At 44.6% G+C, this 72,089-nt stretch overlaps 1 protein-coding gene across 1 annotated transcript; it reads right to left on the minus strand.

Annotated features, from left to right (window-relative positions):
- Nucleotides 1-5,846: 5,846 nt before the first annotated feature.
- Nucleotides 5,847-56,566, minus strand: LOC139385162 (A disintegrin and metalloproteinase with thrombospondin motifs 18-like). The gene is made up of 23 exons (XM_071130247.1): nucleotides 56,265-56,566; nucleotides 56,074-56,152; nucleotides 55,009-55,328; nucleotides 37,217-37,484; nucleotides 36,496-36,695; nucleotides 36,226-36,309; nucleotides 35,967-36,117; nucleotides 35,021-35,126; nucleotides 33,890-34,027; nucleotides 33,597-33,750; nucleotides 32,552-32,647; nucleotides 31,762-31,910; nucleotides 24,309-24,481; nucleotides 22,423-22,553; nucleotides 22,076-22,199; nucleotides 21,077-21,321; nucleotides 16,016-16,136; nucleotides 15,378-15,504; nucleotides 10,712-10,916; nucleotides 9,690-9,884; nucleotides 9,053-9,286; nucleotides 8,513-8,687; nucleotides 5,847-8,408 (listed from the first exon to the last, which is right to left on the minus strand). The coding sequence occupies exons 1-23, from the start codon at nucleotides 56,364-56,366 to the stop codon at nucleotides 8,263-8,265; spliced, it is 3,723 nt and encodes a 1,240-aa protein (XP_070986348.1). The 5' UTR covers nucleotides 56,367-56,566; the 3' UTR covers nucleotides 5,847-8,262.
- Nucleotides 56,567-72,089: the final 15,523 nt, after the last annotated feature.

The following is a 72,089-nucleotide window of genomic DNA, read 5'->3' on the forward strand; positions in this document are numbered from 1 at the left end:
TGGAGAGAACAGACACATTAACATTCCACCCACTTATAATGCCTGTATTGAGATCTCTGATTAAAAATGGTGTCATTTTGTACCTGCCTAATACTGTGGGTAATGGTTTGCCATAGAAATACGTTGTGGAGCATGATATCATCTGTGATTATACTTATCTATGAATTGAGTTGCTATTCTCATCCCCTTATGAAAATGTCACAAATGACAGTGGAGTTCTCACAGTGGGCTCCTCGTACAAACACGCATCACTTTTGCGGCAGTTTGTCTTTCTCTCGTCCCGTTGGAGGCAGCAGGAAGAATTGACACAACAAAGTAACTCTTTTGGTTCTTTACCATTGATTTAGTTGAATAACTAATCTATATATACTGCTGATTTCAAGCTCTAAATAGCTGTATTTGGGTGCTTGCCTTGCAATCATTCCACAACAGCATGCAAGGAACTTGTGTAATTAAGCTCCACCATCCTCTGTGAATCCCATCCAGGGAGTGGGACTTTAATTCTCCACTAATTGAGGCCATCGCAGGGGACAGACAAGGTATCAATGGCTCCTTGAGGGTTGGTGGACTGCTGAGAAGGAAGATTAAAGTGGGTAACTGGTTCTCCACAGCGGAGTCAGACACGCCTGCTCACCACCAACCCCCTCCACCTCCCTCCAAGGTGCTCATATAGGAAAACCCGAGCCTCCCCAAAACAAACCGTGCAACATTGGCTTGCGAGAAAGTTAATGATTGTTTATTCTTTGTTGTTCTGAGAAGTAGGGGAGCAGGTGGGCTGATTGATTGGCTTAATTTATGCTGATATCTATTGTAATTGTTACTGTTGTTGACAGCTGTTCCGTCAGCTCCAGTGAGATGGTAGACCATAGGGAGCTAGAGGCACCCGCTGATGCTATGTCTAATAAGCGGATCCATTTGTAAATATGGTTTATTTATTCAGGAGTTATGAGAGGTGTGTATGCTTTATTTGCTTTGCGTTTTGCCGAGCAAAAGGGGCTAAGCTAAGGCATGCAGCCCCATCAGAATTGTTTCCTTAGTTTTTGGTGACAGTTGTTTTGTGTGTAATAACGTCGGCAAATAGCGTCGCTGCAATACCTCGTTGCTTTCATGCTCACTTTACCAGAGGTGATGTGAAAAGAATTGACTGTGAGGAGCGCCTGTCGCAGGACGCCGTCACGGACGCCGTCTCCCACTTTCCCCATTTCGGTGACAAATCTGACAGCTCTGATGCCGCAGAGATTCAGGTAATGGTTTGCTGCTGCTGTCTTAGGGAGTTGTCTTGAGTTATGCCTGCCTATCACACGTCTGCACGAGGGATCTTCAGAGACGCAGAGTCACAGGCTGCTCATAAAAATAGCTCCTGTTCTGTTCCAAGTGTTGTAAAGCATCTCCTGTCAATGGTTTAGGGTTTAGTTTAGATGCTGCCTAAGCCGCATCAAGCAGGTTCCACATTGTTCTATACTTAGAAGAATGGCTTGTCAGAAGTCATTGTTTTCCAATGGAGGAGTGCAGAGGTTCAGAAAGGATGCAAAGCTAAAGGCTTGTTCAAATGTGCAAAAATAATGACAAGGCTTAATCAATAGTGCAATACATCAACCTAAAAGATATGTACAGTTGAACAGTGCATGGTTCATGCACCACATTTTTTTATTTTATTTTATTTTACCTTTATTTAGCCAGGCAAGTCAGTTAAGAACAAATTCTTATTTTCAATGACGGCCTGGGAACAGTGGGTTAACTGCCTGTTCAGGGGCAGAACGACAGATTTGTACCTTGTCAGCTCGGGGGTTTGAACTCGCAACCTTCCGGTTACTAGTCCAACGCTCTAACCACTAGGCTACCCTGCCACCACTAGGCTACCCTACCCTACATACAGTAGGGCATGCGGTTCTGCCAGCTTACGGTTCTCTTTGAAACAGTGTTTGACTAGTAAGCCAAGTCATTTTGCTTGCTTGTTTGAAGCTATGCTAGACCCTTTATGATTTATTGAGGTTTCTAACCTTGGCCAATTACATACACATTCTCTCCTTGTTTTGCTATGATGCCGGAGAGCACCTTGGCCCTGCAAAACAACACTTTGTTGCTTTGTTTGCAAAGAAAAAATGTCAGCCTTGTGTGATTCTTGTCTTGCGTGCTAATGCTTCCCCTTAGCGGGCATGGTAGTGCTCCATTTACCTATTAGATCACTGGCACACCAAAACTAAGCCCGTTTTACCCTTATTCGTCGGGGGTAACACTTGGCGCAAGAATGCTCTTGTGCTCTTAAAACCAGTGTTTTAGGAATTTATATCAAATGGAATCACACAAAAACATTCCATATAGATGCTTGTCAGAAGAGGCCAGACATTAATGGGGCATAAAGTACAGTAGTGTGCAAAGGTTATTATTATCACATGGATATTATACCAAACAGGTGGCATGTTATCCATGAAAATTCTGATCCACAGTAAAGCCTATCAGAGATAACATGCCTTTGGTGAAATCTTTGAAATTTTGACAGCTGATTTAATGCCTGTAATAAAAACCAGAATCTGTGATTTGTTTCTCAAATATTTATAGCGTATCTCTGGTTGACTTATTTATCAATTGTTCAGACAATACAGGTCACCCTGTGCGAAGGAAATGGTCTACTGAGAAGAGGGGGTGGTGGACTCTGTCGGGAATGTGTTTTTTGGTGAGCATTGTCCTCTGGTGGACGGAAAAGTAATAGACATATTTGATAATGGAGGGCCTCCACCCGAACGCAGTCAGTGTCATTGTCCCCACATTTTCTCTTTATCCTTACACAGGAAATGTTGCTCACTGTACAGTCAGATTCAACGTTAATGATGTATCCAGTGCTTAATCATAAATGGTTGCCCTGACCCGTATGTGCCCACAAAATGACGCATTGTTGTCAGTACTGTAGGTGACCCCAGCGTTTGTATTACTATGTAAAATAAACGTATGCCCTCCAAAGCCATGCATCTCTAGGGATGGGGGGGGGGGGGGCGCTGTCTTACAAGTCGGGTACACATCAGCACTTTGAAATACAACAGCGGAAATGGATCCGCTCACAGCTTTACATTGATTAATTCAAAGGTGTCAAAAGGAAGGTCTTCCGAATGTACATTACGACAATTTAAGAGTCATGAAATTCTGCAGTGTGGCCTTGGAGCAGGAGAGGGAAGGCAATGCCAGAGAGAGAGAAAACGAGTGACGGAGAGAGAGAGAGAAAACGAGTGTGAGAGAGAGAGAGAGAGAGAGAGACCAAATCCTTTGCTTCTACTTTGCTGCCGTTTCCTCTGCTCAAGGTCAGAGAGTGCTCTGCTCGGCTCGGTGGCCGCAGCTGGTGTCTACGGGGATGTGGATTGTAATCAATTCTAACATTTCAAGGGGAAAATGATGAGAACGAGTCGCTCAAAGGAAGATAGATGAGAGAGGGCCGCCACAAACATACAGATCAATAATATGCATAGCCCAAAGGACAAAATACAATAAATAACCATTTTAATCGATGAGCTTGAATGGGATTGGAGTGGAAAGAAAAGGACAGTACTCTGAGGAATGTGCAGCGGGTGGACACAAACAGAAAGAAGGCATAGACACATCTGGCTTTCATGTTGATATCAAATGATATCAATATAACTGATCTAGAGAAGGATTCACTACGAATCCAGATAATTAAACTAGGTTAATAACATTAGATTTACATCATTTTTTTGTGTCATATAGCAGAAGCTCTTATCCAGAGCCACTTAGTGTCTCCTTCAAGTTACAGTAGTTGTTGATGCTGTTAGGACACTATTGCATAGTCGCTGTTCAGGATATCAATGCACATTCAGCCTTGAGTTTGTAAATCTACTATAAGCAATGGCTTGGTTAATTGCCATTTGAAGAAATGATTGTTTCAACCTTGTGCTCAGATGTTCATTGTGATATTATAGAGTATGCTCGTAATCCAAAGTCATATACAGGCAAGGCAACAAATGTGTCATGTAACATGCTCCTATTGGGTTTTGTAACCATGGCCATAGAACCAATTTAATTGATACAAGACCACGCCATAAATCACAAACCAAGTCACATTGACACATTAACCTTATTATCTCATGTCATCTCGCTATGACAACCATGAGAAACAGAGTGTATCGGCTTTATAGAGGTGTACACTCCATGTGGACAGATCGCCTCTTGGATCCACTCCAATCTGCCAGTCCTGACTGACTACCACTACATGGGGTTGCTCTATGGTTTCCGCTGCTCTCTCATAGCCCTGTCTTTCTGTGCTCAATGCAGCGAGACACTCTAATACCACTGGATCCCCCTATGAGGGCAGTGAAGCATAGGTGTCACTCCACAAAACCGGGTAGCGTTTCAGACAGGAGGGTTAATGCTGCGAGTCAACCGCTACAAAGTTGTGAAGGTTCAGGAGTCAGGGCTCAGGTCTGGATTTGGAGGGTACTAGGGAGGGTGGGGGTGAAAGGCTAGAGGGGTGTTGGGGGGGGGGGGGGGGGAGTCTGTGCTGGCTTCTGATTCAGTCGATGTGATGGCGGCATAAAGGCGGGTGAGAAGCTGTCAGTTCCTTTGAGACGATAATCCGAGAAATCTTTGCCAGTGACAAATGGGGCGATGGAACCTGCCATCTTGAAATTACAGAAAAAAAATGGGCAACTTCACCTGACAGCAACAAATGAGGCGTGTGCCTGGGCCCCTGCACAATCACACAGATCTAAACCCATCTGATGCCCTAATCCCCCTGAAATAACCCCACTGGGAATATCAGACAATATCCACACACCCTGTCTGAGAATGTGTGTATAAGAGAAGAATGTGTGTATGTGTGTGTGTGTGTGTGTGTGTGTGTGTGTGTGTGCGTACATGTGCACACACAAGTACGTGCTCAGTGAACTCTGTCAGACATTGTAGATGGGAGTGGCATTGAAATATGACAGTTCTCACTTCAATTGAAGTCTGCCCGTAGCCTGGGCGCTGGGAGACACAGAGAGATCACTCTCACATAGAAAAGGAGACGCTTACGGACAGAGCTCTGTTGAAATGTGATTAGAGTGACTGTCAGAAGTACGCAGCTCTCCAAAGCTTCACCTCACAGGGAGCTCAGAGGTGACTGCCTGAATGAGGCTGAAGGATTGTGGAGTGTGGGGGTTACCACCAACTTACCACTTAGCCGGAGTTGGTCAGATGGCAACTTGTGCTCCACTGCCTTGAGAAACACCCACGACAACTAACTCAATGCTCAATATGAAAGTAAGTAAGTTTCAGGGTCTTTTCAGACCCATTTGGATGCTGACAGAGTATATAAAGAGATACAGCACCATGTTCTTTGGAATGAATCATCTCTATGGTGTATTTCTAAATAAATTAACTGAAGTACACAATGAGGAGAAGTAACCAAAGGGTGCACTGTAACGCTGTGACAGGTCTGTATGAGGGTGGTGTTGTGAGTGTTTGGGGAGGATGGAGTTGACAGAGAGCGGGCTGGTGATCATGGATGAAACAGGGGGGCCTGTTATTCACAGGGCCATGACAAGGCATTCATCCTCCCATGAACTGAGTGAAGAATATAGCCGAAAAACCTCCAACTCCATCACTACCCCTGAAAATCTAAAAAATGGTTGCACTGATCCGCTAGGTGTTTATAATTCACCCTGTCCTGCCTGCCTCTCAGTAGGACTGTAAGCGTGCAGTGGAAATGAGGGGGGATTCCTGCCATCATGATTCAGGTTGGATTGAGAGAAACGTGTTGACTATACCCAATCATCCCTCCCGCTGAGTGTGACACAAAAGTTTCAGGAGCATCGGAGAGGTAGGGGGAATAAATCTTGTCATAGTTTTATTATAAAACATTGAGAAAAAGTATGAAATATTACGCTGATCATGCTCTATATTACAAGCAGCTCCCCTCTCAACCAAATGTGTTCAGTTTCTCAGATCCAATGAAACGGTAATAAATTACACTTTTCCTGTTTTTGCAGGTGAAAAGACAATAGAGCATACAACAACTGTACAGGACATGGAAAATAACAAGAACACATGTAGAATTATGCAAGGCTGATGAAAAACGCACGTAAAATCAAATATCCTCCTACAGTCCAACATGACATTTGAACGTCTATTTTGAGAGCATTCGTTCAACACCATTAAACCAGGGATAATTCACACACACAATTCACAGGGAACGGAGGCTAATTGAGTGGTTTTATAATACAGAGTGCCATTCCCGGTGGAAACCAGTTCATAAACGTGACCGTGGAAGTATAGCAGGAAAAGCAGAGGGAACAGTCAAGAGGCCATCTTTGACCCTTTTGTGAGTGTAGGTTGCAGGGATGCTGTTGAGGCCTGGTGAAGGCAGAGGAGGAAGCTGTGGTATTGGAAGGAACGGTAACCTCCCGTGATAATGACAGTGTTAGCTGTGAGCAGGTCAGAACCAGAGACAGAGAGAGCCCTGGCCAGCACTGCCACCGCTCAGGAATGTACTTCACAATCATATCAGTCTTGCTCTTTCCTTCCCTCTACAACCCAAGCCACTGATGGAGAGAAGGCTGAGGAGGAAAAACAACTCCCTGGTCATGAGTGCCCCTGACCAGACCAGACCTCTCTCCCTCTGTATGGGGCCATCCCTCTCTGGGAAGCATGTGGAGATGTAGGATCTTTATGATCGACAGCAAACAACATCCTATACTCCAGCCACGCTCTTCCTGTTTCTCTCCCTGCTGGCTGGAAGTAAGTCGCCTTTGCCATCTGTACAATTGGCTATCCCATTGCCTTCCACAGGGCCACTAGTGCAAATGGGCTTTACCATAACGTAGCTGCGATCTACAGTATTTCATAGCACTAACTGATGCTAAAAATGAAGGTGGGGGTCACGAGAGAGGGAGCGGGGGAGTGGAGGGATGCTGACATTTTCTCAAACAAACCAAACAGAGCTGGCCTGGATGGTGAGAGCAGGGGCAGAGTAAACAGAGGGAGGTATGCAGCAGTCCTTTTCAGAGGCATTTGTTGGTCTGCTCTGCTCCCCCCTAAAGCCTGTCTGCTCCCACCACGCCAGGCTCTGTGACTAATTAGCATTCTGAAAAAGTATGTCGAGAGAAAGTCGACAACCTCAACCCTGGCTACCCCCCTCCACCCACCCAACTATTCCGCCAACTCTCGCCCACCACTTCTCTCCACATCTCCCACCTGGCCAGGCAGAGGAAAGAAAGCATCTTCTCTGACCCGGCCCCATTCACAGCTCCCTTTACTAGCCTGCAGACATTGATGTTCATTAATGAGTGGTGGAAGTCTGGGGGATCCTCTGTGGCTCTACCCAGCGCTAGTTAATGATTTGGCATCATATCTACCCGGTGTGAAGGGACCTAGGTTCAGTGCTGCTGGCCCAATATACAGAGGATGTTTACTTATCATTATGATGGATGGGGGAAAGAACCTACGGTATCCCGGCAGCTGTCAGCTTTGCACCAATATTTTCACAAGACACTTGGAGGATACATTACAATATGGGTAAACAAATGTTACTTTGTCATGCACAAATAGGCATGTATTCACGACATGAAGATGTCTGGAATGTACACATGTACTGGTAGTGCTGCACCTCGTTACACAGTAAAGCACCAATTGTGAACCATGACAGATAAGAGGGACCAGGCCTGACAAGTGCATGTGAGAGTTGTGATCAAGTTTGAACGTTTTACATATACGATGTACAGTCTAACGATTGAATCTGCTGAGCTTTCGCGGTAGGCATACCTCTACATGTAAAAGAGCTGGAATCATGGTGCACATGCAGCACACAAAGCCCATGGTGCACCTGACAAACGCTAAGTAACGTGTGGGCCATAATAACTTAAAATGCAATCGGAAACCAGACGCCTTTAAATATATATTTTTTTTAAAACATCAGTGAGCTAAAAATGCAGATGTTCTTAGAGCTCTTTTGATGTCGACAACGTCTGGGCGTACAACACATGCATTTACACAGAGAGTGTCCTGCAATCATTTGTTGCACTGTATTTCCAGTTATGAGAAGACGCTGCTTTAGCATGAATGTCTTTGCCCGCATTGCCATCGTTAGCACAACGTGTCCACAAACATGGAGGTGATTCTCTTTTATTTCGCTAATCACTGTTAGTCAAGTACTCCAGGAACAAAGACTGCGCCTCAGTTCTCTTATGCATTATGGCCCAAAATGTATTTTTGAACCACAGTGTCCTTTAGAGTTGTAGCGCATATTATGCCATTTCCCTCCAATTTGCAGCTAGAGGCTCATGGGAATAAGGAGTCCTCCAATCTTATAGCTTTTTTGCCATTGCAGGACTTGCAGCACTGCTGTCCGTAGAACTTGTGATTGCACACACTGTGCTGAGGAACCAGGTGACACCAGCTGAAGAAGTCGACACAAGACTGCTCGCCTGATGGAGAGAGGATCAGGAGGATAGTGTTAATAGACGCGAGACCAGCAGAAATGTCAGACAGAACTTTACAATTGTTCCTACGAGTGGCTGAATTAGGTCACCTTTGAACGTTGGCGCAGGAGCAGGAACGTGGGCAGGAGGAGCAGGACAGAAGTGTGTGTTGCAGGCCCGGGATGTTACGGGTCTCTGGTGGTTCAGGCATCCAGCTGCAGGACGTCCCTGTCTCAGACACTGGATAGAACGGGACTGTACCCCTCCCCCACAGGATACAGAACACTGAGAGAGAGAGAGAGCGAGAGAGAGCGAGAGAGAGAGAGGTGTTGAGGATTGCGCATAGAGTAGATTACGAATGCATACACCATGTCCTTTACCTCCAAGCTATGTCTAGGGAGAGGAGAGAGAGAGAGCCTACGTGCATACAGACATCACAGGCCCGCTGATCAAGGGGAAGTCAGATGTCAGACTGTAAGAGGTTGCCTTGGTAGATACTACATACATATACATGAATATCACCCCCTTTGGGCCTAACAGCAGAGCGAGAGAGAGCGAGAGGATGCTTCACTAAATCCATACCCATTCAACATGAATCCCCATCATGTCTGGGAGAACAGGCAGGGTGGATGGAGAGTGGATATGCGTACCTGCTGCCAAGGAGAAGAGTACCAGCCCAGGACCACAGCACTGGCTGTCCTTCCTGGGGCGACAAGTCGAGGCTCTGGGCACGGCCCATTGCTGCAGGTCTGCTGGAGATCCCCAGAGAGTTTGGGAAGGTTCCTGCACCTTCTCATAGGGAAGTCTGTGTAGTCCCCCTGTGAATCCCTCTCCCCACAACGTAGCTCTCTCCTTCTGACCCCTGGGCCACAGGATGTGGAGCACTGCGGAGAGAACGGCCAGAGGGGGCACCATTAGCAAAAAGAGAGCGGAGAGAATAAGACGACGTGAGAACCCTCAGAGAGAAATACAGCTGGTCCCCCAGTGGAGCGAACAAGACAAGGTCACCCCGCATCGCCATAGCAACGGTGCTCAACTTACAAAGTGAATGTCTGAATGTCTGTAAAGTTTACATTTGGCATTGAGGCTATTTGCTTTGTTCTGACGAGGGGACACAGCATCAGCACTCTGGATGTGTATGTGTGTCACAAATGCATTTCTGTCTAGACATTTTCAATGCATGTATTGGGTTCTTTGTGCGTCGGCGTGTACAAGGTTATACAAAAGTATGTGTGGGTGTGTTTGTACAGCATGTGCGTCTGTCTGTCTGTCTCCGTGAGTCACTACCTCGCCCCAGGGTGTTGTGAACCACTGCAGCCGGTCATTCTTGGGGCAGCGGCGCAGAACGCAGGTCTCTTGGGCCTTGGGTTTGAGGTGTGGCTTACACATACTGTCCGGCACCACCACGGCCTTTACTCCGGGGTCAGTGCTCCTGCAGAACACGCCGCGCTTCCTCATCCCACGCCCACACGACTTGGAACACTGAGAGGAGAGCAGAGGAACAGAGGGTCTGGTAAACTCAGCCTGAACTCAGACTGGGAGGCAAGCTCAGAATGAGTTGTGTCTGAGCCCTGTGAAGGATGTAGTCAACAAGGGAGGTAGTCAGTGCACGGTGAAGTGCACTCTGTCTACAGTCCGAATGACCTGTGTCTAAATCGCTACAAAGAGACACTCATCTTGAGATGGCCCGAGAACTCTGAAAAACAGTGGAACATAACAGCATAGGTCAGGTATGTTCAAAGTATTGCATAAGGGAATGTCATTTTATTTGTACCATATACTGTGCACTGCTTGATAAAAAAAAAACATATACGTCAGACAATGCAGTGAAGAGAAAACGTCCCTCAGGGTATCTGCGGTATCACTGACAGACAGGCGTTTACAGAAACAGCAGGTGGAGATCCCAGTCACCACTGGCTCAGACGGAGAACAAAGTCGCTGATCATGACTAGGTATCATAGCCTCTATAAATCCAGCCATGTCAGTTTTGCCTAGCCAACTCTAAAACTGAGGGACTCACAATAATGGTGTGTGATTAATGATGATAATATGATTGAAATAGTTCTGTTATATAGTACTGTTCTCAGGCCAGTGAGTACGCAATTAACCATGTGTCCAGCAGAGGGCGGGGAAGTGTTTTCTCCATGCAATAGGCCACCACAGACATTTGCTTATCAATTGCAGCGTTACCTGACATATCTCAAAGTCCTATATTATCAAACTAAGAGATTTCCTCCAGAAATATCAAAATGTAAAATGTATATAAAATGTAATGGCAGTATGTGGGCATGTCGTGCAGTGTGGCCTACCTGTGACCAGACCCCAGAGCTCCACTCAGGTGGGCAAGCCTGGTTGTGGCAAGGCAGCACCTGGGCCGGGGCGATGACGGGGCACAGGGAGTGAGCCACCACCTCCTCTCGCTGGTACGTCACCTTATGCAAGCACTGGATGTGACGTGTCTGTTGGCCGCCCCCACAGGACTGACTGCAGGGCCCCCAGTTCCCTGTCGTCCAGCTGAGGAGAGAAATGGAGAGAGAGACGTGTCAGCCCATGTAGCAAACCAACAAACGCTCCTTGAAAAAGAGTGACTGAATTATGAGAAACAGAATGGTGGTAAACCTCTTAGAGTGACTCATAAACCTGCACGTGATCTCACAGTCACATATACACACACTCTGCAGAATAACTGCTGTACTCAGCACAGTCAGCAGGGAACCTATCCAAACAGATGATTTGGCTGTATACTTTCCGCTCCTAACCTCTGTCATAAGCGTGTCAACCACATGACGCAGATCCCTAATCACAGCAAGGAACCACAGATTTCCTACATTTATTTTGGGTCTAAACACAGCCATCACTCTCTACTCTGTGCCCACAGGAAGGACAGAGACACACGCACACACATACAGGTATATACACATGCACCCACACTCACACAAACATACTGCACATGTGCGGTAACAGCATCAGTCTATGCACGCAGCACACACACGAGAATCTTAACATAAACATTACATCCCTGGGGCAGACCTCCCAGCCACCCCGGACCTCTACACCAGGCGGTGTCAGAGGAAGGCCCTAAAAATGGTCAAAGCCTCCTGCCACCCAAGTCATAGACTGTTCTCTCTGCTACCGCACGGCAAACTGTACCGATGCACCAAGTCTGGAACCAACAGGACCCTGAACAGCTTCTAACCCCCAAGACATAAGACTGCTAAATAGCTAGCCAAATGATCTGCGTTGACAATTTCTGCACTGATTTTTTTTTTTTTTGACTCATCACATACGCTGCTGCCACTGTTTATTATCTGCCCCTTTATTCCTAGTTGTATGTACATATCTACCTCAATGACCTCGTCCCCCTACACATCAACTCAATACTGGTACCCCGTGTATATAGCCAAGTCATTGTTACTAATTGTGTAACTATTGTTACTTTTATCATTGCGTGTTTTACTTTTCTATTATTTCTCTATTTTTTTCGTCTCTCTCTGCATTGTTGGGAAGGGCCCGTAAGTAAGCATTTCACTGTGAGTCAACACCTGTTGTTTACGAAGTATGCGATTAATACTTTTGTGGTTTGATTTGTGTACAACATACTTAAACACTGCAAGGTTTCCTCCATACAGTATGAGGCTAACCTTATGCACCCGACTCTCACCTTCAGTTAACCCCTTAGCCCAACTCTCCTCTCCCCTGGCCTAGTCTGGCTGTAGGGAGGGACAGGATGCTACACTCAGTGTCTCCAAGTTGCGGCCTTCTGGTATCTCTGGATCATTCTCAGCCTCTGATGAAAGCAGCCTGCCTCGAAAATAGACTGTGTCTTGGCATTTTGGGGCAAAGGGAGATTTAGCGCAAATGACTGCTCTGACAACCACAGGACCAGGGGCAAGGAGGACGGACAGCTGACTCAGTCGAGTTCTGAAGCTCCGGTGCCGACCAGCCACTCCTACTGCCCTTCTGGCAGACCTTTCATTTCCCTTCAAACCCAGCTCTGATAAATAAGAGAGAAGGCTAAACTGCAATTTTGAGGGGAGAAACACGACCCGTCTAGCAAAGCACCGGTTCAGATTTATATTCTCTCTTTTTTCCACTGCAATATAAATAAAAATATGTGCTTCAATGTTGGCTTAGCTGTAATTTGTGTTTCTGGAATCTTTCAATAACTCGCATGTGTCCAGCCATACATTTTAACTTGAAAAATGTTGGGAATATTGAGAAATACTGGATGGCTTTACATTCATGCAGCGGTTACATTTTACTGTCATGGTAGGGGTTGCATTTCGCTGGCATACGTTGACTTTTCATCGGATGCATAATCTGATCGACAAATTACTGCACTAACAATCTGTTCAAGTGTAACGTAAGCAGTGAAAGATCTCGCACAGCAACCAAAAGCACCTCAGGTTAGAACTTCAAGCACCATTCTAAACAGCAGTCTCTCTGAGCACCTCCTCCTCCTCCTCCTCCTCCTCCTCCCTGCTCTGGGCCTGCCTGCTGATGTCTCCCCGTTTCTCCCATTGTTTAGTGCACGTGCCACAACTACCCAGGAAGAGCCAGGTAAGTAACTCTACAGCTGCAGCCTGCCTACGCGGATCTTCTTCAGAGCATTAAATAAACTATAAACTAAATAAACAATCGAGTCAAGTAAATAGAAAGGGAAGCAGAAGGAACATTCAGAAAGACAGACAGAAGAAAGTAGAGAGAGAGAGAGAGAGAGTAGAAACGGACGCAGCAGGGGAACTGTAAAACTCTTTAAGGCATTAACAGTCATCTCTCCGGTGACATCCTAGGCTGGCAGATAAAGTTGGCTGCTAGAAGGCCCCGTGGTGTTTGATCTCACCATGCCCCATACTGCACAGAAGCCAGTGGCCCTTGCAGGCAAGCCTGCATTGTCTGGTTGAGGCTGGGGCCCGAGACCAGTGCTGGGGTTGCTGGATTCCTGGCTGGCTAGACTGATCTGGCCCTGTGGGGATCCAGACTCTCTCTCTATAATAAAACATGGACAGACCTGTCAGAACTACAGATAGTCGCTGGAAAGAGGCCTCTTTTACGCGCCTCCTTTTCTGTTTTTGATAGCATGCCCGTACAGTTTGGAAGTATTTATAAAAGGTATCCCATAAATCCTGACACTTAATCAGCGGGAAACATGGTCCACTGATTCAGGAGTCTGGTACTGATGGACAGGACTCTTGCTCTTGGATTTATGTTGATGATATCATTCACCTGGACGGCACACTTCCTCTCCAGCTCACACGGGGGGGGGGGGGGTCATTAGTGGTCTGGTCCATTTAAACTTTTCCCCTGATAGCAGATATAGTCTGACCCAGATTACAGGGAAGAAACCCCCTCTCAAATGGTGGGAGCCTCGCAGAAAAACAGTGGCAGCGTGTTTTAAGTTGTAACTGATAGCTGGCTGGTTATTAACCCTCACAGGCGGGGCAGCACAGCCTCGGGTCTTAGCCTTCTATAAAGTGACGGAGCCGCCTGTGGAAATGTGAAGTGGCAAAAAAATGTGACCGCGGCACATACCACAGAAGAAGGGAAGGTGATCTCTGTGGTATGTGCTGCTGTCCAATTTTGGCGACGTTAGTCCCCTGAGCACAGAAGAACGTGAGTGGTGTAAGTGGTCTAGCACCAGGCCTACAACATGTCTGAGCGATAATGACGTAGAATAGAATGATGTACCAACGCACTCCGCAAGATGCAACAGTACCGTACTCACACAACAACACACACAGCAAAGGCGCTCACTGACTCCCAGCAGGCTTAGAGTTGTTTTACAATCACCCACTGTTATTGAACGATTTGTCAAGGACAGGGAAAGCTGCACGGGTTACTATTGTTTCTTTAAGGATGTCATATGGTCCTGATTTCCACCTCACCCACCATCACTCATATACGCTGTACTGTAACGTGAATGTGGGGGTGGGACTTCAGACAACACAGGCAGACAACAACGAGGAGAGGATGACAGGCGGGTGGAGAGAGAGAAGGCGTTTCTCATCTCTTTGTCAGTGTGTCGGGCTCAAAGATTCTCTCTACTGACGGGTTCATGGCTGTTCCTTTTGATGCAGGAGCATCGTAAATCGAGCCAGTCCCATAGGAGCTGAATGGATTGTCACTGGAGCAGAGCTCAAAGTGAAGTCCATTCAATATGCCAATTTGCAAAGTTGAGAATAGTATCCAGTGACTGAAGAAAATGGCTGGTGTCTGAAATAAATTCCCCGAAGGATGAGACCAACCAAAATGTCTGAAAGGATTGCTGGTGCCCAGTAAGTGTCTGGAAATTACTTTTACTGGTCTGTCGTGGTTGTAGAAAATTGTTGACTATCCCAATTTAGCAGACAGTCGTTAATAATGGGCTACTAAATTTGTCTGTGATCTCTGTCTGGCTTTTTCTAGCATCTTCCTTCTTTCTCTCCGGTGGCGAAGACCGGCCATTGAGGATAAGCGAGAGGCTGCGGTGATCTTCTTTCAGAGCTGTCTCTGAGCTGAACCTTATCGGTGCGAGCAGTCCTCAGACGGCCAGGCAGAGTGAAACTGAGCATGAGTGGGGGGATGGGGCAGCTCTCCGCGGCCTAGAAGCTGTGGCTTTGAGCAGGGGCCAGCGCTGGGAATAGCAGGCCGGGCCTGCCCCTGTCTGGAGGGTATGTTAATCCTGTTTGGTTTGGGAGCCGGAGCCTTGGGTAGGGAACGTACGGGGCTCTCCAGCAGGACGCGACAGGGAAAGATGGCTGAGTAGTCCCTGCCCACAGTAAAGAGACCACACCAGCATCCCAGACCCAAGCCACAGCAGCTCGCCAGTGGAACTACTGCACAGAAAGTAGGCTGAGGTTGTGGTATGAGTCTGTCAGAAAGAGGGAGAGAGAGACAGAGAAAGACAGACAGACAGACAGACAGACAGACAGACAGACAGACAGACAGACAGACAGACAGAAAGAGAAAGAGAAAGAGAAAGAGAGAGTTAATTACTAGGCTGGGCAGGGCTGCGTGTTGCACAGGTGAGAGCTGAGCACTGGTCTGGTCTGAGGGTTGCACTGTGTCGAGTTGACTTGGGTCCGCTGATCTTGAAAACAGATGGCCTTTGTTGAGATCTGACCTGAAAGGGAGAAAAAGAGAGAGAGAAAGAGAGCGAGGCAGAAAGACATCATTCTTATCAGTTTTCCTTGTGTTTTACAACCACTGAAAAGGTCACACAAAGCCCACTCTCTTCTCCCGCCTGGGCAACACGGGAGGGCTTGACAACTAAAGTAAAGTATGAACGAAATAGTGACAGGGTGCAGATAGCGATCTCTGCTCTAAGCTTGTCTAGAGCTCTCTGTCTGCTGTCACCCTCCCTACTGGGATAAAGTGAATGGAGTAAGCGAGCCACTGATCCAGGCTCACATATAACAACACACACACATTCGCTGACATACATTGATGAGTGAATAGGACAGAGTACTCAGGGAGGTCTGTAAAAGGACCAAGGGAGACCGTGCAACCTTTTCACTGCCGCTTACAAAGATGCTTTTGATAAGCCAGAACGCACTTCCTGCCACCCCAATGTACCACACGCACACACACACACACACACACACACACACACACTTCTCTCATCCAAGGCTCACCTCCAGCACACGGGGCAGAGCAGTCGGAGCGAACCACTCCCCATGTGTAGTTGGGTTTCCTCTCACTGCGAGGCAAGGTGTACTCCCACACCACACCCGGGTTCTTACCCTGCAGCAGGATCTGAGGGAGAGGGAGAGAGGGGGGATATGACAGTGAGGTAATGGATCCGTCTTAGCACCTTGACAAGTGTGGTTAGCAGTCATTCCCCTCCCCTGCCAAAACAGACAAGTCTAAGCATACCCTGAAGTGGTTCCAAGCAATGGACCATAGAGAATGACAATGAAACACTAAGACAAGTGAAGTGGCAGGAAACTGGTGACTTGGTGACAATGGCGTTGTGGAACTGTGTGTGTGTGTGTGTGTGTGTGTGTGTGTGTGTGTGTGTGTGTGTCTTTGTATGTGTGTGTCTGTGTGTGGCCCTTGTGAGGGTCCGATAGACAAAGCTCTGTGACTGAACCGAAAAGTGACCGCTTGGCAGACCTAGATGTTGGGTCATGGAGCACAGGCTGGGGTTGCTTCTAACGGAGTGGAAAGCTCTCAAAATGAAGGGCTGCTTTGTTCTCCATAGACTTGGCCAAAACTTTTTGGGGACAATATTCAAACCAAACTGAGGGATTTGTTGACAATGACCAGCAGTGACACTGACTTAATAGATTTAGGCATATGCAAGCAAATAGCAAATTCTTTACCTGTGACAAGTAAGTGTTTCTCATATCAAAATGCTAACATTTGTCTCAAATGTTGTTTTGTATGTGACCCAGTAATAGAATGTCGAGTTCTGTTTCTGTATTAAATTGTGTTTATTTATTAAAGCACTCACTCCCTGAACTTGCTTCCCGACTCTCAGCATCGTTACAGTTAAGCTGACCCCCAGAGCTTCCAGGCTAACTATGTTGCCCTGGAGCTATGCCATTGGACCCTTCACGCTAGCATGTCCACGGCCGGTCCAAATTTACATCAGGCACGGCAAACACAAGTTCCAGAACGTGGCCCCGGTGGCTCCCCTGTCCATCTGGAGCACAGAAAGCCACCTGACATCAGACACAATATGAGACAGCCCTCCCTGATCCTGCCTGCCTGTGAAAGTCCACAGCCCTAACTGCCCTCTCCCCACCTCCACCTACATCCAAGCCTCAACCAAATTCACAGTTTTTTTATTGTTATTTTTTATTTCACTTTAATTTAGCCAGGTAGGCCAGTTGAGAACAAGTTCTCATTTACAACTGCGACCTGGCCAAGATAAAGCAAAGCAGTGCGACACAAACAACACAGAGTTACACATGGGATAAACATTACTAAACATATATATAAACATTAGCACAGTACTATCTTTTATCGATGGCGGTTATGATATCATTTCACACCTTGAACGTGGCTGAGGTGCACCCATGACCAGCTCGGAAACCAGAGGTACGGTGGGATAGTGGAGAAGGTACGGTGGGATTCAAAATGGTCGGTGATCTGTTTGTTAATCTTCTTGATACTACCCATCCCGCATGTGGGAGCGTAATCATCGCCTCAAACGAATTAGCATAAAGCAGCGGACATAAATATCCCTAGAAAATGTTCCTATTCATGAAAATCACAAATGAAATATATTGAAACACAGCTTAGCCTTTTATTAATCACACTGTCATCTCAGATGTTCAAAATATGCTTTACAGCCAACGCTAGACAAGCATTTGTGTAAGTTTATCATAGCCTAGCATAGCATTATGCCCTGCCGGCAGCAGGCAACATTTTCACGAAAATAAGAAAAGCAATCAAATTAAATAATTTACCTTTGAAGAACTTCGGATGTTTTCACTCAGGAAACTCCCAGTTAGATAGCAAATGTTCCTTTTTTCCAAAAATATAATTTTTGTAGGCGAAATAGCTCCCGTTTGTTCTTCACGTTTGGCTGAGAAATCGACCAGAAAATGTGATCACTACAACGCCAAACTTTTTTCCAAATTAGCTCCATAATATCGACAGAAACATGGCAAACGTTGTTTAGAATCAATCCTCAAGGTGTTTTTCACATATCTATTCGATAATATATCCGTCGGGACAATTGGTTTCTCATTAGAAGCGATTGGAATAATGGCTACCTCAGTACTTTACGGAAGATTTTCTGTGGGAGCCATCATGTGACCACTTGCTCAATGTGGTCCCTTACGGCTATTCTTGAACATAAATGAGTAAAAAGACATCACAATGCTGTAGACACCTTGGGGAATATGTAGAAAACGTAAGCTCATTCGTAGCCCATTCACAGCCATATAAGGTGTCATTGGCATGCAGCGCTTTCAAAATATGGGGCACTTCCTGATTGGATTTTTGTCTGGGTTTCGCCTGTAACATCAGTTCTGTTGCACTCACAGACAATATCTTTGCAGTTTTGGAAACGTTAGAGTGTTTTCTATCCAAAGCTGTCAATTATATGCATAGTCGAGCATCTTGTCGTGACAAAATATCCCGTTTAAAACGGGAACGTTTTTTTATCCAAAAATGAAAATACTGCCCCCTAGTTACAAAAGGTTAACTTGGCATTCAAAGACTTTAGAAAGGCAGGGTAGGATAGATGTAGGTCTGTAACAGTTTGGGTCTAGAGTGTCTCCCCCTTCGAAGAGGCAGCTTTCCTATCTTTAGGGATCTCAAAAGACACGAAAGAGAGGTTGAACAGGCTAGTAATAGGGGTTGCAACGATTGCGGCGGATAATTTTAGAAAGAGAGGGTCCAGATTGTCTAGCCCAGCTGATTTTTAGGGGTCCAGATTTTGCAGCTCCTTCAGAACATCAGCTATCTGGATCTGGGTGAAGGAGAAGTGGGGAGGCTTGGGCAAGTTGCTGTGGGGGGTGCAGAGCTGTTGGCAGGGGTAGCCAGGTGGAAAGCATGGCCAGCCGTAGAAAAATGCGGTGCTTGACTGCTCTCTGATATGCCACAGTGGTTTCAAACAGACAAAAACCAACAATCTAACAACATCTCAATTTTCCATTCTCACATAATTAGAGTAGATTAATGCCTATGAAAATAATCATTAATACTTTGTCCCAGGGTATATTATTCATTTCACTGTAGCTCTCATTAGGCTAAGGGGAAAATGATGATGAATTACAGTGTGGCAGACATGGCTACAACTCCCCAGCATCACCTGCTGCCTGCCTGTTGCCCAGGTCCACAATCCTCTGCTCTCGACTGGCGTGACCCCACCGAACACTTTGCCACAAGAATGTGAATACAGAGAATAAGCCCTATTCTATTTCAAATAACATCCCAAGAGCTCACCATATGTTATGTCTCGTTTCTCTCCGCCTTTCTCCTTCCATTCTCCTGTCTGATTAGGCTATATACATGAACACTGTCAGAGTTTACCCTCACCACTCTTCAACATTTGTTTTCATAAATTGTTTCTAGCTGAGTCAGGGTCTCAGAACATTCAATAATGTTCTAGTTTTCCACGACAGCATAAAATATCTGCCAGGCTCAGTGGAAATCAGTCTCCTTCCCCTTCTGTTGCGTTTCTAATTTGGAACGTATTTAAGTCTCTCTCTCAGTGCCCTGACCCAAGCTTTCCAGATCTATACAGTTCAATTGCAGAATTATTTTAATCTTTTAATCTGTGTCCCTCTCTCTTCTTTTTGTAATTACGGAACATACTTAGAGAGATTAATGTCCTCTCATTTGCAGATCAGCGACCTGCTACTGCTAACCCTGCTAGTGGACACATGACTCTCAGGCTTCATGGGAGAAAACCAAGTCAGTGCAGAGAGCAGCATTGCTGTTACCACGCTGAGAATGGAGCACTAAGCACTTTAAAGTCGATCAAATCAGGTCAGTTCAACTGTGTGTGGTGATGTAAAGCTAACAAAAACACATGTCTACATTGGAACTACATGGTCAAATCCCCCCTTTCTGCAAAATGACAAAAATTACTAAAAGGCATTCCAGAGATTTCACTATGGCATTTCTCGTATATTTATAGGCACCGTTTAAACTTCAGCTCTCAGTTCACAGGTAGCCCGATGGCCGAGGGCTTTGTCCAAACTAGCTTTTACATGACTTTCACCTTGCCTTTGGTGGATAGATAACAAACCAAACTTTCTAAACTCACCTGGTTTTCCCCCTCTGTTTCTAAGTTCAAAGGGCATGTGAAAAAAGCTTGCCATCGTTTACATAGCTATCTGGGGAATATATCCTCTACCTCTCAACACCCTAACCCTTAAATATACAAACTAAAGCATGACCAACCTTGAGAGTCACTTATTCACCAAGGACAATCAATGACATTCAGCTGTCAGGATCTTAATTTCTATTCTTTTCGACCATCAGTTGCAGCAATGTGCGACGACAAGTAATGGCTCGCTTTTACCTCAGAGCTTAGGCCTCTGCTCTGACAGACAAAGATAATACATAAGAATTTGCCGAGCGTGTGCAAACTGTGCAGTGTCTGTGTCCAACCAGCTGCTAATTCTACAACTTTATTAACAGCATGTTTTAAAAGGAAAATACTACAGCATAGGATCACATACTAGGGCCTGTGACACATAAGGTGAGGGGACCGCTTTGACCTGGACGGAATATGGAAGCATGATAGCCCGTTTAGCCTAATGGACCCCCTTTTTTTTCTCTCTCTCTCTCTCTCTCTCTCTCTGTCTGTCTGTTGGCCAGCGCTTTGAGATGCCTGACACCTCTCCCCGCTACTCTATTGAAGTTAAAGCCGCCGGCCTGGTTTCAGATAAATCTTGCGGAATGTGCCGATTTGGTTTCTTCTTTTGCATGAAGTGCACGATTCTGGAAGTTCAAAGCGCATGGCGAGCTGTTTGAACCCCAGACCTCTTGATTTTGGAGATGAAAGCCCCGACGACATCAGAATCAGGACACAATTAATCCTGAACAGTAGCGTTACTCCGATGTACCACTCGTTGTTATTGGGAGTTTTCTATTTTTTTCCCGCCCACCCTGCACTACAGCCCGGCCTTGTTTTCATCTGAGTGAGCGTCCGAGCGCTGTGCCAAGGCCCTGTCACCGCTAATTCGCTAACGGACGTCAGGGCAGACGGGGACGGAGGGGCAGCTTACTTCAAAGACCAGGGTCTCATTAGTGGGTCCGGCCGCGTACAGGCTCTCTGGGCGGTTGAAAGAGCGCTGATAGTCAAACACCGTCCCACCGAACTGGAACTTTCCAGGCCAGTCCACCGTCCAGTCCCCTGTCAGATAGTACTTCCTCTTCAGGGTGCGTACAGCCAGGTAGCTGGTGGAGATCTCCATCTCCTGAACATGGATGCTCCGCGCTCCAGGTGGGATGGTCACCATGGTGTAGTATTCTGAACAGGGAGAGAAAGAGCTCATTTACCATCTTTTTTTCAACATGGCAATACACATTACAGTGGAAACACAGAGCACAATTTGTATAATAATCCTATACAAGCAACAGACTGTCATGGGTATATTCAAGTATTCTATTGGGATGAATTCTCATCAAGACCAAACACAAAAAAAAGTAGATTACCAGTGCAAAAAAAACCTTCAAACTAAAAACTTTCCCTGGTTTTAATCTTACCTTTGTGCATTGAATTACAAAGTGTTTTTTTTTTTAACATGATCATATGGTGCCATGTTTTCAGTAAAGAGGTGAGACGGTAAGCTTAATTCACTGAGACAGCATAAACCATTATAACTCTCTGCAGTACACAGCTGCCCTGGTGTAACGACGCATGCAAGCTGCCACATAAATAACTTTCCACTATATTAGTAGCAACCCCAGCCTGTGCTCCATGACCCAACATCTAGGTCTGCCAAGCGGTCACTTTTCGGTTCAGTCACAGAGCTTTTTCTATTGGACCCTTAAAGGGCCACACACAGTGATCTGGAAAGGTTGCTTTTAGCCAGTTGTGAGAGTATAGTATGAGGTCTGGAGGAAGAGAATGTCTCCCCAACAGTGGCATCTGCTAGAGAATTCACCCTGTCATGTTCAGATAACTCTGCCCCGATAACACTGTGCCAGAACTGTCCTACAACAGAGCTCCCCCTCTCACCCACCGATTCAAATTGACCCGTCAGTCTTCTCGCTTGACGTACCGTTAGCTCTGTGCTGGAGGACGTACTGGCCTTTGAAGAACTTGCAGGTGGAGTTGTCCCCTCTACAAACTCCACAGGCATCCAGAGTTGCCTTAGAGCCCAGGACCTGGTCACAACCCACCGGCTGCAGGATGGAAGTAAACAGAAGGAACTTAGAGAACACAGACGGCACCCTGTGTCCTATATCACATCCAATTGACTTAGATGTAGTTTTATTTTTTTATTTGACCTTTATTTAACTAGGCAAGTCTGTTAAAGAACAAATTCTTATTTTTCAATGACGGTCTCGGAACAGTAGTTGATGTGTTGCAGTACAGTACATCACGTTCCGCAAATCTGCCGTTTACCTCACAGGCTCCTTCGATGCACACGTCACCTCTGTGGTCTGAGCAGGATGTCCCGTCCTTGACTTTGCTGGCCATGGCAAAGAAGAAGGCAAAGTCCTCAGCGATGCAGTACAGCTTGCAGATATCCTCAGCTACAGAGGACATAGAGAAGATTTAACATGTGTTATAAACAAGATCATGGACGTAATCCTGCACCTGTGCATTAACCAATTCCTCCTTCCCAGGTGTGAGTCTCTAGGACTGTATAGAGAGCACAAACCTCCTTATCGCCTCTCTCTTTGTCACTGGTACACGCCATATTTCAATGTGGGGATTAGGACAGGGCTGTGGTAATGAAGGAGCCGCACTCGCCAATTGATGAGGAAAGATAAGAGCCAATCGATGGAGTACTGGTGAAGAACGTATACAGAGTTCTATTGTGTTAATGGTGCATGTCCACTGCAGCGCAATGTACGGAACTTCTGGGGACTGAAGGAGTAGCAGACCACTGGCACAATTCACATACGTCAGACCTGAAAGGCTGTTACAAATGGGCCCATGAAACAGGGAATGCAGAGAGGGCAGCTTCTCCACAAACCTCACACACAGCTCCCAGACATGGGTTCCGGGTTCTACTGTACAACACACAGTAACAGTCTAATGACAGGGGTGTTACCAACAGCATGACAGCCTGGGGACACAGGGGCATCGTTATCTGACCAGCGTCAGTTTTTAGACTGTCTCTGGCTATTCAGATTCCTTCCATCTTTTCTTAATGCCAATCTCTTACATTGCTGAGGATGTGAACCCCTGAATGCATTCCAGAAGCATCTTATGGATTTCTATTTGACATTCCATGTTAGTAATTCACATCCGTAGGCCAAGGCACTTGGATTTCATAAAGCGTATTGGATCTGGTGCTTAGAGCCCAGTTAGACCAGGGTAAGACTGTCTTTACCTCCTGGTACCTCGGCTTGTCCGCTGAAAAGATGCCTAGGTCAGACAGGTCAGGCAGGGCCTTAGGGAGAGTCCCTCCACATGGAGAGAGAGAGAGCAGGGAGAGCGGTGTGGAAGCACACTTACAATAAGCCTTTAATTAACGGAGGCGACCGTTCACCTCAGGCCCCAAGAGGCTTTTCAGGATCTGCTGCTTGCATCTTCATAAATCAGAGGTATCACAAAGGTAATGGGGTGACAGGCAAACTCTCTCTCTCTCTTTATCTCTCTCACTCTCTCCCTCCTTCTCTCTCACTCATACAGTATGTATGTGGTAGACACAGGTAAAACCTGCCTTAAGGGCTTCCTTTATAATATATTCTTTCTCCCTGAGAGAGAGCGGGTGGCTACATGTTTCCCATGTAGTTTAGACTCACAGGTTACAGCACTCTCGTGCATGAGTAGACTGACGCATTGACATGGTGCACACGAGGCACATTTGTGGCTTCAGCATTCAAATTAGTAAACAAGGTTAATCACAAAAGATTTCAAAAAGATTTGCAAAGTCATCCAACATATAGCAACATTTGAGAGTTTTACAAGAATAAACAGGACATAAAGATCTGATCCACCTGCAATGTTGATTAAATGCACTTTTAACAAACACTGTATTTAACTCGACTGCGTTTTCTTCTCTCGGTTTATAAAGTCGCTTTCGTACTCTTGGACTTCCTGTAAAATGTCCCTCTCGGGGGTACGGCGAATCTGTAAAATGTCCCTCTCGGGGGTACGGCGAATCTATAAAATGTCCCTCTCGGGGGTACGGCGAATCTATAAAATGTCCCTCTCGGGGGTACGGCGAATCTATAAAAGCTGACTGAATGAGGTGCATTCTAGATGTACTCTATTGGCTCATTCAACATTTACCCTGTTCCTAATTACAGGGGGAATTGAACAAATAGCTGCCATACCTTCCACCTTGGTGTAGGGCTTCCATTTGTAGTACCATCCCCTGAAGGGTTTGCTGTTGTACTCAGCACACTGCTGGGCACGGAAGTCCACTCCGCTTGGCTGGCACGGCTTTGTGTTACAGAGCTGGTTGAGACGAGCGGAGCCCTGGCAAAACTTCCCGTTGTGTTGTGGCCTAAAGCAACACAAAATTAACACATGTAGACCCAACACAGATGTGACATAGGTTAGGGCAGGCATGGGGAGAAGGGACTCAAGCCAACATTTCTAGGGCCCTGTATTGACAGTTTCAAAGCAGAATGAAATAAATCACATTTAAGACTCAGCAAGATCAAGTCAAGACCAAGTATACAATGGCAGCTTTAAAACAACACTACAAATCAGGTTATTGGGTTTTCATCCAGGTTCCCAACCACCCCTGTGAAGACAGCAGCCACAAGTATCTCCACTCAGCCACATTAATAGAAAATACCTCTGTTCTTAGAAACAACCTAACAGCGGAGGCTGCTGAGGGGGAGGTTGGCTCATAATAATGGCTGGAACGGAGCAAATGGAATGGCATCATGGATTTGATACCATTCCACTCATTCCCCTCCAGCCATTACCACGAGCCCGTCCTCCCCAATTAAGGTGTCACCAACCTCCTCCGGTTTCCCTGTTGTGAGCCTGATAGGCTGTTTTAAAGTGGAGCAGTGCACTTCTTGGGCAGGATTCCACTGCCTAACCTCAAAGCAAATGAATCTCCGTTAGGCTCTTCCTGCTGGAGCAGAGCCAGCACTCATTTCCAGCTAAGTGAATGTGTGGGCGTTGGTGTTTGTATGTGTGCTTGTGTTTTTACACATGGGGAACAGTGTGTTGTTAAATGAGAAGGAAAGTCTTCCATGATTCAATCAAGTAAGTGATTAATATGTCTTAATTTCAAAAGCCCTGGGTAGACAAACAGTTGAAGTCGGGAAGTTTTTTTGAGTCATTAAAACTTGTTTTTCAACCACTCCACAAATGTCTTGTTATAAACAAACTATAGTTTTGGCAAGTCGGTTAGGACATCTAATTTGAGCATGACACAAGTAATTTTTCCAACAATTGTTTACAGACAGATTATTTCACCAAAAATTTGCTGTATCACAATTCCAGTGGGTCAGAAGTTTACATACACTAAGTTGACTGGCTTTAAACAGCTTGCAAAATTTCCGAAAATTATGTCATTGCATTAGAAGCTCCTGATAGCCTAATTGACATAATTTGAGTCAATTGGAGGTGTACCTGTATTTCAAGGCCTACCTTCAAACTCGTTTGACATCATGGGAAAATCTAAAGAAATCAGCCAAGACCTCGTTAAAAAAAAAAGTGTAGACCTCCACAGGTCTGGTTCATCCTTGGGAGCAATTTCCAAATGCCTGAAGGTACCACGTTCATCTGTACAAACAATACATGGGACCACGCAGCCGTCCTACCGCTCAGGAAGGAGACGTGTTCTGTCTCTCTTGATGAACGTACTTTGGTGCGAAAAGTGCAAATCAATCCCAGAACAACAGCAAAGGACCTTGTGAAGATATATCCACAGTAAAAACAAGTCCTATATCGACATAACCTGAAAGGCCGCTCAGCAAGGAAGAAGCCACTGCTCTAAAACTGCCATAAAAAAAGCCAGACTACAGTTTGCAACTGCACATGGGTACAAAGACACAGCGTGGTAAGTGTTCATGCTTTTTATTTAAACTGAACACTATAACAAAGAGAATAAACGAAACAGTCCTGTCGTGTGCAGAAAACATTAAACAGAAAATAACTACCCACAACACATAGGTGGGGAAAAGCTACCTAAGTATGGTTCCCAATCAGAGACAACGATAGTCAGCTGTCCCTGATTGAGAACCATACCCGGCCAAAACAAAGAAATACAAAACATAGAAAAAGGAACATAGAATGCCCACCCCAAATCACCCACCCCAAATCACACCCTGACCAAACCAAAATAGAGACATAAAAAGCTCTCTAAGGTCAGGGCGTGACACTTCTGACTTCAACTGTATGTGCATTAGTAGACCGTCTGTGTTAAAATGCCAACCAACTCTGGCTGATGCCAACCAACTCTGGGAAATATTATTGGATTTCATTGCCAAGATCAAATATGTAATCGAACAAAACAACATCAGCCCAGACACTAAACAGCAAAGCAACACAGGACTTATAAAAACATCTCATACCACTAACTCCTATCAAACCACACTCAGCGAAAACGTTACGTGCATGATGTTCAGCATCAAAGCGAGCAAACATTCCATAATATATTTTACTGTCAACACTTATCTGAGCAGAGCTTACACAGAGAAAAGCATGTGCTAATAACAGTGGATTGTTACATAGAAAACCTGGAAGGCAAACCTCTTTCTGGTGCATCCCGGAGCTGCCAGGAAGGCCCAGAATGACAGGCTCTATTACAGGTGTCAGTGTCAACCTCCTGTTTTTCAGAGCACCTCTCATTTTGTGTGCAGAGATCTGGGCCCGAGCTCCTAGTCTGATCCTATTAAGGCTTAGGAATGGAGACACATAGGCCCATATGTTAGACTGCTTATGAGGGACGCAGACAACCAGACGTTGTCGGGGTTCTAACAGGGGTTCGGGTGCTACTTGTTTAATTCAGGGAGATGAGATGCAGTAAAGGATCGTTAACTACATTCAGCCGCAGGCTCCTTTTTTCTTGAGTGGATAGTCAGGGGACAGGAACTTAATTACAAATCATTTGTAGCCTGCAAACGGACCGCAAGAAGCCCAAACAAATATAATATTTGACTAAAACATGATAATTTCAAACCTTGCTTACATTCTTATGAGATCACATATATCTCTCTATTATGCGTGGGAATACTTTTGAACAGATTTTTTTTAAATTAAATCACTTGGAGCTAATTTGCTGGTGTTTTTATAGTCTATTAGGTTAAACAATTGCATTTTAAAAAAATATATATATATATGACATTTCCAGAAAACTTGGGGTGGCCAAATAAAATCACACGCGGGCCAAATTCATTCCACGGGCAGGCAGTTGGGGGACCCTGCAGTACAGTATCTGACCCCCTACTCGGTAGATTGAAAAAAACTTTTGGGATAGCTGGGGGGGTGCCAGCCAAGTTTAACTTCTTGTTATACCTTTTTTTTATTTTCTTCTCACTCTCTCTCTCTCTCAACAGATCCTATACCTCCAGCATCGCAGAGGGACGATAAATCTCCCGGCGACAGCAACGAGTCCAAACTTCAGTGGACTAGAGGTCATCCTGTCTGGCTAGTCATCACCTGCTCTCTCCCTTCCCCCTCCTTGTCCTCCCTTCTCTCATCCTCCTCCCTGTCCCTCACACAGCGACCACCCCTCGACCTCCAACTTTGCTGCCCTGCTTCCTCCCCAGTTCCGGTCCGCTGGGACCTGGGCCTCCCTGCTGGATCACACTCCCCTCTGTGCGGTGCGGAGCCCCCAATGAGCCCTACTGACCTCTCCCCTCAGGGCCTACTGGGCCTCCCCTATACCAGGCTGCGGTTAACCCAGGGCTCTGCAATCTGATAGCATCACAGGCTGCACACGCTGTCAATAACTGCTGTGTTTTAACCTTTGCAAAGCATCTTTCAGAGCCTGTCAGATGCTGTCGTGAAACAGGCAATCTGATCATCTCCAATCCCATGCAAGCTTATAAAGGGTCTTGCCATCAAACCCCAATTTATAAAGGATCTTACCATCAAACACCAATTTATAAAGGATCTTACCATCAAACACCAATTTATAAAGGATCTTACCATCAAACACCAATTTATAAAGGATCTTACCATCAAACACCAACTTATAAAGGATCTTACCATCAAACACCAACTTATAAAGGATCTTACCATCAAACACCAACTTATGAAGGATCTTACCATCAAACACCAACTTATGAAGGATCTTACCATCAAACACCATGTTGCCATATTTATCAGGACTGTAAATGTATTTGATCTGCCAGGTGATTGCTGTGTTCAGAGGGGATTCCCTCGCTACAATTGTCTTTTTATTTTACAACCCCTGCAAAGTATGTATGTTAGGTAGCTATGAAACGTTTGAAACTGTCTTCAAATAATGTTTGCTGAATATAATTGCATAATACATTGCATGTTCTGTTGTTTTTGAGGAGAGAACATATTCGACCCTAATCTGTAAACTACACGGGGATGTTACAGTCTGAGAGCCAAAACAAGTGGGCAGATTGAGGGTAATCCATCTTCAGAACCACAGATTATAGCAAGAGGGGGCTGCCAAAATAATCTGACGGATTGCTTAAAATACACTCTCCTGTTCTCACGGATCAGAGCTAAAATGTGATTTAAGGGGACAAACAGATCCAACAGTCCAGTGGTGAAATGGAAGACACTGTGCTCAGAAGGGAGTTATATATGATTCTAATATTGTAATGGACCACAAACTGTCAGAAACACACAAAGTAGTCAGCAAAGAAGTAAAGTACCATAAATATCATTGCTCCATACTGTACAGATGTAGGACCTTAATTTGAGCCCGTTTGCTATAGCAGGAAAATAATCCTGCCGCAAGAGGAAATGTAAACTATTATGTGGATTATAATTCATTGACATTTGTGTAGGGGTTGATGCATTTTTCGTGAGAAAAAATCCAGTCTGTAGTTTAAATGGAAATTACAAATTACAATATAAACATCAAATACAATACAAGTTTTACATTTCCTGAAACAGCGTAATCAAATTAGGATCCTGTAGGATCTGTAGGTAAACTGACCCGTGACAATTTATAGGTCATGATTCGCCATGATTCCCAATTCGCAACATCAACCAAGATTTAGCGTCTGCTTCTTACTAAAAATACCCCCCCCCAAAAAAATTGACATGACTCTTAAAGTGGATTATACTTCTATAGCTCCATGTATGCTATTCACTGATAATGTGCATCATATGAGGGTCTGTCTGCCTCTGGCTCTCTCTCTCTCCCAGGCTGGTCCAGGCTGGTTTAAGTGAACAATCAGGTACAGCAGAGAGGACAGCACCTCACCAACAGCAGTCCTCCTACACAGCCTGTTGACTGGACAGAATGTTGGGGGAGAGGGAGAAGTAGTTTCTAATTCTCTGCTGAGGCACTACATCCAATCCAATTGAGGGTTTCCCTCCTGATAGCATGTGGGATTTTTTGATTATTTTTTTGTTGCTTTTTCTGCATGTATTTATTTGAGGTAACAGTAAAACCCATTGAGACGTTACGCTATTAAAGAAAAGAGACACGTACGTATGTAAGTGAGGAAGGTAAGGTGGACTTCCCAAGCCAGATAGTTTCCACACAGGGACAGCATAGGGACACCTGTGCCTGGGAAGGTTACTCTATCCTGCCTGTGCTGAGAGGAGATATCCTCCATCAACCTGCTGCAACTGCTGGGAGGAAACACCTGGGCTTACACCATCAGACTCACACACAAACACACACACACACACATACACACTAAACTGTCCTGGAAATCCTATCTGCCATTACATTTCTAAATCATAGTCTTGTTAAATTACATTTCTCGATCATAGTCTAATTGGTGTGGCTAACAGATCGTCTTATTCATCAGAATTACAGAACAGAGAAATCAGTGTTCTCAACACACTCGAAAGGTTTGAGTTAAAAGTCTATCCTTGATGCAATCAAAGTGGTTGAGTGCCTGGATGTTATCCAATAGGCATGATTACATCCCATCCTGCAAGACACAAACCTGAGAACAAGCCAGATGCTAAGATATCTAAGCCACCTGTCCATCAATAAAGGCCCTCCTTCTTTCAGCTCCTTGTCCTTTTCTGAAGCAGCCAAGCCCTCCGAAGCCAAACCTGCCCTCAGGGGGACTTGTAAATCTCAAATTAATCCAGAAGCCAAAGGTCAGATGCAATCTGGCTCTACTTGAGGTTTCACATCAATGTGACTACTAGTGGGAGTACCATGCAACAATCACACAAAGTCTGACATCAACCAGACATATTATGAGAACAATCTAGCAAAGAGACATATAGCGCACAGAAGATCTAACTCATAAGCTAAAATGAGTCTGAGAATTGAATCTAGTGTTGGGGCATTTGTGTGCTACATCTCTATATTTACATCTGTGTGTGTGTTCAGTGTCTGCCTCGGCTGTGAATGCTTGAAGAAGAATAGGTTTGTGTTGCCCAGGGAAGTCAGAAGATTGGGCGAGTAGCTTGAGGCAGAGCATTGAGTAGCGCTGTGAGCTGAGCAGGTTAAACTGGCACGAGAGAGAACCCTTTAATCTGGCCTGCTGTCTTTTTGTAGGCTGACAGATAATAGCATTTAATGGGCTGACAGCCAACTGGCAGGCAGCCAGGCAGGCCACGCTCTCAGGTGCTCAGTTAGTAAGTCAGGGGGAGCTGACTGGGAGGAAGGCCACGTTCACCTGTCCAAATCCAACCCTGTTCTGTTTGCACAGAGCAGACACACTGTATGTGGAGCTCTTCATGTGTTCTATGGTAGTGCTGGTAGAGACTTAGCGAAGACAAGCTACGGCTGAGGTAAAATGTGGCTAATCATGCCTCAAGCTCATCTATCCACCAGCCGAGCATGGAGCATTACCTCTGCCAGACAAGGTAAAGTTCCTCAAAAGAGGGAGAAGTAACTATCACAGTAAGAATCCTCTCTGGGGTATGACCAGGAGTTGTTGAGTTCACCCAGTGCAAATCTAGGCTTGTTATGGTAGGAGAGAGTGGGGTAAGTTGAGCTAAAGGGGTAAATTGAGCCATCCTTGTACACAAAATATATTAATCGATAAATATTTAGACCAAACATAATTTCATGGAGTCACGGAAAAAGTGGTAAGCAAACTAGGTCCAAAAAAAACGTGATATTCACCAAGTCAAATTAATTTAGTGTGTTAGACGTTTCAAGTAGATATTTTTAAGACTGTTTTGTACACCAGTTGGGGGTCTCTATAAGTGTGAATATGAGGTCCTAAACCTAGCAAGTGCATCCTTGTAGCTGTGTGGGCTAATATTGTCAAAATGGGGTAAGTTGAGCCAATAGTCGAGCCAAGGGAAAGTTGAGCAAATGTTTCTATTTCCGTCACAGGCGTAGTAATGCAAGGCATTATCACTGGGATATGAGGTAACAACAGGGCCTAGCCTATGTTAATTTGTAGACGGCTTAACTTACCCTGTAGTTCTGCAAAGATAACACTTTTTTGGGACAAGCTAGGTTTTCAAAACTGTCATTTTTACCTGAATTCTAATTATTTTCAGGGCTACACAACATCCTGAAATATATGTAGATATATTTGTTAAAAATAATACTATATTTCCCGTGACAGAGGGATACCACTCTCCCTTAGTAGGCTATGCATTAAAATAGCCCAGAGTGAGATTCTAAATTAGCAGTGAACTCTTATGACCCCTCCTGACCCCCTAGTATGGCTAACAGTTCTGTACCTGGGGCTGGTGCAGGATCGCTCCCTGTACATAACCCCTCCCCCACAGGTCCTGGAACAGTCCGACCACTCAAACCATCCTGACCACTGACCGTTGACAGCTCTCGGACCGTGGTCACCATACTTCACACACTGGCCTCGCCGACACCACTGTTGAAAGAGGAGAGAGAGATTGAGAGAGAGAGAGAGAGAGAGAGAGTGAGAGAGAGAGAGATAGAGAGAGAATGAGAGAGGGATAAAGATAAATATAAAGAAAAAGAGAGGGAGAGAGAGAGAGAGAGAGAGAGAGAGAGAGAGAGAGAGATGAGGGGGAGGATGAGGGCGGGATGGGGAGAAAAAAAAATGAAAATGTTGAGTTAGTATCGGTGGTAGGATCTTTGGCTTGCCCCAACGCTGAGGTTCCTGGTTTGGGTGAATGCCCAGCACCACACCTGGAGACCTAGGCCTATCTGAGCCAAACCACACACTCACACACATCACCACCTTTCTCTCTCTCCCACTATCATCTTTCACTGCGGAAAAAGAATAGGAGCCTTGTGTTCTTAGGGGACATTTAACAATGCACAAAACGCTCCTGCAGGTGTGTGCATATGTGGATTTGTGAGGGAACCTGTCTTTTGTGCTGGTGCTTGTACCTTGGGCATTTGTGTACGCGTCCCTGTGTGTGTTTTTACGTCTATGTGTGTTAAAACGTGTGTTACATTGAGTGATACTGATAGATGGAAATCCCTGTCTCCTTCCATCCCGTTCACGATGGGCAACATTGCCATGGAAACAGATGGTACACTTACCAGGTCAGTCCCACAGCTGGTGCCCTCGGCGGCGGGCATGAACTTGGTCTCACACCGGTGACCTGTCCTGTGGCACCACAGTGACTTACAGATGTCCTGCCGAGTGACCAGACATACCAAACAGTGAGTCCAGCATCTGCCTCCCCTCATCAGAACACTACAACACCAACACCCCACTGCCATGGTTACAAACAATAACCCCCCCATTTCCAAAAAAACTGTCAAAACCAATCATTGTATTCCCTGAAACACGCTATTCATGTATCTTTTATTCCTTCCCACAATGCAGAGGTAAGTATGGAGAGATGAGGCATTGGGAGCCAGGCAGTGGACCTGTGCCACGCTGGCGTGCTGCCCGATTGCATCTGGCAAACAGACCGGGGTTATGAGAGAGCTGGTCCCCCTGTGCTAATCTAGCTCTGCGGCAGACTGACTGGGCTAGTGTGCCACGGCCAGCCGTAAGGGCAGAGCACGCGGCTAATTAGCTCTCCTCTGCACCGTGCGAAACGACTGCAGAATCCCAACAGGGGGAAGAAACACAGGGAGGCAAACATCCCAAATCCTTGTTAATTAGGATGTGGAGTCACCTACGTCGAGGTTCAGGAGACGGGTTCAAACTTAGGGCTGGGGTTCAGGAGAACACAAAAGGTTGTATGGGGGCTATGCAATGGCTCAGCCTATACCATGAGCACTAATCCTACAGATGGACTGGTGTGGATGTTGATTTCCCACACACAACCTCCCTTTCTTGACCCGTTCCTTATTCATGCTGGATTTGCATGTCAATGCATGTCTTGTTGAATGTAGTATAGTGGAAGGTTAAAGAGGCCCATTCCCTTAGGGTTGTGTTCAAGTCTGTTGGACCCGTTTTGAATACTGTAATTGGAGGTTAAATACGGCTGTTTTGAACATATAATGGTTTGTGCCACAAAGATCATGCAAATGAGATATTACTGGGTTAAACCCTACCTATGTATCCCAGTAGCACACTTGTCAAACAGCTTCGTGCGACCCACTAACGAATGTGCCTTTCAGTGTCAGGTACCTTGACAAAGTCCAGGTTGCACAGTTTAGCCTTGGAGCCAAACTGCCACTTGCACTGTGTGTCAGCATCATAAAGCTGGCCTGGGAGCTTCTCTGGGTATTTATACTGCCCAATCTGCCTGGGCTCATCCACCAGACACGACGCTTGAGCTGTTCTGTGGAGTAAAACCAAGAAACACTGAACAGGACAGGGACCTATCATTAAAGACTAATAAACACAAACAGGTGCATGAGAACCACACTACATCATTACATGCATGGCAGCCATATCAGAGGTTAATTTATAAGGCTTACCCAAGGAAGCGGCTGAGGTATTGGCGACTGCAGGCAGACCAGGAGAAGACCCCGTTGTTTCCTGCCAGGGTTGGAGACATGATGTTTCCTTCTGCTTTCCGACAAGGATTCCCCTCTCCATCATGGATCATCCCAAAACTGCCATAGAGACAGATCATTAAGAAGGAGAGAGAGAGAGCGAGAGAGAGAGAGAGAGAGAGAGAGAGAGACGGAGCGAGAGAGAGAGACAGAGAGAAAAAGAGAAAAAGAGAAAGAGAAAGAGAGACTGTTAATGTCCAACCTCAGGTCAGAACTCAACTGGTCAGGCCGGAACTCTTACCCTAGTAACCTTAAAACATTTTAGTTTTATAAAACTCGCTCCATGGAGTGTGATGGGTCACACGTTTCTAACACAGCCTCACGTTTTGGTTGAGAAACATATGTGTTATAAACAGGCATGTGTTGATACAGCATTAAAAACGCTTCGGTCGACCCTCCTACAGTACAGTACATAGCTGAGGTTCACTAGTCTGTAAAAGACGACGTCATCTATTTAGAAATGACATCTCCTCAATTTGTCAGTGATTAATGGTATTTGGCCTGGAAGTGGTTTTCATCTCAACAATGTGCAAATTCTGGGAATGATTCCTATTAATTTGACCAACGTGATTAAGCCATTGAAAATTACAGGAATTCTGACATGTTACCAGCTCGGCGTATCGAAGGAACAGCTTCTTTCCCGTTTGTGTTGAGAGAGTGCCAAGCAGACAAAGGGCTTTACCGTAATAATTCAAATCTCAAATGTCAAATATAAACAGCCTCTTATCTCGATGGAAACGTGTAAACACAAACCGAGCATACCCATCGCCTGTGGCACTTCATATGGTTTCACATGTTGTCATGGAGCAAATTAAGTGCTTTGCTAGCGCAATGCTATTGTTTCGGTCTGCATTTTTTTTGCTTTAAATGGACTCATCCTTCTTTGATGTGGCACTGTAAATTAAAGCCATCACGTCGCAACTATATAGTAACAAGTTCATCGCCTGTACTAGGTGTTCTCCTGTTCGCCTAAAATATATGCGGGTCTATTCTGCTCTATGTGAAGGTAAAGCTAATGGCTAGCGCTAATAGCGAGGGCATTGATGGACTTACTTGTGGCCTGATTCATGAGCGATGGTGAACGCTAAGCCCAGTCCTGTGTCTTCATTAATCGTACAGCTCCGGTATTTACTACACATTCCACTTATAGGAGCAAAACCTGCAGAGATAAGCAGAGGAAGAGGGAGAAGGAAAGGAGGAGAGGTGTAAAGTTAGTGTTGTCAGGGAGATATCAGGCTCAAATATGTATTCATACAAAGCTACTATGTATATTTACAAAAACCGCCAGACAACATAACTGTTCTGGGAGAAGGAAGGCCGTAGGCAGTGTTACAAGACAAACTTTCTTTCTTTTTTTTTACTATCGCCAACCTCAAAAATTCAAATCCTGCTTTTAGAGTGAGCCAAGACTGCTGTTACATGGCAATAAATGCAGCCTTTACGGTTTAATTGGTCCACGGACAGCATGAACACTTTGTATAGTAGCATGAAGGCTGTGGGTTGTGTTACAAAGAGCATATTTAAATCAAGGCCTTGCTTGCTCCTCATACTGTAGGTCCCAACGTGCATACTTGTGGTTTAGGGCCATTGAGACGAATTAATTACAGTTGGCTGATGCTTCAGTTTTAACTGATCTGACAATGCTGCCAATCGTTCACACTATTGAAGAGAAGGACAGAACGGGATGGGTGTAAGATGTGTGTGGGTGTGTGCATGTATGTGTGTGTGTTAGTGCGTGAGCTCATGTATGCATGGCTATACTGTAAGTGTGTGTTTGTGAGTTTTGACAAGGGTGTATTTAGTGCAGGTGAAATCCCTTGCCGGAGGGAGTCCAGGCAGAGCATGTAGGATCCCGCCCACCCTGGAAGTGACCCCATGACCTCTGGTGCTGTCTAATCCCCCAGCAGCACCATGACTAAGGGCTCTAATCTCCAACAGGGGCCCTGGCTGACCTGCTTCACCCCCCACCCCCACCATCCCCCCTGGGGTGAGACCTTACCCAGGGTGTCACATGGCTCATTCTTCCAAGAGCAGATGTCCAGGCCGGTGAGGAGCACAGCATGGTCGTGGCGCTTCCCGATCAGGCCCGACTGCCACTGGCAGAAACTGTTGAGAGACTGGTCAGCGTGGTGGTTGATGGACAGGCCGAGCTGGGGAGGAGACAGAGAGGAAATAGATCATAAAGGGAGACTGGAGAATTCATGACATTGTGGAGGCTGATGATTTTATTGTCAGGCACTCAGATCGATGTGACTCACTGGATCTTGCTCTAGAAGAAGCAGGCTGACCACCACAATGTTGATATCAGTTCCGATGGTGCCGTCTTTGAAAAGGCTGGAAACCTAAAACACAACATTTTGGTTCAAATTAATCGTTGCTCAACATTTTGTGTGAAATAAATACATAAATCATGACATTCATTGTTGGTCAAGGATTAGGCCAGGGTTTTTCTTTAGGATAAAACCTACTTCGGGATATGTTACATGACTGATGACTGACTGACTGACTGTTGTCCCTCCCCTGCTCACCATGTTCATAACAGTGAGGACGTAGGTGGTGACATTCTCTCTGCCGTGTTTCTCCAGCATCTTCCTGTCTGCCACAACCAGCGTTTCCACATTCAGGCCCCCCACCTTGTTAGATGTGATGGGTGATCGCTTCGCCCTGCCTGGGAGCTCAAACTCATCAGGCATGACGAGACGATCCTCAGCAGGGGGCTTGGGAGTGTCTGCAGAGATATGGTAGAGGGATAGAGGGCAGGTAGGGAGGGATAGAGATATGAAGAGAGAGAAAGAGGAGACAGGGGGAAAAATGCTTTGAAAAGGATCTCAAATGACAGCTCCTCCTTTTTCCTGGACCTTTCCCTGATAAGACCACGGGGCCGGCAGAGCGTTGAAAGAGCAGGAAATATTCAAAGTCTTTCACTCCTCAAGCTGCTTGCGTGTATTCATTTCAATAAAGACCAGCTACTTTATACCCTACACTATCTGAGTGCTTTTTCTTTCTAAGTACATTATACACATTACATCATAAACAATCAGTAGTGGGACATTTTGACATTTTGACCTTTATTTTATATTTGTTATTGCACTGTTATCATTCTGTTTCTGTGATAAAACCACAATGCATGTCTCTCTACCAACTCTACTATCACTGTCCTGTGCAAACAGTCCCACCTGACTGTAATGTGTGTTTCTCATGTGAGCCAATCAAAGGCAGTCATAATAATAAGGAAGTTCCCTTACATACATTGCTTGCGGCGTCCACAGAAGTGTTGTCTCTGCAGCTTCCCGTGCTGGTCGTCGTGGTGATGCTGATGATGGTGCTGCAGATATGGGTTGTCAGGTTGCGAGCTGTGGATAGATCCCTGGCCACCATGGACTTTGTGTTCAGCCGAGCGTTTGTAGACCACGTGTGGGTGGTGTCCACTCGGGGAGCTGTAGTTGTGCTCTGCAGCTAGGTGCTGGGGCAAGGGGGCGATGAAGTACTCCTCATCAGACATCCGGATCAGACCTGACTGGAGAGCACAAATACCCCTGGGCATTAGATGTACTCATCAACATTAAACATTCATTATGGGGGGATGAAGGTGAGAGTCGGGTCAGTAACAAGTCATGTAGATTGGCATGTGTTAAGGAATGGCGTAAGTAAGAGGTCTGTCAGCAGTTCTTGGATAAGGGCTGAAGGGGCATAAAAATAGAGAGGAGTCATCTCAAACCAGACACAGACACAAGAAACCATGGGACAAGAGGCTGTCTCCTTAGGTGTTTCCTTAGGTCAGGCTCCCACAGGGATGTGACTTACTGTCTGTCAGGATGATAGAACAGGGTATCAGAGGTATTCTGGGGCAGCTGCTCCTCAACACAGGATTCCTAACCCAGAAGGGTAGTGGGTTCAGAGACCATCTAGCACCAACTTTTACACAGTAAAGGGGTTGCCGTGAATTTGACAGTAACTTACAGGCAGTTCAGTGGCAAGTAAAATTATGTATTTCATATTGCAGTACACCAACTGTAATATAAATATGGTATCAAAGCAAGTACTGTGTAATGACACACAGTACAATGCTGCAGAATTGACTGTATATTACTGTACAAAAGTCAATGCTACCGTAATCAGAATGAATGAGGGGAGGGGTTTGTATTTCACTGTAAAAATATGTATTTATGCATATTTGGTGTTTTATATCACTTGCCTTTCTTAGAGGCCTCAATAACGGCTTTCAAACTGGCAACTACAGGGCAAAACAGACCAAACGGACATGGCAAAACACTCAACCATTTAAGGTTCAAGACTTGCTGCCACTGCAATCTGTCCCCTATACATTTTAAATTGATGGGGTACTATAACCACATTGGAGTTAAATTTGTACAGCATTCTCACTCATGGGTGCAACAAATATAGCCTCTTACAAGGCATGCCTCAAAATATGTTAATGAGCCATTAACAACAATTCTATACACCCCAAAAGGTTTTTGGCGTTCCTAAAGATACGGTACCCAAAAGTGAAAACATGAAGCAGATCCAAATTTTTGGTCCTTTAAAAACCTGCTGTAAGTAAAATATTGTGTGCTATAGCTTGGAAAATAAATACAATGACAACATAATGTTTGTTTCCAACATTTGGGCTGTTTTCCTAAAGAAGTTAAATCCGCTTCATGTTTTGTTTCCTTGCCACGATACTAACTAGTATTGCGATACTTGTATTGTCCCGGCCCTTGTATTGTAACGCCTGTCGTCGGAAGGAGTGGATCAAAGCGTGAAAAGTGTTCATTATCAAAAAACACTCGAAGAAAGTAACAAAAACGAAAGCAAACAGTTCTGTCAGGAAACAGAGACTAAACAGAAAACAACTACCCACAAAACACAGGTGGGGATAAAGGCTACCTAAGTATGATTCCCAATCAGAGACAACAATAGACAGCTGCCTCTGATTGGGAACCACACTCGGCCAAAATCAAAGAAATAGGAAACATAGAATGCCCACCCTAATCACACCCTGACCTAACCAAATAGAAAAATAAAACAGCTCTCTAAGGTCAGGGCATGACAAGTATTCTAGGAACAGTACCATTCTAAATACAACAATTCTTTCCTCGTCCACAACATTTTCCCACCATAATTTGAAGCACCATAATTTGAAGTAGGTAAAATGTTTGAATATTTTAGTTGTTAATAACCCACAATACTGTATAAATTACAGTTTTCAGTTACAGCGTAGTTTACCTCTCAAACACGGCCATAGAAAAACTCCTGTGCACAACCTAAGTACTGCTAGTTGCCATGGATACAGCTGTCAGATACAGTGTAAAACATATAAAGTAGCATGATGCAAGACAGCTTTATAGATGATAGTGAGAGTGATAGTGAGAGCAGTCAGTGTAACTGACCAGTGTAACTGGTAAAAGGTTGTTAGAGAAGTTCCTGACTAGTAGTGTCTAAAATGTTTGCAGGTCAACAGAAACAACAACCCAAAGTGAAAAAGTTCGTTTTGAACAGACCTCTGCCAGAAACTGTTCTTTAATTAATCAGCTCTTCATTTAAAGGATTCCAATACACTCCAAAGAAAGCAATAAAGTGTTGAGACAACCTTTCGGAGACTGCCTGTAAAAACTCATTAAGGTGGGAGACCATTACTCTTCAAGCATCAGCATGGTCCTGTTGACGGAGCTAGCACTGGAGGGGACTGAATCAATTTGATTAGCAAAAAGAGCCAAACACAGCGGCATTCACTTTCCCTTTACATGTTAGAGGAGGGCCACGATGTATGAGATAGCCTCTCTATAGAACCCTGTCAGCAAGCCAACAACTGATTGAAAAGATCCAATATTGTCTCTTTGTCATCCTTCGAGGCAGATAGCTAGGCTTTTCTTCAACACTCTTCCCTGTGGTGCGCGTGTGTGTGTGTGCGCGTGTGTGTGTGTGTGTGTGTGTGTGTGTGTGTGTGTGTGTGTGTGTGTGTGTGTGTGTGTGTGTGTGTGTGTGTGTGTGTGTGTGTGTGTGTGTGTGTGTGTGTGTAGTTTGATGATTGCATGGAGCAATAGGTAGGGGAGAAAGGGGTTTAGGTTCAACTCAAAAGTGACAATTTCCTTTCATAAATTAGGCAAAGCTCAATCAAGAACAGAACATAAGGCACCAAGCTACTGTAACACCTCTGAAAATGCATTTGACTTACTCACTAGTCAGGTTTCTGTCTATGGGCCATGTGCAACTGCTTCAGCACCAAGTCCTACATTTGGAAATCCATAGCAATATCATCAATCTTTGAAAGTTTGACATATAGATACAGAACACCTTTCCAATGAATAAAACATTTATAATACATCAACTGTAGATTCCTTATTTATACCATCACACTATATGGAGGTGTAAAATATTATTTCAAACATCACCACAGGCTGACAGTTTTATTTATACTGAAAATAAATATAAACGCAACATACAACAATTTTAACTATTTTACTGTTCCCGTTCATATTGTCACACCCTGATCTGTTTCACCTGTCTTTGTGCTTGTCTCCACCACCCTCCAGGTGTCGCCCATCTTCCCAATTCTCCCCAGTGTATTTATACCTGGATCGATGGGAGGCTTCGAGGAAGTAGGAGGGAGAGGGAATCTGTGCCCTGTCGCCCTTGTTCGACCTTGATTCCCACCTTGCCTCCGAAGAATCCCGGAGACCCCGAAGTCTACATGTACGAGTGAACCCAATGTCACCCGAGTTCTCTCTGGAATCACCGAGGGCTGCCGAGGACTCCTTCGGAGTCCAGGCACCTGGGCAGGGCTAGATTGACTCTTGCTGAGCACTTATGGCGACTCCACACCCAGAGTTGTCTATATTGTGGAGCTACGGGACATTTCGTAGCTACCTGCACATTAAAAACCCAGGTTCATCAAGAAGGGGCAAGTACTCTGGTGGACCATATGGATAACTTTTCCTCTCCCCTTACTCGCACCCCTTTCCATGCCATCCTGCTGTGGGGGAATCAGTCGAAATCTCTTCGGGTACTCATCGACTCTGGGGCCGATGAGAGTTTTTTGGACGCTAACCTGGCATCTGAGCTGGGCATCCCCACACAGCCCCTCTCCATTCCTATGGATGTTAGAATGCTGGACCTGCACTCTATAGGCCGGGTCACTCACAATACCACTCCCATCAACCAGGGAACCACAGCGAGGCAATCCAATTTATGCTGATTAAGTCTACTCAGGTTCCTGTGGTATTGGGATTCTCTTGGCTCCAAAGACATAATCCCATCATAGACTGAACTGCTGGTGCCATTATGGGCGCCACGGCCATTGTCTGAAGTCAGCGCAGCCTGCCCAGGGACGTCTTTCTGTGGGCTCGGTAGTTGCCCCAGACCTCTCCGCCATTCTCGCGTATCCCAAGTACCAGGACCTCTGGGAGGTTTTCAGTAAGGCCCAGGCCACTTCACTTGCTCTGGCACTGACCCTACAGCTCTTTTTTGTGGAGAAGGGCAAACCCTGCGCCCATGCATCGACTACCAGGGCCTCAATGACATCACGGTGAAGGACCGCTACCCGCTACCACTCATTGCCTCGGCCAACTGCCTTAAACATGACCAGTGGCCACTACGAATATCTGGTCATGCCATTTGGACTTACTACCTGCTGTGTTCCAGGCCCTGGTTAATGACGTTCTCCGCAACATGCTGAACCGGTTTGTTTTTGCTTCAGATGTAGGAGTGGGGCTGTCTTGTCCCAGCATTCTGCCCTGGACCTCAAGTTACATCCCTGCGCCTTCTTCTCTCATTGCATCAATGCCACGGAGAGGAACTACGATGTGGGGAATCGTGAAGATGCCGTTGGAGGGGTGGAAACGTTGGTTGGAGCGGGGAGAACATCTGTTCATTGTGTGGACGGACCACAAGAACCTGGAATATCTCCGCAACGCCATGCATCTCAATTCCAGGCAAGCTGGGTGGGCCCTGCTTTTCACTCGGTTAAACCTCTCCCTCTCCTACTGACCAGGATCCAAGAACATCAAGCTGGATACGCTGTCAGGCCGATATAGCCCCATGGCTACACCCTCGGACCCCGAGACCATCCTTACACCTCGTGTCTGGCGACTTTATTCAGCTGGGAAATGGGGAAGCAGGTCCGTGAGGCACAGCGTTCCCAGCCTGACGCTGTCGACTCCTCGGTCCTGTGGTGAGCCCACTCCACCAGGCTTGCCTGCCACCCGTGCTCCCGTCAGACCCTGGCCTTTGTGTGGCAACACTTTTGGTGGCCTTCCATGGTCCCGAACGTCTCTGTGTTCGTTGCCACCTGCACGGTCTGTACGCAGAACAAGACTCCTTGGCAAGTTCCGGGTGGTTTTCTTCAACCACTTTCTGTCCCTCACCGTCTCTGGTCTCACATATCCCTGGACTTCGTCAAGGGTCTTCCCCCGTCTAATGGCAACACCACCATCATGACAGTGGACCGGTTTTCCAAAGCCGCCAACTTCATTACTCTCCCCAAGCTACCCTCTGCCAAAGAGATTGCCCAGCTCATGGTTCAGCACTTCTTCTGTACCCATGGACTCCCGGTGGTATGGTCTCCGGTGGGGGCCCTCAGTTCTCATCCCGGTTCTGGAAGGCGTTCTGCACGCTCACTGGGTCGTTAGGCCAGCCTGTCCTCCAGTTTCCACCCGCAGTCCAACAGCCAGTTGGAGCGAGCCAATCAAGAACTGGAGATGACTCTTCACTGCCTTGTCTCCACCAAACCCAACTACCTGGAGCCAGCAACTTGTGTGGGTTGAATACACCCTCCACACCCAGTACTGCTCTTGCACTCATTACCTGTATTAACTGCACCTGTTTGAACTCGTTACCTGTATAAAAGACACCTGTCCACACACTCAATCAAACAGACTCCAACCTCTCCACAATGGCCAAGACCAGAGAGCTGTTTAAGGACATCAGGGATAAAATTGTGGACCTGTACAAGGCTGGGATGGGCTACAGGACAATGGGCAAGCAGCTTGTTGAGAAGGCAACAACAGTTGGCGCAATTATTAGAGAATGGAAGAAGTTCAAGATGATGGTCAATCACCCTCGGTCTGGGGCTCCATGCAAGATCTCACCTCGTAGGGCATCAATGATCATGAGGAAGGTGAGGGATCAGCCCAGAACTACACAGCAGGACCTGGTCAATGATCTGAAGAGAGCTGGGACCACAGTCTCAAAGAAAACCATTAGTAACACACTACACCGTCATGGATTAAAATCCTGCAGCGCACACAAGGTCCCTCTGCTCAAGCCAGCGCATGGCCAGGCCCATCTGAAGTTTGCCAATGACCATCTGGATAATCCAGAGGAGGAATGGGAGAAGGTCATGTGGTCTGATGAGACAAAAATAGAGATTTTTGGTCAAAACTCCACTCGCCGTGTTTGGAGGAAGAAGGATGAGTACAACCCCAAGAACACCATCCCAACCGTGAAGCATGGAGGTGGAAACATCATTCTTTGGGGATGCTTTTCTGCAAAAGAGACAGGACGACTGCACCGTATTGAGGGGAGGATGGATGGGGCCATGTATCGTGAGATCTTGGCCAACAACCTCCTTCCCTCAGTAAGAGCATTGAAGATGGGTCGTGGCTGTGTCTTCCCGCATGACAACGACCCGAAACACACAGCCAGGGCAACTAAGGAGTGGCTCCGTAAGAAGCAACTCAAGGTCCTGGAGTGGCCTAGCCAGTCTCCAGACCTGAACCCAATAGAAAATCTTTGGAGGGAGCTGAAAGTCCGTATTGCCCAGCGACAGCCCTGAAACCTGAAGGATCTGGAGAAGGTCTGTATGGAGGAGTGGGCCAAAATCCCTGCTGCAGTGTGTGCAAACCTGGTCAAGAACTACAGGAAACGTATGATCTCTGTAATTGCAAACAAAGGTTTCTGTGCAAAATATTAAGTTCTGCTTTTCTGATGTATCAAATACTTATGTCATGCAATAAAATGCAAATTAAATAAAAAATGTGATTTTTTTTTGATTTTTGTTTTAGATTCCGTCTCTCACAGTTGAAGTGTACCTATGATAAAAAATTACAGACCTCTATATGCTTTGTAAGTAGGAAAACCTGCAAAATCGGCAGTGTATCAAATACTTGTTCTCCCCACTGTAGATTTTATAATTAAAATAACTTTAGATCATTAGCCCCTCGGCTGTTCATTTTCTTTTTCCCCGTACCCTCCGTATTCATCCCACTTTTCATGTGTCTAGGATTAAACCTATGTCTCACAGCCCTTTGTCTCCTGTTCCCAGGCCCACCCCTCTCCCCTATCTCATCGTGGGCCAACTGACGTACACGGTGAGGCACCTCCTGAAGGTTTGACCGCGGGGAAGGGGATTCCAGTAGCTGGTTGACTGGGAGGGTTATGGCCCGGAGGAGAGGTGCTGGGTCCCCATATGGGACATCCTGGACGCAGGCCTCAGTTCCAACGCCGGCACCCTGGTCAACCAGTTATGTGCCCAGGTAGGAAACCAGATGGTGCCCCTGGAGGGGGGGGGGGGGTTACAGTCACACCCTGATCTGTTTCACCTGTCTTTGTGCTTGTCTCAACCCCCCCTCCAGGTGTTGCCTATCTTCTTCATTATCCCGAGTGTATTTATTCCTGTGTTCTTTGTTTGTCTATTGCCAGTTTGTGTTGTCTTGTCAGGTCTTACCCGTGTTTTCCCATCTTCCTGCTTTCTCAAGTTCTGTTTCCTAGTTTCCCAGGTTCTGACCATTCTGCCTGCCCTGACCCCGAGCCTTATCTTGGCAAAGGAGAAATGCTCACTGACAGGGATGTTAAAACTTATTGGTGTCAGGGGGCAGTATTTTCACATCCGGATGAAATGCATGCCCAAATTCAACTGCCTGCTACTCATCCCCAAAAGATAATATATGCATATTATTAGTATATAGTATATATTAGATTTTATATATTTTATATATATATAAATATATATATATATATATATATATATATATATATATATATATATATATATATATATATATATATACCCAGATTTTTTTTAAATTGTTTTATTTTTTTTATTTTACCTTTATTTAACTAGGCAAGTCAGTTAAGAACAAATTCTTATTTTCAATGACGGCCTAGGAACAATGGGTTAACTGCATGTTCAGGGGCAGAACGACAGATTTGTACCTAGTCAGGCCGGGGATTTGAACTTGCAACCTGAACTTGCAGTTCCTACCGCTTCCACTGGATGTCAACAGTCTTTAGAAATTGGTTAAGGTTTTTCCTTTGTGTAATGAAGAAGTAGCCCTGTTCAGAACGAGGGGCACTTCAAGTGTACTGTTAGATAGAGGCGCGTGACCAGAAAGCTAGCTACAGTTTGTTTTCCTCCTGTATTGAACACAGATCATCCCGTCTACAATTGTATTGATTATTTACGTTAAAAAATAACTAAAGTTGGGCCTCCCGGGTGGTCTAGACCACTGCATCGCAGTGCTAGCTGTGCCACCAGAGACTCAATTGGCCTAGCATTGTCCGGGTTAGGGAGGGTTTGACCGGTAGGGATATCCTTGTCTCATCGCGCACCAGCGACTCCTGTGGTGGGCCGGGCGCAGTGCACGCTAACCAGGTCGCCAGGTGCACAGTGTTTCCTCCGACACATTGGTGAGGCTGGATTCCGGGTTGGATGTGCGCTGTGTTAAGAAGTAGTGCGGCTTGGTGGGTTGTGTTTCGGAGGACGCATACTATAGCTTTCAACCACGAAATTGGGGAGAAAAGGGGGTAAAATTCAACAACAACAAAAAATACCTAAAGTTGTATTACAAAAGTAGTTTGAAATGTTTTGGCAAAGTTTACAGGTAACTTTTGAGATATTTTGCAGTCACGTTGCGCAAGTTGGAACCAGTGTTTTTCTGGATCAAACGCGCCAAATAAATGGACATTTTGGATATATATCGACGGAATTAATCGAACAAAAGGACTATTTGTGATGTTTATGGGACATATTGGAGTGCCAACAAAATTAGCTTGTCAAAGGTAAGACATGATTTATATTTTTATTTCTGCGTTTTGTGTCGCGCCTGCAGGGTTGAAATATGCTTTCTCTCTTTGTTTACGGAGGTGCTCTCCTCAGATAATAGCATCGTTTGCTTTTGCCGAAAAGCATTTTGGAAATCTGACATGTTGGCTGGATTCACAACAAGTGTAGCTTTAATTTGGTATCTTACATGTGTGATTTAATGAAAGTTGGATTTTTATAGTAATTTATTTGAATTTGGCGCTCTGCATTGTCACTGGCTTTTGGCCAGGTGGGCGTCCCACATATCCCAGAGAGGTTTTAACAAACTTGCGCACAACATTTGAGAGAAATAAGGTTTTTGTGCATATATGAACATTTCTAGGAACTTTAATTTCAGCTCATGAAACATGGGACCAACACTTCACATGTTGCGTTTATATTTTTGTCCAGTGTAGTTTTGAATGAGTTCAAGTTGTGCAATTTGCAACAGCACTTCAGTTTAAGGTTTGCAATATAAAACAAGAACACAGTTAACATTAATCTGGCAGCCACGACTGCATCCAAGACATTCTAGAAGAGTTTGCTGTGCTGTGATAGCTGAGCGTGCATTTATCGCAGTCCATGAAATGTGTCGTGTTGCTGTAGAATGAAGAGGCTTGTGGGTTTGGTTTATTCCGCCTGGCAGAGCGACCAGACAGACAGGCTGATAAACACCCTGGCCTCTGACAGGCAATCAGTTCACTACTGTAGATGTTCATGTCAGCAGGGAAAGAGAGCGTTAGACAGCGCTGGTGAGCAGGATGTATCCACCTGGCCTCATCCACTGTGAGTTACAAACAGAGGAATAATGGTGAAATGGACTCTGTAAGCATTGGCAGACTAGGGGAAAAAAATATGTATTTTCTTTTGGTCAGCACTACTATATTATTATGTATTGCCTAGTCATTTGTTTATGTGATGATGTGACTTCATGAGACAGAGAAAGAACTGAGTGAAGAGAGGTGAATGAAGAAAAATGAATTCCTTTTTCTTTGGTTTCCCCAAACCTCTGTCCTTTCTCTCATTTGATGACCAAGTTAAGCAGTTCATTGACCATGTCCGAGATCGTTGACTAGAGTGCTGAACCTCACACATTCCGTCTGGCCATGGAATAACATTTAATCTCACCCCCTACTCCCCAAATCCAGCTCAAATAGCTGTGCATTGTCATCCACACCCCCCAAACCCCTCACACCCCATGACCCCTGTCCATTCTCTATGTGTGACACCCACCTCCCCCTTCACCCTCCTGATCCACATTTCCCCAGACTAGCAGGTGGCAAAGTAAACATATGCGCACAAAGGGGGAGCCATGCAGAAGCTCTTGTTGTGAAAACAGTGGCGGGCCATGGCAGACTGCCACCATGCACAGGCATCCGCTCCCAGACTCCCACCTCCTGGGACAGGACAGGGGGACAACGGGGGCACTCTGGGGAGGCCAAGTCCACCATAATCCCATCCATCTCTCTTCCCCCAGGACCTGACAGAACCACCAAATCACCTCGTATCGCTCATTCCTCCCCCGATGAGGATCAAAAGGCCCTGTGTGTGACCCAGGGGCTCTTGTCAAACTTGGTTCTGTTTCTCCCATGATAGTAATGGGCAGTAATGGCTTCGGGCGTCCGTCGATGTCTGTCAGCCTCGTTCTCTGTGTTGCTCCAGTGCTTTGTTGAGGCAGAGTGATTTCTCTTTCCGACTGATGGGTTTCAATCAAAGGGGGTTTACACTAAATGCAGTGACGTCTATTTTGGCCTAGCCACCGGGGTACCTTGTGTGCCTTGCCTTCCTGTGTCACATTTTCCTCCTTGTTCTCTAACGTGACTTCGGCAGAGCCCCACAGGCCTTAGAAAACTGTGTCCAGACAGAGATAGAATAACCATACGGGATGTCTTCAGCACAGCTGGGCAGCCAGGACTGTGAACCAGCCTTAGCTAGCCCCCGACACAGGCCATAATCTAGGAGTAGACAGTGTGAGGATTGAGAGCAAGAAGACACTGACAAACATGGTGAGGATACACAATGCTATACTGGATTTAGAAACATTCCACTGGCTTAATAGCCACAAGACTTGAGTGCAACCCTCACTGTCATTTCATGACACTTTTCCACTGCACTGTAAAGATCTGGCAGCCGGGTCAGTCTGGTGCCTGCTTCAGCCCTTTGAACTGACGAGTTTAGGGATCTCACCAACTAACTCACAGCACACTGTCAAGCAATATAGGCCTATGCATGGATATATGGATGCTATTTGTATAAATCTCTGCTATGCGTTACATCAATAAAGATATTATATTTTCTGCTATTTTTTGCAGTGGTGATAGTAGTAGTAGTTCCTCCCAGATGAGCCCATTTTTAACATTTGCATATGTTTTGTACAGCTACCCTGGACTCCATTTTTAACATTTGCATATGTTTTGTACAGCTACCCTGGACTAAGCTTGTGACATTAACAAATCTGTCAGCGACAGAATCACTCACACAGACTGAAACTGTAAAAGAGACAAAGATGGAGGAGGCAAAGAACCTCTTCCAGGTTCTAACCTATATCTGTGTACAGTCTGTTAGCAGATTAGCCTGGAATCTCCCTAGCCACTTCCTGTTGTAATGTGCCCCCACCCCCTTTAACCCACAACAAAGTTAACCAACACCCTGGAGCAAATCCACTGTTAGCTAGCTAGCGCTTCCCATTGTCTGCCAACCCCACCCACCACCTCACACTCAATTATCACACATGTATTCCATTTGTCTCAGAAACATACCACACTTTTCTATAAAATATCTAATAACATCTTCCAGCAGTTAGCAGTATGCTTGATAACGGGAGGAAATTGATTCCACCTGTTGAGATGTGGTGTGTCTCTCTTCTTGTTCTGCCTGAAATGTATGTGAGAGTCCAGCGAAGACGAGCAGAACTGTAAGATGAAATGTAAAAGAACAACACTGAAGGGACAACATGCAAAGAAAACATAAACATACTTGTAGCCATAAAATATCAGTCATATCAGATACTAATACCTCAATGTACTGTATTTTTTCGGGCAAAACATTTAATACATGTTTTGTTATGTATAGTGCTATGAAATGGATGTTATTCACGATAACATATATCATATGAAAAGTATTTGAGATGTATTGAATTTCACAGGGAGTAGAGAGACACCAGGTCCTCAGACTTCAGGGAAAGCTGGCATATTGATGTGGCAGACCTCTAGTGATCTCCTTAAATGTACACTTGTAAGAGTTACACAGATTAGAGGGAGATGTCCTCTGTTCAACGCCAGTCTATTTCTCCTCAGACCTGCAGACATCAGACGACCCCCCCCCCCCCCACACACACATGGTTACTCTGAGTAGACAGTTTTCCGAACCCAACAGTCTACATGTTGGGAGTTAGCTAACACACCGATGGTCTCAGAGGACTTCCCTATGGAAGCTATTACGACATGACTTTGCTTTTGCTTTCATGTGGTTTTCCGAGGCCTGTGACTACAAACTGTAACCTTACACATTTCGGCCATGCATGTTTTCAGTGTTAGTACGGGACACAATTTATAGCTCGTTCCTTAGGGTCTGTCGCGGGGGAAAACATAATTAACTTGTCTTTGTGTAAACTGTAGCTGCTTTTAAGGCTCCCAGCCATGACATTATATTTTAAGTTAGTAAGCGCTTACATGCCGTTAAAGACTGGGAGAGATGTGTGAGAAACTCAAAGCCAGTGATTATAAAGCCTTAAAACACATCTGCACTCCAGCTCAGCGTTACATGTGACCACAGTGTCGGTGGATGCAGACCAGAGCATCCACATCACTCAGCTTCTGTCAGCTATGGTAAAAGGATACAGGCCATTATCAGTCCAAAATACAGCCCACGTCTGTGTGAGCGGTCTATGTCTCCATGTCTATCATTCGACCTGGCCCATAATGATTTGAGTTTGCCTCAGCGTTAGCATAGAGCATTCCACAGAGTGTGTGGCGTCACTAATTGCCTTTAAAGAGCAAAGACACCCACTGAGCAACCCTTGTTCTCCAAATAAAGCAGAGGTGGGCCTGGAAACACCATGGCTAATGATGTTATACAGCCCCCTTATCAGCTGAATCGAATGGGCAAGGTTCAACTCATTTTCCTGTCAGACCAGTTGGGACCAAGCAACTTCCTCTGACAATGGATGATGACTCTGCATGTGGCCAAGTTGGGAAGTCCACTATTTCTGGCACTCAGTCACTCCCATATGAGGGGAAAAGAGAAATTGATAGAATCTTAAAGTAAATATGGGATATACTGTATATGGTTCTGTGTTCAATTTAGCTAACACCTTTACTATTACCATCGTTTCCAGTACCCTGCCCTGAACCACAGACACGGTCACTAGCCGGCTAACATACAGTACTCTACCCTGCACCTTTGAGACCGTTGCCCTTGTACAGTCATTGAACACGGGTCACTTTAATCATGTGTACATACTGTTTTACCCACTTTATATGTATATACTGTATTCTAGTCATGGCTCATCCTATACAGCTGATTGGGGACCTTATTACGGACAAATGTGCTCTTTCTTTCTGCTTGCATTTTGTATTTATATTTGATGTGTGTGTTTTCTGTCATTTCTGTAAAAGAGGCCGTGGTCTCAGTATAACTCCCTGATAAAATAAAGGTTAAACACACCTATACACACCATTTCTATTCATATACTGTCAATACACCCCATTCACATACATATATATATTATTTTGATTCTGGACTCAGGTCCGGAAGCTAATTTCCTGCAATTCTGTCCATTTTGCTATTGGGTTTTGTACTGTGTATTTCAATAATTTATTCTCTCATTCTAATATTTTTAATACCGTACATTTCATTTTATTGACACTGTTTATACACACCGCATATTTTTTGTATATACTGGATTCTTGACATAGCTCACTCTGGTATATCTACAACTGTACATATAATTCCTAGAATATCTTGTGTAAATTCATCCAGTGTAGATACGTAGAGATTGCATTTGGATTACTGTTACATTTGGATTACTGTTACATTTGGATTACTGTTACATTTGGATTACTGTTACATTTGGATTACTATTACATTTGGATTACTGTTACAGTGCTATTTGGGTTGTTAATAGGATTCGTTATGACATTTCTTAATTTCTTAATTTTTTACTTTTTGGATTATGTGTGTAGTGTCTTGTATTGCATCGTATTGCTGCACTGTTGGAGCTAGAAACACCAGCATTTAGCTGCACCTGTGATAACATCTGCAAAATCGGTGTACGCAACCAATAAACGTTGATTCGATTTGTTCTGCAACCATGTTTGCGCACGTCTTATACACAGAGACAAATGTTCACTAAAGCAGCCATACCGGTCAAAACACTATCCTCATCTCACAACAAGCCAGAACCGCTGTTGAAAATAACGTATTGTCTAACAAAAGCTGTACTGCATCTACTGTGCTGACACAGACGCGTCGAGGAATATGTATGGATTCTGCTTTGTGAAGTGACGACCACTTCAGCGCTCCTCATTCGTCTTGCGTGAGAAAACCCGAGCACAATGCCTGTGACAAGAGCAGAATGGCGAGGGCCTGGTTCCCTCTCCTACTGGCATCTAGCGGTGGGCACTACATCACTGTCACCACGGAGACCACCAGGGAATCGCCCTCTGCAGCGCTCACAACACGACCGGCTCACGTCGTATGTGGCATAACAGCCTATGAGTTATGAGAGGGACGAGGGAGCCATTGTAACTACAGAGGCCCAACAGACGTTCCAATTTGTCCAGTCCTCTTATGAAAATGGACAAGTACAAATGCCCAAAGCCCTACCTGAGAATCCCTCATCATGTATCAGGCTCAGCCCTACTCCCTGTATGCCCTGCATCCATATGGAGCCCATTGTGGGGAGATGGAGCCCATGGGACACTGAGCAGAGAGAGTTGTGGCTTACAGTAGGTCATATGTGGTGCTGAGAAAGAACTGATCTGCAGCCATCTTGTTTATTTCAGGCCTGTACACAGCATTTAAATATGATACTCTCCAAAGAAAAGTTCACTCCAGGACAATCATTTATGGCCACCACATCACCTATAAATCATGTTTTGTAATATATGTAGGACTATACTAATCCCAATAATAATCCCAATAAACCAGTTATATGACCAATACCACACCACGGGAAGGGAATGACCGTCTTTTTTTTTTCACACAGCGGAACGTCCTGCGACTTACACCTCGTCGAGACAGACAAATGTGCATGTCTGCTGATACGTTTCCTTTCCTCAGTTCATTGTTAATGGATATCACAACTGTCTCTGAGTGGTATTCCACACTCTAGGGTGTCAACGACAACAATAAGGCACTAAGCAAAATAAACAACTTGCTTTGAGGTGTCTGAGAGCAAAACGCTGGGGAATGAGAGAAAGAAAGAGAAAAGGGGGAGTTTTCACACTCATCCCATAGTACCTGGGGGTCATTAAAAAGACCCCTAGTACACATCCAAACAGACTCAATTACCCCCCTAATTAGAACAGGTCTACAACTCCACAGGGGTTGTGGGAAAATAATACACCTAGACCTCTCAGGCTAATTTCTAAAGCAAAGGACAACAACAAAAACGTGTACTCGGAATATATGTGGTTACCTAAGCGAAAGTGACCTGCTTCAATAGGAAACACTGAAAGGAGAGATGCCTCGCAGTGACCACATTTACATGCACACAGTATTCCGGATGGTAGCTCATAGCCCGGTTTTAGTCTTACTCGGGATAAGCTGCACCCGCTCATGAGTATCCCTGTATCTGTAAATAAACAGAATATTCCTAATTTAAGATCATATGGGTTAAATGGAATATTAACTGAAATATGGACACCAACTGTAGGCCTATAACCTCTCACACGTAGAGTAATATAATATGAACTCTTGCAGAATTATGCATTTATTGCTGTAAAATTATACAACAAATGTTAATTTTGTCTCGGCTACAGGAGTGGAGAAATCGGATTTCTTTCTTTCAGTATCTCTTGAGAAAAAGTGACAGCGCGTGTAATGTGTTATCTTTGACGCTGTTATGCAAGCAGACTATTTCAACCATATAAAATATGCACCCAAGACGAACTTGAAGTCTTATCAGAAATGTGTTTCATCGTTTTCTCAGCTAACACTTCAACTTTAAAAGGTGTGGCTGTAACTGTATAGATTAGAGAGACACGCATCCTAACATGGAAGAGGGGGCTTGGGAAAGGTCATGGTCGAGTTTGTCATGGTCGGACACGCTTAGCCAGAGAGACGGAATCCGCTGAAGGGGCAATCTAACGGCTCAACAGCCAAACAATATAGCTGGTCCACACACCAATGCTCCTGCCGTCCAATAAGATAATAAATGACATATTAAGGAAGGTCTCAGAGAGTGCATCCAAGCCTACTGGCCGTGGGCTGGAACAGTTCTTGTTGAGTTCAGTTCAGCTCTTGGGGACTGGTCCTTGTGAGGAAGGGCTGGCTCTGTCACCCAGTGTACGGAGTGGTGGCCTGAGGAGGACAGCAGAGCTCTAATTTATCTCTCCCTGCATTCACAGAGGAATGGGACAGCAGCTTTGAACTTGCACTACAGAGGAACTGAGACCAGCACGACCCTGAAAGAGAGAGTGACTGAGGTCAACCACCGTGACCTCTGGTACCAGAGAATGCAGGCAGAAAACTCCTGTGTGCAACCAGCAATAGCTGTACTAGTTTTATTTTATTTTTTATCTGGTGTCTTTAAGTCATTTGAGGTCAGCAGAAAAGAGAAAAAGAGAAAATACTTTCGACACACAAAGGAAGTACATGTCCTTCTCATGAGGAATGTAATTAAAAACACCATGTTAAATGATTCAGGATTTACTAAGCAAATCCCCTATCCCCGGTCTTAATACAGAGTCTGCCTGTTCTTGATTTAAAAACAGAATCCCCCTCCATCTGCTAGGGGCATGATGCTGTCAAACAGTAGTTAAGAGAACCAGCGTGGGCAGACTGACCGACCCTGAGCCTGTCTGTCTGTGTGCCAGCAGTGGGGACCTACTGTACACTACCATAGAGAGGGCCTCCATAGGCCCATAGAGAGAGCAACCATCCTCCCTAGGAGCGCCACTCCAAACTCGGAATGAACACTCTTCTTCTTGCACAAAAACAAAATCAAGCTCTCACCCAAACAGGCTGCCAGTTATCCTCCGTTTCCGGGCAAAAGAAGCTGCTGAGGATCAACGGGGATGAATGGGTCCTCATTTGTACTTAATCCAAAGCTCCTCGTGAAGGGGAGATGACATGTGGGGTTAAAGTCCTCCAGGCTATGCACTCTTTCAGTGTAACAGACAGACCTTCTTTCCGGCGCATTATTTTTTTTTCGATCTTCCCCCTTTTTTTCCAGTTTTAATGTACTACTGTAAAAGTAGGTATTTTAATGTGGCTCTCCCTCCTTTCCGTCTGAAATCTAAAAGTAGAAGCACATTTTAAGTAACGGTGGACTAAGTGAATTTCTGATGGCCCTCGGGTCATCCTTGGGAGAGAAAAAAAGAAAATGGGGAGGAGAAAACAGGTCAAAGAGTCCTTCCAGTCTATTCAAATGCAACTGCTCCCAAATTACATTGTGTCCCTTGCACAGTTTTAAAAGAATGGGTCACTGCTGTTTAATTGTGGAGAAGCTACTACTAATGAAAGGGACAATACAAAGAGTAGCACTGCCAGCCAAGCGGCTGAAACTTCACCCTGGGTTTAATTGCACTGAACAAGGGAGATGGGGAAGCAGGGCAAACAAGGGACAAAATAGCAGGCAGCAGAGGAGGTAGATGCTATTGGCAAAAATAAAGGTATGTTTTATGGAGGCCTAGTGTCCAGGGACATGTGATCTGCGTGTCCAACCTGAGGGAGGAAATAGTGAAAGAGGCACTAAGGCCAGCAATTTAAAAAAAAACAGAACTGTCTCTTACATTGCATATTATAAAGGTGGTTTCCTGACACAGGATAAAGTGTAAGGACTCAAGGGGACACTTACCAAGCCAGAACATGTAGATATGGCTGCAGAGGAAGCTGTGAAGTTGTGTATAAATCCCTGATACAAGCAGTCCTGATGGGCTGGCTCCTGTGCCAATGTGGTGATGCCCTCTGTCCCCAGTACCTGTACTGTGAAGCCCTCTGCCACTACCATGGAATGCTGTAAGTCCAGGTGCATGTCCCACCCGAAGGCAGATAGTCTGTAGTGTACAGGGCCCCTCATGGATGGCAGGGACCTCTTATTCCGGCCTCGCCGCAGCATATCGTGGGTCACATACCCACCCTGAGCATCCACCTCAATTGGCGTCACAAACACGTAATCTGAAGGAGAACCACAGTGAAGGTCACTTACCAAACCCACATCCAATGGATTCATCTTATTTGCACAAAGCATTTGCACAAATCTCAATTCCCTCTAGTCTAATTATACTGATCACAGTATAATTGGTCAAACAGTGTCATAATATTTAACTGATTTATGAGGGGAGTATTAGACATCATCAAATCATGTTTCAGATCCAAAAGTCATAAACCTTATTCCATTATCATAGCCTATATCAATATAATAAACATGTATTCAATAAGAACACGGAGACACCCATTATTTAGAAACAGTATCAGACGCCACGTAGGCCTAATAGGAACGCCCAGAAACAAATCCAGATAGTTTTTTAAAGTTACATCCATTCTCACTGGTAAAACAAAGAATGTAAATCATCTAAACTTGACCCGCCCCGTATCCGGCTGCTCAATGAGGAAACTGCCGCTTCTGCAGGGAATTCCTTCACCGGCATAACGCGCGTGGCTAAAGTTTACCAGCCAAGAAGATGAGAGGCAGTATGCGCGCAAGACACCATGAGCGCTTTAACTGGCGACTCATCGATAAACCTGACAACACCAAATACAAGTAATGCGTTGTATTATTTCTGAACAGTAGCTATGTTATTGTTTCATTCTAAAGGATTGTAAAAAATAACAGACTGTTGCAGACTACAATGCTGTTGGTAAACATTTTCTTATCTGTTATGGAGAGAAGTAAACAACCGTCCCGTGCAAAAATACGAACCGTGATTCAGTCCACTGGTGTCACTGGCAAAAGTGGACGAAACAGAGTAAATGGAATGTGAGCAGTAGATATGCAGCGTCTGCAAAACGACAGGTAGGAACAAGTTAATGGCACAACATGCGCAACAGTTTACTGTAACAGGCAGCCTACTGCAATTTAAACGTATATCTGATTATACAGTTGTCACCTGCCTTCAATGTGTTCCAGAACCACAGAGTGGATAAAATCTTCACTGATGTGCAGCTGACAAGTGGGATAGGCAAAGTCCATATCAAAAGAAAAAGGCAATCCATGTTGGCATGCAATACCTCCTCTGTTACCTCCTCAACAAACACAGAAGTAATAACCTGCGGCAGCGCATAATGCAACTGTAAGACATTGCTAATTTCTTTAGGTGCCTTTTACATATAATCACGTCAAGTCCGCCGGGTCCATTTGGCTGTGCCTGGAGAGGTAAAGCGCACTCGTGCGTCTTTCTGAAACAGGTAGCAAATCGCCGGAGTGCTGACTGTGCTCTCTATAGTGAACAGTGACAGTCAGCTCCTGCAGACTGTAAAGCAGCAGTAGCACCCGCGGGTGGAAACGAAGCGGGGCCAATCAGCAAAGAGCATCATCTTCTCTTGAGATAAGTAGCCTACTGTTGTGTAGGAAAGCTCTTAACTCTGTTTGGCTCAGTGTTGAGCTGAACAAATTCGTGCTCCACACACAACCCACAGGGCAAAAACGGGTTAAATCAACGTTGTTTCCACGTAATTTGAACCCAAACAAATATATGTAATAATGTTGAATCAACGTGAAAAACAAATTGGATTTGCAAAAAGTCATCAACATAAGTGCATTTCATATTTTTTTTCACCCAGTTTTGAGAGCTAAATCCAATGGCATTATGATTTTTTGTTGTTGATTTCACGTTGAATTGACCTTAGTTGACAACTAACCAAATGTAAATCAAAACAAGACGTTGAACTGACGTCTATGACCAGTGGAAATGATATAGAGATGTTCAATTAATATTTCAGGTCCAGGCAACTTTCCACACCAAGGAAGATACAGAAAGTATTTGATTGGATACGAATTGTGTAGCCTATAATTCAAGGTCAGATTTTCATTCCACTTTAAAAGTCATAAGAAATTGCACACCTGACAGACCTTTGTATGAAATGTAATTATCAAATGTCATTTTTGCAAACGTGATTTTTTCACTTGTCCAGTGTGTGTTTACACCTGATTTGAACACTTGTTCTGATCATTTTGCACTTGCCTTTTCCAAGTATCAAATGGCATTTTTTGTTCACATGTTTTACACCTGTCCAGGGTGCATTTACAGGGGACTAGAACACTTGTTATTTTTTAAACACGTTTATTATACCTGTTCAGCCTATTGGGTAAGTAATGGCGTTTTTGTAGTTGTTTTTGGATAATTGCCGAAGACAACTTATTTTGTAGAATTTAAGCATTTATGTATTGAAAAAAGCACAGATTTCTTTTTCTTAATTTTAATTAGCTATCCATCATTTTTCCTTGTCTGAAGTATCAAACTCTAAGTCCATATGTTAAAAAAAAAAATGATGACACTTTCCATCCACCAGATGGGATTGTTTTGAGAAAAGTACCTACTTCTCCAAAACCCCATTTGTTTGATAAATAAATTAAAGCAATAATAGTCACTGTACCTTCCAAACCACAAAGGCTGGATTAAAATGTTTTCTAAAAAGGAATTTATAAACTGTTAAGGGGGCAGCGGAGGAAAGGACCAGGGTGCAAGTTCTAGTTTCTCATGAATTCTCCATTCCTCCTCCAATGTATTCCATTTTGCCCACTTCCTCGCCAGACAGTTGCAACAAACTATTTTTAAAAATGTGCTAATTTCATTAATCTACAACATTTTGAAAATGGTAGTAGACCTTTACAGTAGACATTTCCCCGACCATAGTCTAGCTCAAAAATAATGAGACTTTTTCAGTATGCAAAAAGTAACAGTACAAAACATACATTATTTTAGCAAACATAAAATAATAAGTGAGTTTTGACTGAATATATATTTAATAAATGTTTCAAAACAATACAAAATTACTCACATCAGGCATAAAAAACATTAGAAACAGAATAAACTAAAATAATTCTGTATTTATTTCTGATGTAACAGTTGTTCATGAAGTAAACATTGTATGACTTGGTGAAGCTGTGGTGGAAAGGAGCTGTCCGTTTTCCTCCCCCTCCTTCATCTGTGGTGCTCGTTCAACATAGCATTTGGAGATTCCTGTGAACAGCAACATCTTCCTAACAAGAATTTGTTGATGATCGGTACAACATGAGACAGATAGCAAGTAAGCAAGGCAAGGTATATCAGACCGTATACCACGGGTATGAGTCAATATTACTTGTTTACTGTTGGTAACCAGTTTTTAATAGCAATAAGGCACCTTGGGGATTTGTGGTATACAGTATTTTGCCCCGTTTATCAAAAGTGTTGGAAAGACTTGTCTATAATCAACTGACTGGCTTTATTGATGTCTATAGTAGTCTCTCGGGTATGCAATCTGGTTTCCACTCAGGTTATGGATGTGTCACTGCAACCTTAAAGGTCCTCAATGATGTCACCATTGCCCTTGATTCTAAGCAATATTATGCTGCTATTTTTATTGACTTGGCCAAAGCTTTTGATACGGTAGACCATTCCACTCTTGTGAGCCGGATAAGGAGTATTGGTGTCTTTTAGGGGTCTTTGGCCTGGTTTGGCCTGGGTCTTTGGTCTACCTCTCTCAAAGAGTGCAGTGTATAAAGTCAGAAAATCTGCTTTCTCAGCCACTGCCTGTCACCAAGGGAGTACCCCAAGGCTCAATCCTAGGTCCCACGCTCTTCTCAATTTACATCAACAACATAGCTCAGGCAGTAGAAAGCTCTCTCATCCATTTATATACAGATGATACAGTCTTTTACTCAGCTGGTCCCTCCCCAGAGTTTGTGTTAAATGTTCTAAAACATAGCTTTCTTAGTGTCCAACAAATTTTCTCTACCCTTAACCTTGTTCTGAACACCTCCAAAACAAAAATCATGTAGTTTGGTAAGAAGAATGCCCCTCTTCCCACAGGTGTTATAACGACCTCTGAGGGTTTAGAGCTTTAGGTAGTCACCTCATACAAGTACTTGGGAGTATGGCTAGACAGTGCACTGTCCTTCTCTCAGCACATATCAAAGCTGCAGGCTAAAGTTAAATCTAGACTTTGTTTCCTCTATTGTAATCGCCCCTCTTTCACCCCAGCAGCCAAACTAACCCTGATTCAGATGACCATCCTACCCATGCTAGATTATGGAGACATAATTTATAGATCGGCAGGTAAGGGTGCTCTCGAGCAGCTAGATGTTCTTTACCATTCGGCCATCACATTTGCCACCAATGCTCCGTATAGGACACATCACTGCACTCTATACTCCTCTGTAAACTGGTCATCTCTTCTCTCCCTGAGTAAGCGATTCATCGCAACAGGCTGGAAGTCAAACAAAGTCAAACTCACAGAAATGTATGTGAGAGGGGCTACAATGTGGTACTTTCAGACGTATGAAATGTACCCGTTACTACACAGGCGTTCAGAACGTGTGCAGTGGCACAATTTAATCTGTCTGACAGTACAATATTCAAACGTTCGAATCACCTGTAAATGCACACTGAACAGGTGTAATGAACGCATGTAAAAAATTACCAGAACAAGCGTTCAAATCACCTGTAAACACACCCACTGGACAGGTGAAAAAATCATGTTTACAAAAAATAACATTTGACTCTTGAAAAAAGCAAGTGAAAATGATAATTAGTAAGACGATTTGAAACTCTTGGCCTTCCATATAGCCCCGAGACTGCCGCGCAGCTCCCCCGGGACTGCCGCGCAGAATAAATAGAGTATCAACCCATGGATGTCACTAACCATAACCTTTATTTAACTAGGCAAGTCAGTTAACTTAACTGACTTGCCTAGTTCTGTGGAAGTTAACTTAACTGACTTGCCTAGTTAAATAGAGGTTAGGGTTAGTGACATCCATGGGTTGATACTCTATTTATTCTGCGCGGCAGTCCCGGGGGAGCTGCGCGGCAGTCTCGGGGCTATATGGAAGGCCAAGAAGAGAACAAACTCTTATTGTCAATGACAGCCTAGGAAGTGGGTTAACTGTCTGTTCAGGGGCAGAACGAGGGGTTTGAACTTGCAACCTTCCAGTTACTAGTCCAATGCTCTAACCACTAGGCTACCCTGCCGCCCCTAAGATGGTGCCACTTCCTGTTCAGGTGGCGCTCGGCGGTCGTCGTCGCCGGCCTACTAGCTGCCACCGATCCCCTTTTCTGTTTCATTTAGTTTTGTCTGATTAGTTGCACCTGTTTGTTGTTTAGGTTTTGGTTTTGGGCTATTTAAACCCGGTAGGCCCGCCGGCTTTTGTGAGGGCTTATTTTCTGTTATATGATGTGTGTGAGTTCTGTGGAAGTATTTTGTTCTTGAACTGTTTCGTCCTGTTGTTTTGGACTGGGTCTTATTGCGCCCGTGTGTGTGGTGTTGACCGACACTGTTGTTTTGGGAATAAACATTCCACATATCAACTACCCTGCTCTCTGCGCCTGACTCCTCCACCCACTACTTCTAGAAGTACATGACAATGGAGAGAATCACGAGATTGAATTTTAATTTAGTTAACCAACGTTTCCGTTTACTGTGGCAATTGTGATCGAATCAATGCAATTATTAGCCACTTTCAATGCATCATACTGAAACAAAACGAACTATGCAAGACTTGCAAAACTAACTATGCAAGTATGCAAAACTAACTATGCAGGATATTTTGTTGTAGGATTCTATTGCATTGACACCCACGACTCAGCCCGTAATCTACCCAGACCTGTGCGGTATAAACAATCAGAGCTGAAGTAGGCCTATATGCAATTTTAAACTGATTGGTTCAAGCCCTGAATGCGGATTGACTGACAGCCATGGTATATCAGACCGTATACCACAGGTATGACAAAACATTTATTTTCTACTGCTCTAATTACGTTGGTAACCAGTTTATAATAGCAATAAGGCATCTTGGGGGTTTGTGGTATATGATCACTATACCACGGCCAAGGGCTGTGTCCAGGCACTCCACGATGAATCGTGCTTAAGAACAGCCTTTAGCTGTGGTATATTGGCCATTCGATCTCCAACTGTCATATAGTAATAAACGTGTAGGGTTCGGGAGTCGGGACGAGAGAGGCAGGCAGCGTTTCTCAACCAGTCGAAATCATGAATCAGCTGGCATCATTTTTATGGATATACAAAGAAATCTCAATTGAAAAAAAGGTCAAACAAAACAAAGTGCAGCTAGTTTGCAGTCTTTCCAGCTTCAGTTTGAAGTTATTGTGTTAGCTGTGTTGTTGGCTAGCTCCTCTGAACAACAGTGCCCTAATGAATATTCTATGCCAGGTGAAATCGTGCCTCATTAGCTCATTGTTATGGATGCAGCCAAATAAATGTCTCTAGAAAACAGCTTAAACGAATGCAGTTACTTTTGTTATTCTATCTGCACTGTTTGACGTGACTGTAAGTTAGCCGTAGTTGGCTAGCTAGCAAGCAAGGGATAAGAACGCTGCCAGCCAGTATGACAATGGAACATTTAGAACAAACGACCGGGTCGCTTCCATAGATGCAGAACAGAAATACTGAACGACTGGGTCACGTCTCTGGCAACCGAACCAATAGAACTAACGGCCAGCCGGCTTGGGTAGCAACCCTACATTTGTTTCGGGACTATATCTTGTGGAAGGATGAAATAGTATGAATAAATTCATCAAAATGATTTTTTAAAGAAAATATGTAAATCATTATTTGAATATGTTGGTAACCCGTTGTGTAAAAGTGATAATCCCAGAGAAGCTGGTGTTTGGAGGATACCAGTATATCCAAAAGCGTTGCCACACAAAGACCAGGGACCGACAGGAGCTTGGGTGGCAGGCAAGCCTGGAGGAGTGAGCCCACTCCCAAGGGGCAGACAGCATCAGGAACAAACATCTGTGTGCCGTCGCCAGGCACGAGGTGGGAAGGATGGTCTTGGTATACAAGGTTGTAGACGCGGGGCTATAGCGGCTTGATGCCGCATCCGGCTTGATATTCTTGATCCCGGTTGTTAGGAGAGGGAGAAGTTAAACTAGGTGAAAAGCAGGGCCCACCTAGCTTGCCTGGAATTGAGGAGCTTGGAGTTGCAGAGATATTCCAGGTTCTTGTGATCCGTCACACTGAACGGATGAACGAATCCACACAATGAATGGATGATCCGCCCCCTCCAACCATTGTCTCCACTCCTCCAATGCCATCTTCACCACGAGAAGCTCATGGTTCCCCACATCGTAATTCCTCTCCATGGTGTTGAGGCGATGGGAGAAGAAGGCGCAGGGATGTAACTTGAGGTCCAGGGCAGAACTCTGGGATAGGACATGCCTCACTCCGACATCCGAAGCATCGGACTCCACCACAAACTGACGGGACGGGTCAGGATGAACCAATATGGGAGCTGTGGTGAAGCTTTGCTTGAGGTCCCGGAACATCCGGTCCGCAGCTGGGAATCACGTGAACAGAACCTTGGAAGAGGTGAGTGCAGACAGGGGTAAGCCCGGATAAAGCGTCGATAAAAGTTGGCAAATCCCAGGAAATGTTGCAGCTGCACTCTGGACATAGGCTGGTGCCAATGATGATGGGTGTGGTATTGTGGGTGACCCGGCCTATAGAGCGCCCGTCCAGCACTCTTAACATCCATGGGAATGGAGAGGGACTGAGTGGGGATGCCCAGCTCGGATGCCAGGGTAGCATCCATAAAACTGTCATCAGCCCCAGAGACGATGAGCACTCGGAGATATTTCGACTGGTTCCCCTACAACAGGATGGCATGGAAAGGAGTGCGAGTAAGTGGAGAGGAAAAGTTATCTGTATGGCCCACCAGAATACTCACCCCTACCGGTGAGCCTGGGTCTTTTAGTGGACAAGGGGACACAAAATGACCAGTAGTTCCGCAATACAGGCAACTCTTTGTGTGAAGCCAGTGTAGACACTTGGCTGGGGACAGCCTAGTTCTGCCTAGTTGCATCCGCTCAGCAAGAGGTGGAATTCTTGGGCGGGAAAATGGAATTGGATATTCTCTCCTTCCTACGTTCCCGTAGCCGCCCATCGATCCGGATGGTCAAGGCAACGAGCGAGTCGAGATCCGTCGGTAGTTCACCGCTGCTAGTTCATCCTTAACTTCCTCCGATAATCCTTGCTAGGAATGTGTTGAACAGCGATTCCGGGTTCTAGGTAATCTCACCTGCCATTGTGCGTAAATCCAACGCATAGTTTGCCACACTGCAGGAGTCTTGCCGAAGCTGGAGTAACTTCCGGACAGCCTCTTTCTGGACAATGGAGAATCAAAAATCTTCTTCACCTCAAACTTCTCCAGACTGAGGCATACAGCCGACTGTTGTTCCCACACTTCGTAGCCCAGGCGAGAGCCCTTCCAGACATCAGTGTGATGAGTTACAATATCTCCGAGGGGAAGGAGGAGGGCTGCAGCTCGATGATGAGAGAACACTGCGCGAGAAATGCCTGACAGGTTCCTGACTCTCCAGTGAAGCGTTCCCGGGGAGGTAAGCCGGGTTGCCGGGAAACTGGGGTAGCCGGGGGGTAACAGTGACTGAGGGACTGGGAGGTTACCGTCATGGTAGGCTGCCTGACAGACAACCCACGGAATTACTCCAGGAATGTGTGGCGGCCACAAAGCAACTCCTCGTACCTTCTAATGGTGGCTCCTTGGGAGGAGACGGCATTGCGGAGATTCAAGTCTGCCAAGCTGTCATCAAGGCAAAGGGTGGCTACTTTGAAGAATCTCAAGTGTAACATATATTTTGATTTGTTTAAACCTTTCCTGGTTACTACATGATTCTGTTAGTTATTTCTTAGGTTTTGACGTCTTCCCTACTATTCTACAATGTAGAAAATAGTAAAAAATAAAGAAAAACCCTTGAATGAGTAGGTGCGTCCAATCTTTTGACTGGTTCTGTACAGTATGCCATTTATGGCAAACAAGAGGTACAACTTTCTGTATGTGATTATTTATCGTGGCTGGGGATTGACTGTGACATAGTGGCCTTTGTGCGCCATGCTTTATCCTCTGCAACTCTTTTACTGTCCATCAAAGCCCCGGGATCATCTTCAAATGCATATGTGTGTGGAGCTGTGCTATGTCTTTTTGCCTCATTCAACATTTTAAAAAACTCCACCCGCAGGCATATTAGGCATTGGAAATATCTAAAGGCAAGTCTGTTTGTGACAGCCCTTTCACAGACTTTACTTCACAACCATGTTTTCTTCCCTGTGACTTGGTTACGTTACTGTGTGCTTGTATTTTGTGGAATTGCCCGTTGTTGATATGCTGAGATTAAGCATGAACACACATTGAAAAACTAGTTGGCTTTGGCTATTCAAACAGAACAGAGGTATGGCAGTTATAATCCTAGATATACCAAGAGCCTTACGAAACCATTTTAAAGACAGAATAACACAATACAAAAATAACAAGGGCTACTTATATGCAGGCAAAGGTGTTTGAGTGTAAACATGTTGGCCATATCGGATTCAGAATCAAATTGACAAAATTCTGAAAAATGCCTCTCATTTACAAATGTCATATTTACATGTGATTTTACCTCCATCAAATGTTATTATGGCAGCCATATTGAGTTTGAGGCTAAGTATGAAGCTAATCTGTGATAGCCCCTGGCCTAATTGCAAAACTAGGGGATAAAGCTGATTACAATAGCCACAACATCAACAAAAGTGTAACTGTATGTATTTTTGTAAGGTAGGACCATACACTGACTGAGAGCACATTTGTCCTGGAAAGTATATCTATTGAACAGCTACCAAAGAAAAATCATAAATATTCATAGTTGGTTTTTCCACATATTGTATCTGTGTGTTTACAGGTCTATATTTCCAAAATGTTTTAAGATATGCTAATGTTGTTTGTTTCTGTATGCAAGGCAGACAATTGACTACGTGTATTCTAAATTTCAGCATTATCAAAGCTTGCAATATTGGGTTACATGAGCGCATGTGTCCCACCCCTCTCTAGCCAGGCATTATTCTGCACTGAGTTAAAGGGGTGTGTCACAATCTATCAATAGAACCCCTTTTGCAGTAAAATATTTTGACACATCTATCCAGTACATATGGAAGACCTTAGAGATATGGAAAAACATGGTTCTAGTTTGTTATACCTCGGGTAGGGGTATCAAACATTTTTGTGGGCCTTGCCACTATCCTATTAGGGAGAAGACAGCTGCACCTAGGCCAACCAGCTTCACTCACTAGACCATGTGAAAGGATTCAGAATCAGAGTATTTGGCTATTCAAGTGTTATGATTTTACTGTGGGCTATATGGGTAGGATGTTTTCAGGCCACCTGTAGCACACTGACACCTCAGCTGTAGCTACCCATTACCTCTCCCTCCACCAACTTTCACATCTGTGACCTGTGTCACAGGAAGTCCCCTGAGCTCCTGCCATGTCTGGGAGCTGACAGAGGACATCTTTAGGTGTAGCTTACTTCTACGGCTCTCTGTCAATAGCTTTTCAGTGTCATAAGCTCCCTGTCTGTTATTTGGTATCATAGACCGTATTTACCATAAGGTTGTGTACCGATGATTGGCATTATTATCTTTTATGATTTATATTAAGCAAAACTGTATACTTAGCCAAATCAAAATATGCCCGTTTATGATATAATAAAAAATATATATTGTTGCAGATATTGGAGTTAGGGCTAAAGTCTAAAATACATATGATTTTCTTCACCTTATCCACGTTTCAATCAGTAATTGACGGGATTGTGAAGGGTCCACAAGGGTTCTTCGGCTGTCCCCACAGGAAAACCCGTTTTGGTTCCAGGTACAACACTTTTTGGTTCCAGGTACAACACTTTTTGGTTCCAGGTACAACACTTTTTGGTTCCAGGTACAACACTTTTTGGTTCAAGGTAGAACTATTTTGGGTTCCATGTAAAACCCTCTGTGTAAAGGACTCTACATGGCACCTTTTTTCTAAGAGTGTGGTTGTCTGTGCTGTCAGGATTTCAAAAGTCCTCATTCTGAGATAATGCGGTTGACATCGGCGGTGTCAGGCCAGTCACCCACAGCCCTCCTAATGTGCCCAGCCTATGGAACTGTTAACTTGCAAGGAGGACGGAGGGCAGGAAAGCACATTTTGCTTTGACTACAATGTGGTTGTTTACCAGATGGTTCTTGTTTTCCAATGTTTCTCTTTCTTCTCTCTTTTCAGTCCTGACAATGCAGGATAGAGTGGCCACAGATGGCCCCAAGCTGAACAAGGCCACACCACACCACTGTGTTCACAGATGAGTTTATATACGGTACGCTTGACCAACTGTCCAAAATGTCCCAAATGTTAAGAAGTTCACCCAAGCCTCTCTGTTCATTGGAGCCTGTCAGACAGCTAAGTTGTTTGTTTCAGGAGAGGAATACAAGATATCACATTACGAATACATGTAACCAGTGTGGTTCTCGTGGGGATGGATATAAAATCCCAGAAACCGCAACAGGACATGACATCTGATAACAAAAGACATGATTAGCTTACATACTGTGAACCGAGAACTCTCACTTGCTGTCATTTCAATATGCAAAGCGTATGCTATCATAAACAACCCACAGCAGTTTCCTCAGCATTTGCTCTGCGAGCTGGCAAAGATAATTAGTGAATTCTGTTTTGAATCAAATTATTTACCCAATGACACAAATACTCAGTGAGGTCATAACCAAAGGGTAACCTTAGAGATTTTTTTACCAGTTTTTCCCATTCTCTTTTCCTCCATTAGTTTTGTTTGTTTTTAATTTGTTTGTTTGCTTATTGTGTGGTAGTCCCTTTTCCAGCCGTGGCTTGAGTTCAGATTCTTGCGCCAGCATCCGTATGCTGCTCCCTGTATCTGCTCCTCATTTACAGTCCCCATCCCCTTGTAATTTCATTGCTGCTCATATCTGCAAGCGTTTTGGGGGGGAGGAGTTCTGCTATTTCTCCTAGATTTTATTTTGGGTGCTTTTAGTGGTTGCCCCTGTGGCAGCCATATGTTTGCCTGTCACTCAGTCAGTGCTCGTCCTTTGCCCTTGTGATTTTCCGTAACTGAGCAGAAATAACCCTGTTTTGTCTGCACGACATACCACCGATGCCATATGCTTTTTGCCATCGAGCATGCATGGAATACTTTCAATTACTTTTTATGTACTTTTGAGGAGTGATGTTCGACTTAGATTAATTACTGTTCATATGTCATGTTTAGTGTCTCTCTAAGTTAGGATTCAGTCATGGTCTTCATTTTTTGGGAGATTCACTGAAGAACACACATTAGCCAAAGTCAAATGATATACTGTATAGGCTAACCTCAGCATATATCCTAATTGGATCCTATGTACTTAACACTCCCAGCAACCACACTTGGGTTACGGGATCATCAATCAGAAGATGTGACATGAGCACACATTGGGAGGAGGGGTACGGTGGGGGGTCTCTCACACTGTTTATTTTTCTCAGTCATTGAGAGCCCAAACAGTCTACAGGACTGGGTAATTGCCTTTCAAGACTGACCTCCAGGCTTAACATTTTATCCTTACGATCATCCCAGTTATCCCAGTCTAAATGGCTGCTGAAGACCACAGCCTGACTGTTATCTCAATCCAAAACTCAAGATCAAATGTTTCAGGGGAGACAAGACTCACCTTTTCTGTAAAATGGTCAATGTTATGTGTAACATGATTCATTTAATAGCACAGACTCTCATAGACCACTGATCAACGTTGATTATCTGGAGAGTTGAGTATGGCTAGGATGATGTTTCGTTTTAAGGTGATACATGGCAGGTGTTGTTTCCTGAATAAACTATTTGACCTAAATTGTTATCCCAAGAAATTGTGTCAAGGAATCACAACCAAACACGCAGCAGTGTTACGACATAGTAACGTCTCCAAGGGTTTATTACTGCAAAGCAAAAAGGAGTTTTGCTTAGCAGTAGAGAGAACATTTGTACATACAGAGTGTGTGGTGGGATTTCCCCAGTTTTACTTTGCTCTTGAGGCGATTACAGGTTTAAAAATATTTCATCACTTTTAAGCCAGATGTCAGGAGAAAGAAATTGCCCATTTCCTTTGATTCAGCACTTTTCTTCTCTCCATCTTTTATGTCCTCAAACAAATTGAAGTGCTAACTGTTTTGTGTGTCTGACATGTTTCACTGAGCAGTTTGTCACATTGCAAAATACGTCATAGCTGACTGAACCGAAACATTTAAGCTACAAGACGAGGGAGTAAGTCCCACACCCAGCATCGCTACAGATAGGTACAATACAGACATGTCATTTTCACATGCCTACTTCCTGAAAGAGGGTTAAAAGACAGGGTGCATAATAGGTTGATGGTATTCCATCTAAACGGTCTTGATGCAGAAGTTTACACAAACATAAATAATTATATAATCATACTTCTATTTTTGACATCGAGAGGAACGGCCTGGTGGCGGCAGTGCATTGTTTATTGGCATACATATTTGGTCAAGATGGGAAGAAAGTCGTACCGCTTCGGGCAGACTGGGTCATGGGAACCCATTATGTCCCATTATGTCTGGAGAAAACCAAACACTGCATTCCACAGTAAGAACCTCATGCCAACGGTCAAGCATGGTAATGTTAGTGTGATGGTTTGGGGATGCTTTGCTGCCTCAGGATTCTGCTTTGTATCAGAGCATTCTACAGGAGAATGTCAGGCCATCCATCTGTGAGCTGAAGCTAAAGCGCAGCTTGGTCATGCGGCAAGACAATGATCCAAAACACTCAATCAAGTCTACATGAAAATGGCTAAAAAGCAACACATTTGAAGTTTTGGAATGGCCTAGTCAAAGTCCAGACCTAATCCCAATTCAGATGTTGTGGCAGGATTCTCCTTTAAAACCCACAAATGTCACTGAGTTAAAGCAGTTCTGCTTGGAAGAGTGGGCCAGAATTCCTCCACAGCAACTTCAGAGACTGATCAACAACTACACGAAGCGTTTGGTTGCAGTCATTTCAGCTAAAGGTGGCACAACCAGTTATTGAGTGCAAGGGAGAAATTCATTTTTCACATAGGGGAATTGGGTAATGCATAACTTTGTTAATTAAATAAATAAAACAAAAAGTATATTTCTTTTTTTGTCATTTGTAAACTCAGGTTCCCTTTATCTAATATTATGTTTTGGTTGAAGATCTGATAACATTCAGTATCAAAAATATGCAAAAGTAGAGAAAATCATTAAAGGTGGCAAATACTTTTTTACGCCACTGTTTGTGGACAGTGGCTTCACTCCAGCTCATGTAGTGTTCCTCTTTACGTCACTTTTACGAATGTTTTTCCGACATGACCGGTCAAATTCGGATCAAATATAAAATGGGACTTTTAGTTGGAAGGATGAAACAAGTTTGAATGTTTAACAGCAACAGACTTCTACAATCTTCCCTTTAAACGTCAACACAAATGAAAACAATAAAACAAGTTACTGTCACAAATAATATCCAGCTAAATGATTTAGTGAGAAAAGTGCCAACCACTTTTTTCCAACACATTTGGCCTCGAGGGCTCTTAAACGTACTATAAATGATGTGATCAGAAAGCGTACCATTTGGCCCTGGTCCAAACCATCTGGGAATCTTTGGTAAGAGGCACTAGAAGTAGAACCCAGACAAAGAGTAGAACAGTACCAGGTCCCAGACTGTACCTGGCGCTATAGGTGGGCCTAAGGTCTAGGGGGGTGGGCCACACCAGCTAAGCCACCTGGCCTCCACCTGGCTCAAAGACAGACCCCTCTCAAGTGCATTGCCACTCATCTCACACTTTGATGCAAACAGATTCACATACAGGCACGCACACAACCATACAGATTCACTCATTTTTCACGTTGTCATAGAAAACACATATAGAAACATACACTACACAGCAAGCACACATAGAAACCAATGATCAAAGCAATGAGAAATGGACTTTCATGTGTTCTTGTTTATCCATCTCAATGTAAAACGCACCAGCATGACTTAATGATTGTTCAAGATTTTTATTGTGAGTGAGTCATGTACTGTCTCCAGCTGTATTGACCCAACATGAATCACAACAGTTGTCTGAAGGACAAGTCCCTGTGTTTTTCTAAATGCCTGTGCATGCATTTATAGAGAAACTTTATAGGAACCATAATGATGCATGACGCTCAAATAACCCATATTACAAAAAAAAAAGCCACTAAAAAATTTGGAATGAATAATGGCTGTAATAAAGCAAAAGTCATGCCATATTGTTCAATTACTCACTACAGTCAAGCATAGAGATCATTGAACGGTCCCTCTCTGATTACAGGCTACAGCATAACAGTAAAGCTGTACAGTAGATCATATCACAGCATATGGTGGAGTCTGACTGACCCAACATTGTCCCACTTCAGTGTATGTATCGACTGGTCTTCCTCTGGATTTATGTCCAGATGTACATTTGACCTTCTACGTACCTATAAACCTTTTAGATCTGTAATCTATTCCCCTCTGGTTGGATAAGGCCATCTTTGATCACAAGCTGGCGGAGAGTGGATGGGAGGGGATCAGATTTAGGAGTGTTGAGGAGATCTATACTGTATCTATACTGTTATTCTTTTGGGGGGATGTAGTAAAATAGGTTAATAAAGAATGCATGCCACTTAAAGTACAAGTGCATCCGGTGTGGGTCTTCTACAGACTCCCAATATCTATAGTAGGAATGAATCTCTCCGTACACTGTAAGAGAACTGACCACTCGCCCTCTCACTGGACTATGGCTTAAAGTCCTCATAGCTCAGCTTAACATTTTTCCAACTGCTGTGGGGGACAGAAACATGACTGAACAAAATGTTAATACATTGTTTAATTTGCATTAGCCACGGTCTGGTGGTGGAGTCGTGCCCTGATTTTGACTGTTTGTATGGCTCACTTCCCACCTACAGCACCACCGAATGACCAACTGGCAGGGCTGCCTGCAGAAGTGTCCTGTCTTATCCTGAAAACATTACTCACATCTAATCAGCCCGAGCTGTTCGATCCAGGCTCCACCCATGCAGATACATTGACGTTACAGTCAAACCCTGCTGGTTTACAAACCTGGATCTTTTCCTCATTGATAGATAGTGAGGTGACAGTTAAATAGTATAATCAATAACGACATGGACAACGGAGAGAGACCTCTCCTCTCACAATCTTCCCTGGATGATTTCTGACAAATTAGCTTTCTGAATAGGGCAACACTCTGTGTTAAAATTGGATAAACTGAGCTTTGAGGACTTTGTTTTTTTTTCTCCTTTTCTTTATTTTGTCAATCTCCACGTGCTTTCAGGAATGGGATTTGGGTTCCATCTTTCCAGCTAGAGTGAGGAATTGCAGCCAATGTGGGTCTTTATTTTTTTTCTAAAAATGAAGATAAAGTATAGGTTTTGGCCTTTGAAAGGCTGTGTTTTGTGGATTTGAGGTTGGATTCTAAAAGACTGAATGAACCACTTCAGTGACTGATGAGAGATGCATTATAGAACCTATGTCGATTAGTTTATAGAAGCCAGTTTGGCTAAAAACTGTTAATGCATGTTTAAGTGTGTGTGTGTGGCTGGAATGGCACGATGAGTTTGAGCAAGGCCTTTCTTTTACGCCACCGCCACTTCTCTAACTTCAGTCCCTATGAATTCATAGGATTATTTGTTCTTGTTTTATTAAGAGGAGATTGCGAAATAATGTCTATCTATAAACATCATTTATATGACAAGCAATCCTGCCAAAGGCGCTGTGGTACATATGGTTAACATCCTTTAATTTCATTTTGATTTATCAAAGGCTGTGTAAACCTAACAGTTTTAGGTCACTCTTAAAGTAGTCCACTTTTCATACCAGGCAAAATGGAACGAGGTGCATTAGAAGTTTAGTGTATT

This window comes from Oncorhynchus clarkii, chromosome 26 (assembly GCF_045791955.1).
Source record: "Oncorhynchus clarkii lewisi isolate Uvic-CL-2024 chromosome 26, UVic_Ocla_1.0, whole genome shotgun sequence".
In the NCBI taxonomy this organism is placed as follows: Eukaryota; Metazoa; Chordata; class Actinopteri; order Salmoniformes; family Salmonidae; genus Oncorhynchus; species Oncorhynchus clarkii.

What these genes read in the sequence shown, in the direction of transcription:
- LOC139385162 (XM_071130247.1), bottom strand. Translation starts at nt 56,366, where the DNA reads ATGGATTGCCTTTTTCTTTTGATATGGACTTTGCCTATCCCACTTGTC. An exon ending in CACCAGTGGACTGAATCACG is followed by an intron (nt 55,329 to 56,073) that starts GTTCGTATTTTT and finishes GTTCTCCTTCAG; the next exon opens with ATTACGTGTTTGTGACGCCA. An exon ending in GCAACCTGGACTTTGTCAAG is followed by an intron (nt 32,648 to 33,596) that starts GTACCTGACACT and finishes GTCACTCGGCAG; the next exon opens with GACATCTGTAAGTCACTGTG.